This window comes from Capsicum annuum, chromosome 11 (assembly GCF_002878395.1).
Source record: "Capsicum annuum cultivar UCD-10X-F1 chromosome 11, UCD10Xv1.1, whole genome shotgun sequence".
NCBI classification, from domain to species: Eukaryota; Viridiplantae; Streptophyta; class Magnoliopsida; order Solanales; family Solanaceae; genus Capsicum; species Capsicum annuum.
In genome coordinates, this window is record NC_061121.1 from 20,531,711 (window position 1) to 20,603,799 (window position 72,089).

The window sequence follows — 72,089 nt, forward strand, 5'->3', positions numbered from 1 at the left end:
TATATTATATATTCACTTAAATTAAAAATTAAGAACTAATTAAGATTGCCACATTATTTTTCCGATGGAATTATTGTAAAATCTGGTCATGGTGACTTTTGTGATGGTCGGAGTAAAGTTAAATGACCATGGATGAAATGAATGAAAGAAAAGTGACTTTTGCGTAATAGATATAAAATTAAGTGACCATGGATGCAATGAATGAAAGAAAAGTAATTTTTGAGTAATAGATACAAAGTTACGTGACCATAAGTGAAATTTACCCTATTAATTGTGATTGTATTCTCCCCTCTCCAAACATACCTCATCTATACCTCCACTCTCATAACCCTCCTACCCTACCCTCATATGACTAAATTCTTTCTTGTTACTTCCTCCGTTTTGAAATAAGTGAATTGTTGAGGTATTTATTGGTGTTTCAAAATAAGTGAATCATTGCATTTTTTTTTCAAATTTACCCTTATGATTTGATAGCCGATTAACTTTTGAAAAGATATTACAAAGTCAGTTTTTTCTTTTTTTGGGGGGTAAAAATGGAAAGTTGTGTTAAATTTATGTTTTTAATATTTTTTTTCTTAATCTGTGTGCTAAAATTCAATAATTCATTTATTATGAAACGGAGAAAATATAAAATCTCTTTCTTGAATAATATAATAGGTGATTTTCAAAAATAAAATACGAGGTCTTGCTTCTAACAACAATATTCTTTCATTCCACTTATAAGGTCAAATGAATAAGTATTTGTCCAAGTTAGATGCAAATGTGTTACAGTAATTTTTTTAATTTACATACTGAATACAAGAAAAATAAATAATTAAATTATTTTCCACAAAAAGTATTTTTCTTTGTACCAAACACAGCCGTAGTTATTGTTTTGGTGGATTATATAAAGTACAAACACACAGCTAGTAGGAATAAATAGATGTACAAATTGGACTGACTATATGCCGCCAAACAGATAAACCACTTACTTTTTTTTTTAATTATTCACATATAACACATGCTAAATAGTCTGGATAAGTTTGTTATCATTGTTTTTTAAATTTTGTTATTTAACCTCTCAAAATAAAAAAAATTAACTACATACAAATAAATATAAGCCAAAACTTTGTAAAAAGATTGTCTATTTTCTTTTGGGCAAGTTACACATTTAACCAATTGGATAAAAATAATTAAATCTGCTCGCCAAATATAGATATATATATATATGTAACTCTCAAGGGGTGTAGTCAGATAGGATCAAGGGGTTCATCCGAACCACTTTTGATAGAAAATTATACTATTATATTTTAAATACTCTTAGTAAAAATCTTGATTCCGCCACAGTAAACTATACACTAGTTCTGTATAATTTATGCATATTCACTGTAAAATTCCAATAACCATTTTGTTTGGACCATTGACTGGAGCCCAAAAATCTCAAACTTTTCAGCCTTGACTTCTTGCCTTTGAATGGGCCTTTCAGACAATGTGCACATGTTTTAATAGAACTAAAATTCATGTGTGGGGGGAAATTATTTACATGTTGTGTATATGATATACAAAAGTATTAATATTACCAACTAATGCCTCTAATGCTACAGCTGTAGATTATAGGAATGGGTCTGGTAACGCGAATACACAAAATTAGGATTTTTGTCGCATACAAATCTTTCTATCAGAAAAGTCTTAATTTCTTGATGTCTTTCTATTAGAGAAAATCTCATTTACTTGAAGGGTTTCCCTCAAAGCGATCGCCTATTATGCAACCTCTTTGTCTCGAGCTCACCAAGGCTTTTCGGATACACATGACATCAGTAACAATCATAACATACAACAACAACATACCCAGTGTATTTTTCCACATAGTGTACGCAGATCATACCACGTAGAGAGACTGTTTCCGATAACCCCCTGACTTAGAACCAATAACAGTATAACAAACACAAAAGATAAAGTGCAAAATAAACTAACACCGCTAGCAGCAAGATAACAATCATAACAAGTGAAGATTTGGGGAGGGTTAGTGTATATGCAAGGCACGAGAAAATAATACTAAAGAGTGAAGAAATCAAGACAAAAACTAAACAAGGCACGAGCAAAAAATTATGAAAAAAAACAAGTAACTACAACAAAATAATACGATAATAGAAGTACAAGGAACAATGAATAGTCACAGAAATTGAAGGATCAAGAAACCAGAGAGTACAATCCATTCCCATACTAGTAGAAGTACACAACTACTACACGAGAGAGAACCCTCAACTACCTACTAACCTTCTACCCTAATCTGCGCGCATCCAACAATATCTAAAATACTTAGAACTGAACAAGAAAGAATGAAAACATCAGCATTAGTTACCACCAAGCTGAATTAGTATAGTCTTCAATGTTTGTTTCTTCATTATCTTTCCATACAATCCCCTTCCTAACTTCATTGCTTTTTCCATCTCAAGAATTCCATTCCCTTTATGTCCATTTTTCCTCTTCAATCCTCTCATCAACAACTTCACAATTCTCTCATCACTTCCCACTGCATCGACAACGCTATCCAACACATTTTCCATCATCGGTATCTTGCTCCCCCACTTCCTCGACAATCTTTCTGAATCATATACATCCGTATACGCTTGCCAAAACGATGACCTCAAGTACCCTTTCCCTTTTCCCCTTACCATCCATCTCCTCATACTTTCCTCCAAGCGATAAACTACGCCTCCGTTGTCTACTCCTTTACCAAGAAACATCTCCATTTCCATCATTTCTTGATTTGAACAAACACCCTTTTCAAGATTACACCTTTTGCATTTGCACACAAAACCCCAGGCTTTCGCCCTCTCCTCGCGATCCCTGAAGGGCGAAAACACATCAAAGTAGGCGAAAGTAAGCTCTTCGCCTGCTTTTATATCTCTAGTAGCATGAATCATCACGTGATCACCAATGTGGGAACGCCTCACATTGGGATCACAAGAATGGTTGATGAAGCAAGCCAATAACCACAGTCCAATGCCATGGACATCATTGTATTTGCCAAGAATTTTCGTGGAAACCAACTCCTCAACAAGGGAATTAACATCAAGAATGTTAAGCAACTTCTCCTTATCATCAATCTTCGTATTACAAAATCTACTATCTACCGCCTCAGGCCTAAACATATCGATATCAAGAACCTCCAAACCATCCTCATTCTCACCATTCGATAACCTACACATCAAATCACACGTGCGTTTACATCTCTTGATACATTCCATAATCTTATCAATAAAACTCTTCCACATATCTAACTGAGCTTGCTCCTTAGCACCTTCAAAACTCGATTCAGGTACTATCGCCCTTTCAATAGCAACCGCCTTTGTAACCAACAACAAGTTCCCACAATCAACATTCTTCGTTGCAAACAAGCCCCGGCCACTGATCTCCGATTTCTTGATCTCAATGGAACCAATGTACTCTGCTAACTCAGGTGATTTTCCTTCAAACTTGTTAACTACCCAATCAGATACATCAAGCGCGCCCGTTCTTGATAGAAACTCAAACTTCTTACACTTATCTAAATACAGATTAAGTATTTCAGAGTTTTCTAACTCGTGGTTATCAAGATTTGCTTCTTTAAAACACTCTAACGCCAACGCGTATCTATTGAGACTTAGCCAAATCTTACCTTTACAAACAAGAGTCTTGAAATGGGTGTTTTCTACTCGTGATGCTTCGTTACAATCCTTTAAGGCTTGAGCAAAATCTTGAAGATTTAGTCTAGCTTCAGCGCGATTACAGAGAGCTAAACAGAGGGATTTTTTGAGCTTTTCGAGATTTTTTTGGTGGGGGTTTGAGATTTTGTCATGGTAAAGGGATATTAATTCAGTGTAAACATCAATGGAGTGTTTCCATTCTTTTCTTAGGAAAAGTTCAGTGGCTTTGGATCTGAGATCTTGGATTCTATCTTCTTCTTGCTCCATTTTTTTTTGTATCTATCGGAAACAAACAGTCTCTCTATCTAATGTAGTGGTACATCTGCGTACACTCTACCCCTCCCGACCCTACTTTGCGGGATTGTAATTGGTATGTGGTTGTTGTTGTAAGTAATTTTTTTTTTCTTTGTGAGTGTTGTGTTTTGGTTTATGCTGGTTGAAATTATTTGAATGTTGATGGAATGTAACGGTCGAATTTATTATGTTTCACGGGTGATGTGGTAACGGCTAGTGTTGTTTTTACTTTCTTTACCTAACTTTTCCTTTTTATATGATTAGAGTCCCCTCCGGGATATGTGAATATCTGATTAAAACAAAGAGAGGAAAACAGGGAAATCATTTTTTATTCCTCGAAGAATCCAATGATAAAATCAAACTAGCATCAAATTACTTTAGAATCTAGTTTAGATAAGATTTTAATAACAATGATAGAAAAGATTTCCCGTTCTTCGAAAATAGTTTCTTTACCCAATATATATATATATATATATTGTTTTTGATAAAAAGATTTGACATAAAATAAAGATTCTAAAGTAACTTGTAATCACCTCCTCTATACGAGATTAAAATTGTGGGAGTAAGCTTATCCCATAATTACTTAATCCATAATTTATAGTAAAATGATTAGCTAGCTCATATAAAAGGTGGGATAGCTAATCCCATGGGATACCCCTATCAACCAAACAACCCCTTAAATGAAAAACTATGGCCAAGAGTGTGATCACATTAAGAGTAAATATAAAATCATGGCCAGGAATTCCGAGTCACAGAGTAAATGAAAAACCACAGGATGGATAGTTATATTAAGCAGAAATGAATGAATGAATGAACTTGCTAATTTTGAGGTTACCTTAGAAAGCAATAACCATGAGATAAACTTCATTTTTATCAGTTATAACAATGAGAAAAACTAGATACCAGTAGTTTTGGATAAACAATGGCACCCTTTTCTTTTGAAAGCAAATGTGCAATCTACACAGTTTACATCATATACAGAAAACAAGTTACAATTTTCTAACTGACTAGTAAACTCTATATAGAGCACCAGATCTAACGTCTTCTCTTGACCGTCTTTGTTTCTTCCTCCTCGCGAAGGATCTCTGCTAATAAATATTACTATTTACTAACACTCTTATGCGTTTAGCATAACAAGTCATTCTGACCCACAGCACACAAATGATTGACTGCAAGGTGAGTTTACAGATATTTCTGCACTTGAAAAGAGTAGAGAAAATGAGATCTCTATGCAGCCAGATGTTGTTATTTCCTTCTTGACAGCTCGTATTGCATTTCATCCGCCGGGGACTAGAGGCGATAAGACTTATGCCACCAAGACAATATAGAAAGAATTGATCACTTTTTCAAAAAGTACATTCCATCTCTGAATTCCAACTTCTCCTCAGCAACTAAACCAGATAAGAAGCTTTGCAGTTGTTGCAGTGATTTGTCATATGTAGGATCAGCAATGCAGAACATCTGCAGCAACGATTAGTAGTTTTAATTCTTCGGTATTTCATGGCCTCAAGCCACAACATAGTTCCCAATTCAATCATAATTAATATGAGTTATAAGACAAATAATTACCTTGAGAGTATTATGAATACGGTCCAGCGCCATGCTGCCAAAATTGGTAAGCATTCCACTGATAAATTTCTGCAGTTAACACCAGCACCTCGTTAAAAGAAAATACTAGTGTTTCTTTTCTGTTATTTTGTCCTCTGTTCTTTGCAAGAACGGTTTCTGTCCTTAAAACAATGAACTAGCCTTGCCAATTTAAAATTGAAGAAAAACACATTTCAGATTGGTACAATAGATAAACACATTTCAGATTGGTACAATAGACATCCAGTTGGTGGTAAGGTTTGATAATGGAAGATAAAAACACGGCAAGCCAATAGGGTACCATCTCTGTCCTGCCTCGTAAAAAGTTTCATAAGGAGTTCCCTATCTACTGATGTTTAAGCTTTTGAAACCCATTAGTAATTATTCTGTATCACTAAGGGAACTATGCACAATATTTCAAAAACCCAGGTAGCTCATTAGCAAAGAGAAAGATTGGTGGCTTATTAAATGATGATGTTAACGCAACTCAGCAGTTTCGAAACCACAGCTTCCATAAGAATTAAAAAAACAGCTTTTGAGAAAAGGAAAGCTTCTACTGTCGTTGACAACTGTTAAGAGTGTATCAGATTCAGATACAAACAAGCTCCATTTGTATGCAAAAGCAAGAGAAAGGAACTCGAATGGAATACCTCATAGACAGTCATCTCTTTCTGCAATTGATCTTCAACAGAGGCCACAGAGCGTTCCCCGTCCTCATCACCTGCCAATAGCTCCTCACAGCCTCCATCAATAGTTCCACTTTTACTGGTATCATTCATGGTTTCCACCAGAGTAAAAGCATGATCGGCAGAGTCTGCCCCCATTGACTCTACCAGAACTCCCTAGTCAACCAAATGAAAAAAAAAATATCAAATAAATATTCCCACCAGAGAACCATATACTGATGAAAATGCAAGTGAAAGGAACTAACCTTGCTTATCCAAAAATTTATTCTCCTATTCAACACATCAACAGGTACTCCAACTGCAGCTGCAAGATCCTTAGATGTCCACCTGAAACATGAGGTGTACATACCCTTTATAGCCATTGCCAAAACTTTTCTGAACCAATTGGTAAAATAAAAATACAAAGCTGATAGCAGAAGCTACTTTTTCTGATCTTGAAACTGCATAATAATTGAAGCATGCAAAGGAGTAACATTGAACTGCATTGCTCTGTCTTCAAATTGGAGCTCCAACTACAATAACATGGCAGTAACTACAGTCAGTCATTTGGTAGTATCAAAGGATGCAGAGAACCCAGATCTAGAGATTATAAAATCAACTGTTTGTGTAGACTATTTAAAAAGACGCACAAGTCCCAAGTACACTGTACAGTGACTGACCTTTACGCTGCCCAGATTTTTTTTCCATATTAGCTTACGAGGTGTCTTGATTTCAGTATACCTTTTAGCATAATCAGTCAGCAGCTGCTCCACAGGCTCTGGTAAGTTGACTGCCTCATCCTGCCATCAAATAACCAGATTTTGTTACTTTACCAGCAAAAATGAAACAAAGAAAGCTGCATAAAAGCAAACAATTGACACTATTAACCGAAAGCCTGCACGAAGGGGGGGGGGGGGGGGGGAGGGGGGGTTTGAGATCCAAAAGAAAGGAAAATAAGATCACTTTACTGTCACCGACGTACAAAAAAAGAAGATTCGAAAGTCTACTTCCTCAGTTCTTTCCTTTTCTCTCCGTGAGTTGCAGAGGTGGTGGCCACACCTCCTAATTTACATGAACTAGTACATAACTTACGCAATCTCTATGAAAGTAAAACAGCTATTCATCTGTTGACATCATGCTGCAGACACAACAGCATCTAAACTCTTTGCAGGTTGCAGCATGTTCAAAGGCAGAGGCAATGACAATAGGAAGCATAAAAGGAAAGATTTGTCAACACATCAAGGATGGCAAAGGGGACATTTACTTGATTCAGACTAAGACCATGAATAATGAATGTCAAGGATCTAGAACTCGTTAATTTATGATTATTTGGACAAAGAAATCACAACTAAAAAGGGCAGCCCGGTGCACTAAAGCTACCGCTATGCGCAGTGTCCGGGGAAGGGCCCCACCACAAGGGTGTATCGTACGCAACCTTACCTTGCATTTCTGCTAGAGGCTGTTTCCAAGGCTTGAACCCGTGACCTCCTGGTCACATGGCAGTAACTTTACCAGTTATTCCAAGGAAGAAATCACAACTAATATCAATGAAATAAAATGATGCAGTTCAGTTTGAAATATTCCGCTTAAACAGTTCATTTTAATGTTTTCATATTTAACTTCCAGTAGGGTAAAAGTTTCCATGTCCAAAATGGATCAGGACGCTCCACTAGATAACTAAAGATTTTTACTACAAATAGCTAGCAAAATAAAAATTATTGTATCAGTAAATCTAAGAATAGATGCATACCTGAATAGGAGGCCAGAAATTTGAAGATATGATGGTAGCATTAAGATTGTCTAGAGATACATCAAGGTCCCTTTGCTCTGTATTTGGACAAATCCAGTAATCATTGAGACTGATTAAAATAGTGGGAATCCTAAGAACGGGACATATAACTCACAATCAATACCTGGCTGTGCTTGATGCTTGATAGTTGCTTTTATATTTGTGTTTGTCCTCTTTGAGTCAATCAAATCATTAAGCATTATTTCACATTTCTGCATGCTGCTTTCCCCAAAATGAATCTGCAAATGACAAAAACGTCAAGCTGACTATGTAAATCAAGATGAAAACATATAGCAGAACTAAGTTGCTCGGACTCTTCAAATATGTCTATGGGTGCGTGTCGGATCCTCCAAAAATAGTGTATTTTTGAAGAATCCGACACGGGTGCGGCAACATTTTTGGAGAGTCCGGACAACTTAGTAGCAGAAAAGGTGTCTATTTACGAGTACATCATGACTAATTTGAGACGATCGAGAACTCAAACTCAGAGGCTTGACTACTTACCTTAAGAAGCTCTAGAGTACGTATTTCGGCATCGATATCATAATCAGATTTGTTCAAAAGCTTTTCAGCCAGCATTACACGATATTCATTAACCAGCTGATCTTTGGAACCAATTATGCCAACTATCATACCAAGTATGTCAACCTTCCTTCGATATCTGCTTCCCTTCGATGGGTCAGCCTCTACAGGGTCGGGCTCCCAGCTTAAGGATTTCAGATCATAAAAAATATATGCATAAGATATAAAAGTACAATGTGCCCAAAAAATGATACGAAGTACAAGATGAAGTATGTCCTCCAATCATTTCCAAAACAATAGAGACAAAGATGGCATACTTTTGTGCATTAATCCATGCTTGCTTGTCATCGGTGTTAATATCATCATCGACAATAGTGTTCTCTTGACTCTCTTCATCTCTATTCAATTCCTCCAAGAGGCTATCCCCAGAACTGCCTGGTCCATTGGGATTTCCGCCAGTTCCATCAGTAAGCATGGTCACAATGCATTTAATTGTATCTTTTCTCCCCCTCAGGTATTCCCTTATTGGCTCACCAACAGCTTCAAGAAAAACACCTGCAGGATCTATAGTTCGAAGTGCTTTGATCGTTGAAACATATTGGTGTAATATATCATTCGTTGAGGCACCAGCTGTTAGCAATCTATATCTCAGTGATGAGATAAAAGAATCAACCAGCTTTGAATGTTGCCCAGTATACTCAAGACATTGTTTCAAGTCTTCAATAGCAGGAGCACTGTCAAATTTTAACTTTCATTAACTCGCAAGTTGAAATATTGAATCTTATATGAATAAAATATTTACAATGTTGGTGATTGATAAGCGAAGAAAACATAAACTTCATTCCTTTCATTTCCAACTTAATTGGTACTAAAAAGCTTAAATGGTAAAGATAAAACTAGGAGAATGTTGCATCAAATTTTATTTGTAGGATGAAAGAAAATGGGGCCAAACATAGTCAATTATTCATAGGGAGACTGGAAAAACATAGGAAAGAGAAAACATCAGGAGTCCTGAATACCACTCCATCCTCTATGCATGTCATATCCACTTAAAAAGTTAGTGACCTAATTAACTAAGTAAATGTTGCAGTCCAAATGGAACGGAAAGGAGAGAAAGGATATCAGAACACGGATGAGTTTAGTTCTTTGCTTTGACGTTGACTTTTTGGGAGAAAAGGGAAGGGATAAAGTTATGCACAAAATCTAAAATTTTAATTCCATCCATAAGTGGGCGGAAACAGAGGGAAAGACACTTTCTAATACCAAAAAGACGCTAAATGTATTAACAAGAGAAATAATTCGCTAAGGGAACCAGAGTCCAATGATATCTCTTCCCTTCACAACCTAACGAGGGTACCAGTCCAATGATATCGCTAAGGGTACCAGAGTCCAATTTATTAACGAGGTCTTCATTCTTTCTTTTCATTTCTTTCCTTTCAAATATCTGAGTTTTCTTGCTTATGAATCTGCTAGAATATACTCATGTGCAGAGACTGAAGTTCAGTCTGACTTAACACGAGGGGTGGGATGTCAGGGGAGAAATGCAGAGAAGAACATGGAATAGTAAATCACCTGTCTGGATAGTCCACAATGATTTCAAAAAGTTTGGCTATTCTGAGATCCTGCAAGGTTTCATAAGCATAATACTCTAAGCGCAACTGCCATCTAACAAGCCCCTCGGATGGAATTCCAGTTCCAGAATAGCACAAAGAGGGGTGGGATGCCAGGGGAGATTTCAGTCCAGAGGAAGGGCCATCACAGCTAGTAAAATCACCAAGGTAATCAAGAAGTGCTCGTAAGAACTGAAGGGGCACAGCCTGCACAAATCAGTCCTCAATGTTAGAAAATTGGACCAACAGAAATTTCCTGTTAAGTCAGATTGGTCTAAACATAAGTCTATCCATGTTCTTCAAGTTTGAACAAAAATTCATGTGGAATTAATATTTAAGATAATATAGTCAACCTTTCACAAAGTTATTATGTCATTTATAGAATACCTCTCAAGCTATCGACACACAAATCACATGAGTGAAAGTATCAATATCAACAAATTGGCTTGCATAAGAAAATCCATTGGATCTATCAGACTTATAATGTCTGACTTGTCAAATTGCTGGGTCAATGGAATCCAAACTAGTGCATTAGGCAAGGAAAATATAGTTCTTATTTCAGGATGCCAGTCACTTAATATCCTCAATGAGTCAAATGACCACCACAAAAGAAGAGATTTCAACTCTATTAGTGCTGAAGAAGATAAATTTAAAACTACCTTGTACTGCAACTCCAAAATAGTACTCTAAAAGGACCTTTGTCACTGTAATTTGAGAGTGAAATTGGATCATGCAGATGAGACCAACCTGTATCCATGCTTTGATGGACTCCAAAACAGAGCTCCTATAGTCATCACCGGCCAAATCATGTACTTTGTCCTATCACCCACATTCAAAAGAATAATTTTGTACAAGATTAAATTAGAGTTTAATTTATATAATTTGAAACGAAAAAATAATTTATTTTTGTCAAATTAACAAAATCAAGAATCTGAAGAATCATCACGACATGATTGACATCAACTGAAAATGTAGGAAGATAAACTTAATCACTATAGGCCATATACCTTTAAAAGGAAAAATATAGCAGAAGCATATGCATCTTCCGCCATAGATGTAAATCCAATATTTCTCAGATTACGAACAACCATTCCAATGTTCTTCACCAACTTATTGTTCTCTGAAAATACAGCATATTTCTGGTTTATATCACTATCCATATCACCACATTTGTAGGGAAGTTTGGTTTTCTCATCTAAATCCATTTTATCATTCATGCCTAACTCATCTTCGTCCTCAGAGTTCACAGCTGCAATTGTACTCAGCTCCTCCAGTCTTCCTTTGAAGTACCAGTGTAGTATCCCTAAAAATATAGTAAGGGAAAGCATAAGCAAGAATTAAAAATGTATGCTTTATATATCATAGCCATTGAAGCATCTTTTGATATCAAGCTTCCCTTAACCATTCTGTTTCAAGACAAAATGCAAATGTTTTAAGAGTTTCAAACTTCTTCCTTTGCCAAAATGTGTGTGTTGTGTATTGTAAAGACGTGTTCAACTTGTAAATTCAGAAACCAAAGCAGTAAGATCAGTGACTAAAGAACTATAGTTCTTCTGTTGCAGCAGACAATTCTAGCCAATGGTATTAAACATTTCAGTGATTTGCTACATGAATAGCCCAAGTACGAAACTGATTTAAATGGAACATAGAGAAAAGAGAATTATGTAACTTCAAATAGGACAAATAAACAATCTTAGAACCTCACAAAGCTACCATATCCATGAAGAGTCAGTAGTTACATCATTTTATTTTGAAAATTCAAGAGCTAATTGAATAGGGTTTGATATGAAGCACACAGGTCAGTAACAAAAGAGAGTCCAAATGTGTGTGTTTCCATCAATAACAACAACAACAACAACAAACCCAGTGTATTCCCACCTAGTGGGGTCTGGGGGGGTAAGATGTACGCAGTCCATACCTCTACCTCTTAAAGAAGTAGAAAGGCTGTTTCCGATAGACCCCCGGCTCAAGTCACGAGATACCACACAATTCATAGTAAAGCACAGAACTAGATTACATAACATAAATACGGCACCCATAAGTATTAGAAAACAGAGGAAAGCACACAGATTCGTAACAAAACATGGAACACGGAACACGGAATCATAACAGGAATAAAACCCCCACCAAGTAATTCCCTACACTAGCGACCCAAACCGGCCCTAGTCTTCTGCCCTAATTTGCGTCCTCCAGACCTTCCTATCTAGGGTCATGTCCTCGGTGAGCTGTAACTGCTCCATGTCCCGCCTAATCACCTCATCCCAGTACTTCTTCGGCCTACCCCTACCCCGCCTAAAACCGTCCAACGCTAGCTTCTCACACCTACGAACCGGGGCATCCATGCCCCTCCTCTTCACGTGTCTGAACCATCTCAATCGAGCTTCCCGCATCTTGCACTCCACTGGAGTCACACCAACCTTCTCCCGGATAGTCCCATTCCGAACTCTATCCCCTCTAGTCAGCCCACACATCCAGCACAACATCCGCATTTCTGCCACCTTCATTTTTTTGATGTGGGAGTTCTTAACTGGCCAACACTTCGCTCCATACAACATGGCCGGACGGACTACCACCCTGTAGAATTTGCCTTTCAGCTTGGGCGGCACCTTCTTATCACACAACACCCCCGATGCGAGCTTCCACTTCATCCATCCCGCCCCAATACGGTGCGAGACATCTTCGTCAATCTCACCGTTACTCTGGATCACGGACCCGAGATACTTGAAACTATCCCTCTTACATACCTCCTGTGATTCCAGCTTCACTACTACCTCATTCTCCCGCCTCACGTCATTAAACTTGCATTCCACATACTCTGTCTTGCTTCTGCTCACCCTGAACCCTTTAGACTCAAGAGTTTGCCTCCACACCTCTAACTTGTCATTCACACCCCCTCGGGTCTCATCTATCAGAACTACACCGTCTGCAAAAAGCATACACCAAGGCACCTCTCCTTGAATACGCCGCGTCAACACATCCATCACCAACGCAAACAAAAAGGGACTAAGAGTAGATCCCTGATGCAATCCTGTCAAGACAGTGAAATGCTCTGAGTCTCCTCCCGCCGTCCTCACCTGAGTTTTCACTCCATCATACATATCCTTAATTGCTCTGATATATGCCAGCGGTACTCCACTCACCTCCAAGCATCTCCAAAGCACTTCCCTGGGAACTTTGTCGTAAGCCTTCTCAAGGTCGATAAACACCATGTGCAGGTCCTTCTTCCTTTCCCTATACTGTTCCACCAACCTCCGCACCAGGTGAATTGCCTCCGTCGTCGAGCGACCAGGCATGAATCCAAACTGGTTTTCCGAAATAGACACTATCCGTCTCAGCCACACCTCGACCACTCTCTCCCAAATCTTCATAGAGTGACTCAATAACTTAATCCCCCTATAGTTATTGCAACTCTGGATGTCACCCTTATTCTTATAGAGAGGGATCATGGTACTCCACCTCCAAGCCTCGGGCATCTTTGCCGTCTTGAAGATTTCATTAAACAATCCAGTCAACCACCTTACACCCGACTCTCCAACGAACTTCCAAAACTCCACCGGTATCTCGTCCGGCCCCGTCGCCCTACCCCTTCGTATCCTGCGAACAGCCTCTCTAACCTCTTCTACCTTAAAAGGTATACAGTAGCTAAAATCCCGACACTCCTCTGAGTGCTCCAGTTTCCCTAACACAATAGCTCTATCCCCTTCCTCATTCAAGAGCCTATGAAAGTACGACTACCATCTATTCTTAATGTGACTGTCCTCCACCAACACTCTACCGTCCTCCCCCTTAATGCACCTCACCTGATCGAGGTCACGACCCTTCCTCTCCCTAGCCTTAGCGAGTCTAAACAACTTTTTCTCCCCTCCTTTCCCCTGTAACCCTGCATACAAGCTCTCAAAAGCGGCCGTCTTAGCTGCCGTGACTGCTGACTTAGCCTCCTTCCTAGCTAGCTTGTACTCTTTCCTGTTTACCCGCTTCTCTTCTTCGTCCTTACTCTCAACCAATTTAGCATACGCCCCTTTCTTGGTCCTCACTTTCTTCTCCACCTCTTCATTCCACCACCAATCCCCCCGATGATGCCCGGCCCGGCCCCTAGAAACACCCAACACCTCGCTTGCATTCTCCCTGATGCACCTAGCCGCCCTATCCCACATACTGTCCACGTCCCCCCTACACTCCCATGTGATATACTGAGGTTGCTGTTCTTTTATCCCCAAGAGACATGCGCATGTGATATACATTGTTCAAGAATTTTCACATAAATTATCAATTTGCAGTAAACAGCAAAAAACAATGATCAACGAAGTATAGGTTTTTATATATTATGTTGACTAAATAAATCTCCACACCCTTACAATCTCAGTTTAACCATTCCTTGAAGATCACAAAGAACAAATTGTTCTATAAAGCACACTTTATGCCTTTCAGCTAAAGCATTACCGCCAATTAGCCATTTGAGAGAGGAAGCCAAATGAGAAAAATTCTATGATCGAGATAGCGGCTACATTTATTGGCATGACATAAAGAAAAAAAAAGGAATGAGATTTAGAAGTGGGCAAACATTTAAAAAGGATCAACTAAGAAAAGCTCCTGAGCATCGTGTACTAACATTCTATGAGTTAATCCACATACCAGGAAAATGGTGAGGAAGGCTAGTCAAAAGAACTGAAGATACAATTAGCTGATATTTCGAGAACAGATAATCCCGAATAGAATCTGGGTTTGCTTTTTCTTGCAACTTGTCTTCTTCATAGGACTGTAAAGCATGAGCCAACAATGATAGGCACTTCTCCTGGAACTGCTTTTGAGATGATATTTCTTCCAAAGCTTTACATATTACTTGCTGAATCTCTTCTTCTAGAATCTGCATCAATGTAAAAATTTTCAAGCCCTAAAACCAAGTCATCGCTTGAGCCACATTAAAATTGGTAACATGCCAAATGGAAACAGCACAATAATGAGGATATAACCATCCACATCAGCTACCTAGACAAGATAATATTGACAACATTTTCCATGTAATTACTTCCCAAAAATAATAAAATAGTTACCTATAAGGTAGCTAAGATTCAAAAATATAAGCGTATTGTGGACACTGTTCAATAAATTTGTAGCAATGGAAGAAAGAAGTAAAGACCAAGAAAATTATGGTAATTATACAATACCAAATCTAAAACCATTAAGGAGTTTAAACCACTTACTCAAAAAAGGTGTGTAAATGGGTTGTTAGGTCGTGTAACGTACACATACTCTATCAAAGAAAGACTGGATAGGGAACAGAAGTGTAAAACTTTACAATAAGTTATCTATTTTTTTCAAATTCGAAAGAGTAAGCCTTCTCTTTAATATAGACAAATATATGACACGACGAAGGACCGTATGCACGTACTGGATCCTTATTCGTTTCAGATGGTGCAAAATTGCTGTAAGGTTCAAAATAACTCCAGAACCTTCTTGCTCCATTTCTCTCGAAAATTTCCTGTTCCAACACAACATTGTCACTGTGAGTTCAATAAAAACAACTAGTAGAGCCATAACGGCCACACTGACTTTAAAAATCCAAAAACTCGGTTACATCATAAATTTGGGAAATCGTGAATCATAGTATGCATGGTGTAGCTGAAAATGTGTTCACGGAAATATTTTGATTGATGAAATCAATTGCAAATATTTTGATATTGCCCTTGGAGAAAACATTTTCAAATTCAAGGTAATCAAATATTTCAGATGAAGGGATGGAAGATTATGGAGAACATCTCAGATCAATTATGGAGAATATTTCAGATAAATTATGGAGGGTATTTATTTGCCTAAGGAAGATAAACTGGGTGAAACCAAGTAGCATCAGAGGTGTTTTTGAGTTCCTGGAACAATGATGGCAATGCAAGTTCAAAGGAGGAGAGATGGAAGATTGTCCCAGCATTGGACAGTGTGGACGGGGAGGAATTAGAGATGTTTTGAAGACAAGCAGAATGACATTCAAAGTCTCAAGATGAACTGCTTAGCTTTGTTTTATTTTTGGTGTAAGCAGGATATATTACTGCAAACCGAAGACATTTTGGATGTACTGCTAGACTACTTGTAAGAAATAGAGAAGGAAGAAAGACTGATGCAGTATGTAATACTTTTGAATAGGTATTGCATCTTTTGGATGTAGTGCCTCTGTGGATATATACAGACTAATTGTTACCATCCTTAAAAAAAGAAAAATATTTCAGATAATTTCATCTACCAAAATACTGTTTGCGATAACACATTCCCAATTTGAATCCCTTGAATAGTTGAAATTCTCTTCTCCAAAGATAGAATTTTCCAATAAGAGAAGAATTATAATTCAGTCATTTTCAATTATTCTCCTTATATCATTTTCTTTAATCTTTATATAACCATGGTGTACCAGCTAGCTCGCACACACCTCGACTAGTTCCACATGATATCTGTTAACTCCCACCAATAACAGATACCACATACACCAAGGCTAGGACAGATGGTAAGAAATCACCTAGTGTTTTTTAATCTCTTTGGGGATCGAACCTGAGACATCCCACACCATTGACACTAGGACATACACTGGGTGCAATTATTCTCCTTATCTCCAATACTATAACTTGGACTAACCAAAATGCAACCATAAGTGTCGGTCAGCTCATCCTTCATCTCTGCAATGCCGATTCCCTCTCGGACCATCGAATAATAGCAATTTCGATGGTCCTCAACCTTCCCCTTTACCTTTCCACCCGCTCCCATCAACATGGCAGCTCCTCCATCAACTCTATGTCTATTCTATCACCCTTTTTTTTTGTCAAATCAATTCCCCAAAGTTGTCCACCGCCACTCCACTTCTGTAAAAGGTGAGGGGAGTGAACATCCATTGGATTTGAGTTTGTTATTTCATAAATCTGGTGGTTTCAGTCCTTTCACCTTTAAACAACCTTTTCTCCCATTCACATCAATCTAACATTCCTAATTTCTCTATTATGCCATCCATCCCTTTGTTTACTGTTCTTCATCTTGAGCCGGGGGTCTATAACAGCCTCTCTACTTCTTCGGAGGTAGCGGTATGGACTGCGTACATCTTACCCTCTGCAGACCCCATTTTATGGGATTACACTGGGTTTGTTGTTCTTGTTGTTGTTGTTGTATCTCCAATACTATAACTTGTATAGTTACCATATATCACTTACTATTATACCCACTTAAATGCAAGAAACAATAATCCACGTGACAAAGGTAAAACATTTTCCTCCAAACAAAACCACTCCCCAAAAAAAATCTTTATTTGAGCTTGGCGAAATAGGTAGTTGTGATTGTTTCGTATTTTAATCTACTTTCGAAATATGCACGTTTTATTCAGAACAAAACAAAACACTATGATATACTCCCTCTGTTCCTTTTTACTCGTCATTTTTCACTTCACGAGGGTCAAATTTGACCAATTTTTGGAGCTAAATGAAATTAAAATAGTTCAATATTTAAAATTTAAAATTTAGATGTTCCAAAACTATATATATAAAAAATACTATATTGTACTCGTTCTCAGATTTATATGATGAAAAGGTACATCTTAAAATACTAGTCAAAGTTCATCCACTTCGGCTCTCGAAAAGCAAGACATGGCAAGTAAAACTGAACGGAGGAAGTACTACTCTATGTAGTATTTAATACTAACAATAACATCAGTAAAAGTTAATGAACTGAGTAAAATCAAAAATCTATTTTGGTACAGCGTCCAGGTAAAATGAACTGAGCAAACCTCATCGGAGTGAAGAAAGTGTTGTTCAACTAGAAAAGCAAGGCCTTGTTTACATAGATTCTTAGCTCGAATTACGAACTCATCGCTGAATGACAAATTTAATATTAAACTAACCTAATTAATGATACTCCACAATTCCAAATTTGACTACTACTACTAATTTATGTAGTTATTTAATACTACGTCTATTATGAGAAAAAGTTAATAAAATTCTCTCAGTTTGCTAAAATGAACAGGTAAAATGAAAATTCTATTTTTAGTACAACAGTCAAGTAAAATGAATTCAGCAAGCCTCAATGGAGCGAACAAAGAGTCATTCAACTAGAGAAGCAAGGCTGTGATTACATAGATACTATAAGTTGCAATCCTTCTCATATTAATATGATTGAAAAGAACACATCTTAAAATGTTGGTCAAAGTTCATTTAGTTTCTCTTAGAAGCAAAATGTGACAAATAAAAAGGAATCCAGCGAGTATATTAATTCACACTAAAGTAAAAGTGAACAGAGGGAGTACTACTTTATGTGGTTATTTAATACTAAGAATATCATCAGAAGAAAGGTCACAAAATCCTCTTAATTTGCTAAAATGAACGAATAAAACAAAAAATCTACTTTAATTTCCTAAAATGAACGAATAAAACAAAAAATCTACTTGTAGTACAGCGGCGAAGTAAAATGAATTGAGCAAACCTCAATTGAGCAAAGTGTTGTTCAACTAGAGACGCAAGCCCATGTTTACACAGATTCTTAGCTCGCATAACAAACTCATTACTAAATGACAAATCATCACCGCTGCCTCTAAGAAGTGTTTCCGAACTGGAGCAAAATCCGTTCCAGTTTTCTGATATTTCTAATATAGAATCATTACTCAGCGACTCCAGTATCCCCAACTCACATCCCAATGAAGACGTATCGCTACTACTTACTTCATTTAGTTATTTAATCCGAAGTATAGTATGGGGAAAAAGGTAACAAAATCCTCTTAATTTGCTAAATTAAACAAGTAAAATGAAAAATCTATTTTTATTATAGCGGTCAAGTAAAACGAATTGAGAGTACCTCAATGGAGCGAAACAAGTGTTGTTCAACTAGAGAAGCAAGCCCGTGTTTACAGAGATTCTCCGCTCGCATTACAAACTCGGCGTTCAATGACGACTCATCACCATCACTGCCTTTAAGAAGTGATTCGGAACTGGCGCAAAATCCGTTCCAGTTTTCCGATATTTCTAATATAGAATCATCACTCAACGAGTCTAATATATCCAAATCACATCCCGATGAAGACGTATCACACGTCATTGTCAAGGGATTACTCTTCAGTGATGATTTAGAAACCCTAATTGGTTCAAATTGTGTGCTTAAGGATTTGGAATTGAGTTGAAGCTGAGTGGGTGGGGGGGGGGGGGGGGGGGCGGGGGTTGACGGTTTAATGGTGTGAAGAATTTTAGCTTACTATATTTGCCGCCATTTTTATGTTTGAGTGCTACCGTGGAGTGTGACTGTAGTCCATGTTTATACCCGACCCCGAATGAATAATGTCTATTAAAGTAGGTTCATTTTGGTCTTCAAATATAATTTAAGCATCCGAAGAAGTATTGGAGAAGATAATTAGACGGGACATGATGCATATTTAAGTTACTGAAGATATTACCTTAGGCTTAGAGAGTGAATGTGTGTATTAGAAAAGAAGATTAGTCGGATAGAAGTAATATCGTGCATTAATTGTAGTGTGGTAGCGTCAAATTTAGCTGTAGATATCTATTTTTGTTGTTATTTATTGTATTTTGATTGATTATTGCACTATCATGTGGTTTATTATTATTTTTATGATAGATTCTGTACTATACCGTGTTGTCATATTATCTGCATTATATTTCTCTTCTTTGTACCTTAATTTGCTACATTTAAGCCGACGGTCTTTCGGAATCCATTTCTCTACCTTTCCGATGTAATGGTAAAGTTTGTGTATGCTTAAGCTTTCCTAAAATCTAAATTAAACTGAGTATATTGTTATTGTCTATTTAATTCCTTTGACTTTGCTAAAGTGGAGCATTTTTGGTCTCCTTACTGTAACAATGTTAAAAGCTAATGGAAAGGACAATTTTTCTATTTTGAGAGTGTATTTAGCGGTTAAATATATTTAATTTTAGCTATTCCGAATGACTTATTGACTACCTAAAAGATTTTTCCTGTTCAAAACTATACGCCTATTTAATCTCTTTCGACTGTCCCTCCCTGCTACTCAGATAAAAGCATAAGATTAAAGTGATGCTTTCGGCTACTAAACTTTCGCTATCTACGACGCAACACTCGTGTTGCTTCACCTTGCAACACAACGTTTGTATTGCTTTACCACAACCCCGTTTTCATAGTCTAGGCTATTTGTGATTATATCAAAACTGGACATTCGCTAAAAGAGTCTTCGGCACATAAAAATGTCATTTGAGTCCTTAAATATAAGGTGCATTTTGTTACAATTGATAAAATGGCCGTATCATGTAGCCTACTCACCATTTTTGAATTAGTAACCATTAAGAAGACAGGCCGATACACAAAACATCCCGCACTAGCAGGGTCCGAGGAAAGGCCACACCCAAAACTCAAAAGTGTGATAAAAGACAGCCTACCTAATGCAGACATTAATAACCGGAAAAAAAAGAAAAAAAAAAAAGACTAACAAAATTTCTTCTTTTTCTCATCATTTCAATATGCAAAAATATCATAGAGAATAATGTTGCATAACACAGTTACAATTACAAGTGAACATCTCTACGAAGCCTAGTATCACAGTTGATCAGTAGGCGGACTTTAAGTGAGCAAGATCCACAAGGAAGCACAACAGATGTTGGCAAAGATTTAGATGTTAGCAACGATAACGTATCACCATCTCTTGATTTTGAACAACTCCTATCTGCCAACTCGAAAGAATCAATAAAGTAGTAGTCACCACATCTACAAGGATAGAAACCTCTATAATATATCACCAGAATCTTGAACTGTAAGGTCCTCTAAGCTGACATCTTCAGCAGTTGCTGTATCGTGTCTCAAAGTAAGCAATTCAACGTCATAAAGTGCACGTGACTTTGGGTTGCCAACGGTTTCCCAGGCTCTCTGTATCTCCAATAATTGTTGTCTGTCAGACACTCAGAATTGGATGTTTCTGATGCATTTTGCTGCTTGTCTGGATGAAAACAAAGTATGGCTGAACGATAGGGTTTACGGACTTCTTCCAAATTTGCATCTTTCTTTACACCTAGGATCTCATAGTGAGTTTTATGAAACGAGTTGCTGCTTGAAATCATGGCTCCCTATATCAAGAAAAATCTTACTGCAAATAAGCACCAGGAAGAAAAACGAAATTAGGAATGGAATCTTGAATGAAGTTCAGTTTCTTTCTTTTTTTTTCTTTTTTTTCTGTTTCTTTCTTTTTTTCATTTTTTTTCTGGTCAAGTATCAAGAAGATGTGCATACAAAAGACTTCTTAACAACGTTCAAAAGAATAAAACAAAAAGAAAAGTCTATTCTTCTGCAGTTTGGGATCATTCCTCTAATTGAGCTGCAGGACTTGAATTTTAATCCGTTAATATGCCCTATCACTCAACTCGCTCCTAGCCACGCCCCAGATTTCCCCCGCCCCAAACAAGATAGAGCGAGAACCAATAGGGGCAGCAGAGAGGGAAGCTCAAGTGCCGGAGCGCTAATTACGGCATACGTTGTCTGTAACTCTGTATCCTATATGTTGTACATTTTTTTTTTGGATAACTCTGGTATCCAAGCCAGCTTGCGCGCACCTCGACTAATTCCACGGAATACCTGCCACCTCCCACCAGCAATAGGTACCAGGTAACTCTGTCCATACACGTTGTGCATTCTTGGGTCCTTAATGTTACTATATAGAAGCCATTGCTAGAAAAGAAAGCTCAGCGAGGGAACTTAAGCAGTGAGCGAATAAGCAACCGAAAGAAGCAAGACTACCAAATCCGTTTTTCTAAGTTACATTAGACAAATTAGAGATAGCACGTGCTAGCACCTAAAGTGTTTCCCTTCACTTATGGTCTGCATGAACAGACAACAATTTATCAACGAAAAATTTACAGAAGAAACGCAAGCAAGGTACAGAAAAGTGAAGCACCAAGCAATATAGACATTGTATATCAGATTGGGAATGGTTCATATGGCCCTATAGCAACAACAACATACCCAGTATATTCCCACAAAGTGGAATGGCTCAGATGGCCCTGCAGAAGCAAATGTTGTGTGTCTTAACTGACCATCTTAAAATACTAGACTTATTTCCTCGTAAGCTACAATTTCAGCATTTGAATTTAAGGATCTACAGAAGGACCCAGCAATCATGGAAAACAGATCCAGAGAGAGACCAACAGAGTTGTACAGAATATAGACCCCTCATCCTTTCAAAGCTCGAATTCCTTTAACTTTAAGAATAAACTACAATGGCATAAATTGATGTGATAACTCCTTTGCCGCTGTTCATCATCCTAGCGTGTTAACTGTCAATAATGCCTTTCAGCAATAAAATAATGACGCCTAGTTCGATCCTCTCAAGATGCAAACTTTAACAGGTAAAAGTAGAGACTAGCGGACCCTTGTTCACACAAGAAAGAAAAAAGGATAAGAAAAATAAAGGATCTTCCGGATGATAATAGAGGAGTAATATTAATTATTACCTGAAGGTTAGGATCTTCACCAATAATCCCTACAAGAGCACAATCCGTCTTTCAAATGATGAAATCTTTTAGCATCTCGCATGATAATTTCCCGACCAACAAGCCTTGAAGCAATCTTCAATGCATTATGGCAATCACCACAGACACGCAGATTCTTTATAATCCGGATTGGTGATCGTGCAGAGCTATTCATAAGACCTTGAGCAAAAGCCAATCTCTCGCTGTGAGCCATTAAAGCGTCCTCTTTAGTTTCTTGGTCTACATCATGCAACACAAACTTAGTCTCTGGTATATAACCGTCCTCCTTCATTAGCTGCTTTAAACCCCTAAGCAATTCATATATCTTCTCATGATCGGGATGTGACCTATCTCCAGCACGATATTCATGAACTTTGCTTCTAGCCTCAAGAAGACTTTGAGCAGATTTCTTCTTCTCTTTCTCCTTTGCGATGTCTGACGCTTTTACAGCCAAAAAACCTGCCTTTGACTGTTCATCCAAACGAGATGGGTCTAGGAGCTCAACAATCCCAGCACACCGATCCCCAAGCTCCAAGTTCCCATGAATTCTACAGAGATTCATCATGATTTCCCATACTTCAATACTTGGCTCTGTAGGCATCCTTTCAACGAACTCCATAGCTTCATCAAGATATCCCGCACTTCCCAACATATCTACCACTCCCACATATTGCTCTATGGAGAGAGCAATGCCATAATCCTTGCTCATTGATTCAAAGTGTAACATGCCCTCAACTATATCACCAACAACACTACAAGCATTGAAGACTCCCAGAAACATTTGGCCATCAGGTTTCATCCCAGTTTTCTTGAATTCCCCAAACAATTCTATTGCATCTTCTCCAAGACCATTCTTACCAAGCCATGTAATCATTGTGTCCCAAGAAGTCAGATTACGCTGGGGCATTTTTCGAAACACCAAAAAGGCATCATTCATGGAACCACATTTTCCATACATTTCAAGAATTTTATTGTACATTTTAATTTCAAGATGAGGATGAGATCTCACAAGGTGCTCATGAACTGATTTAGCATCCTCAAGGGATTTATCCTCACTACACGCATCCATCAACATAATATACCGAGACAAATCGACTGTGACATGTTGCTGCTCCAACAAATGCAAAACTTCAACTGCCTCCTTCACTTTGCCTTCTTTACAGAAGTCCTCGAGCTCATCAATTGACCCTTTTTTATTGCTGCTATCAGCATAATCAATCGACGGTTCAACAGGTGCTGAACTTCTCATTTCTTGATGACCTACTATTCCATTCTGAGATTGATAAGAAGCTTCAAAGCCGCTTAAATTTTGCTGATATTGCCCCATCATCTTCCTTGAGTGGCCACTAGAATTAGTATGACTTTCCATATAATACCCACTTGCACTTTGTGGATACAATCCAGAGTTTCCAGATTGAACATTCCTTACATTTCCGGGATCATAAATGGGAAGGTTTTGCTGAGACACTCCTACATTTCTCGTGTAATTGCCACTGAAATTCTGCTGTGACATTTCACTGTTTCCACCATAATAACCATTTCCATTCTGGTGATACTGTCCATATACTCCACTGTGACTCGGCTGAGCTTCTAAACCTCCCTCAAACCCCGAACTACGCGACAAATTTGACGAATTTCCACCACTGTAACCACTATCATTTTTATTATCAAATAAAGTACTTTGATAATCCTTTCGAGACCCGAAATCACTACTTCTTGAGGACAAACTCTCATACCCAGATGAAAAGTTCCCATTTTGCGCATGTGGGTTCTGCTTAAACCCTTCAACATCGTTTGGAAAGTAACTTCTACCACCACTAGCAGATTCTTGAAATCCAGTTTTACGTTCTTGAAAATCAACCCCACTAGTATTCTGCTGATTATATCCCCATTCTTGACCTTGCCAGTTTGGTTTATTCAAAGAACCCAAATTTTTTGAGCTATAATCAAAATCCCTATCTGGGTTTCGCCGAAAATCACAGATATTTCCCCCTCCTAACTCAGATAATTGAGTAACAGTGCTAATATTTCTTGAAAAGTAACTTCTTCTTCCACCACTAATTGATTCTTGAAAATCAACCCCACTAGTATTTTTCACCTGATAATCAAAAACCCCATCTGGGTTTTGCTCTAAATCACTATTATTTTCCCCCTTTAACTCAGATAATTGAGTAGCAGTGCTAATATTTCTTGAAAAAGGGACAATCTTTAATGGTTCAAAATGAAGAGATTGTCCACGTACCTTTGTTAGATTTCTCAATAAATTAGATGTGAGTACTGTGGCTTTTCTCCTATACATTTTTTTGGTGATTATTTGACCAGCTCAATCAACAAAGAGAGGAGGCGGTTGTAGCAGTGGTTTTCGTTTGCTTAAACCCTCCCCTCTCTCGGTCAGGTTTTAGATATGCGACGAAGAATAAAGTTTGTTGAATGTGTGTTATGAACCCGTTTAGTTTTGAAAAAATAATAAGGAACCCTTAAACTTATTAAACTTGTTAGATTATACCACACCATTTATAACATAGTAATAGAATAATTTATTCCTATACTGAAAAAATTAATTAATGGCGACAAAAAAGTTTTAAAACTTAGAAAAAATGACACGAGTCTTAGTTATTGAGCATAGGTAACAATTTTAATATCAATATTAATGATCCAAACTTTAAATCCTCAAGTTTTATTGTTTACACAAAAGTTCTATTTTTCCACCCTCACCCCACCCCTTTTACAATCCTCCCATCGCCGCCGCCAGCACCAGCACCTTCTCTCCACTATCATCAACGCACCTCCTCCTTTTCTTCCATAACCACCACTTCCTCCATATTACACAACTACTTATTCTCCCCTCCTCTTCAACCAACACTATTATTTTCTCCTCCTGCACCACCAATACTATCACCTCATTATCTGTCATAACTATCATCTCATTCTTCGACAACTTCTCCACCACACCTTTTGCTAGATTAGCAAGCAACTATCCAAGTTGTTGCAAAAATTATAGTAATTGTTACAACAACTGTCGTAGTTGTTGTAGCAACTACAATAATTACCGTAGCAATTATCGTAGCTGCTACAATGACTACAACTGCTGCAATATAATAATTATAGTAGTTGCTACAACAACTATCGAGTTGTTGCAGCAATTATCAAATTGTTGCCCGAAGTTGCTGAAACAACTACCGCAGTTGTTGTAGCAACTATTAAGTTGTTGCTCGCAGAAGCAATTACCACATTTGTTGTAGCAACTATCACAATTATTGTAGCAATTACTTCAGTTGTTGTAGCAACTATCGCAGTTGTTGAAGCAACTAGGGGCATTCATCCGAACTCCCTTCGTCGAAAAATTACACTAGATATATACGATCAAAATTTTTTTCTATGTTTATATATATAAATTTGAACCCATTTGACACAAACAAAAGACTTAGTTCAGTGGTAAAGGGGGTTCACAATTTCACATGTGAGACCCCTTCATCGTGCGTTCGAATCCGCTTAAAGGCAATTTTTTTTTACTTCAAGAATTAATCTGGAACAAAAATAAGTTTAGAAGTTTTTTTTTTAAATAAACTAAACAACGTCATTTTTTCTTTTGAAAAAAGAGGAAGAATAAATTTTTTATTAAATCCCCAATTCAAAGTCAAATATTAAAAAACCCTATTTTCTAACACAATTATCTCACAATCTCTCTAAGTCTTTAACCCGACAAATTGAGTTTTATTCGCCCCTGGTTCTAATTATCGCCATCGGGCATCATTTTTCGAGTTTCAATCTCAACTTCTAGCCGATCTTTCACAATTTCACTATTTGTTATGGCTTCTTCGGTAATTTTTAATTTTCATCTTTTTAATTTTAATTTTCTAGAATTCTATTTCTATATATTTGCTACTTGATTTTTGTGTTTTTATTTGTGTAAAAACTTTTTTTTTTGGCTGATGTAAAAAATGATTGATTTTTTTGGATGATTTGATGTGCTACTTGATTTTTTATTATTATTTATGATGATTTTTGATTATTATCTATGTAAAAGCTTTTTTTTGGTTCATTAAATACGGTATAAGGATGGCTATTTTCTTTTTATGTTGATTTATAAGTTTTAACTAAGTTCTTACGTTACAACAATCTCAACGTTCAGTGAAGAAATTTTTTACTGTAGTACCAAAATCAAATTTAGTCTCTCATAATGATATTCAATCTAACCAAGAAGAAAATACCAACCATTCAAAAGTAGCATTAACTTCTCAAGAAAATGCTCAAGAATTTGATTTGAGTTCCTTAAAGTTTGATCTGAGCAAAAGAATTTCAATATTAAGGTATCCTCCAAAGCATCGTGATCTTATTAGAAGAGCATATCTTCTGACTGGTCCTTGTCAACCTAGTCTCCAACTTCATGACTATCCTCAAATAGATATTTCTGAATCAATGCGTTGTTTTAATCATGAATTATTCGATGATGTGTATCATAATTGGTTAGAGTATAGCGTTAGTAAAGATGCAACCTACTGTTTGTATTGTTATCTTTTTAAAGATAATAACATTCATCACGGTGAAGGCGAAGTATTTTCAACTTCAAGATTTAGAAGCTGGCATAAAAAGAAGAGCCTTAAGAAGCATATTAGTCTACCAAATCGCGTACACAATCAGTCAAAGAAGAAATGTCAAGATTTATTATGATAAAATAGTCTATTCAATATGTATTTGATAGGCAATTAAATCAACTTGAGCATAGATATTGAATTCGCGTAAATACTTTGATTGATGTAGCTAGACTTATAATAACTCAGGACTTTGCATTTCGAGGTTAAGATGAATCTAAATCATTACTTATTAGGGAAAACTTTCTTCAAATACTTTCATGGTATGCAAAAAAAATGTAATAAAATTCATGCTTATGTGCTAGAACATGCTTCTCAAAATGATCAATGACTTCTCCAACAATTCAGAAAGATATTGTGAGTGCATATAAAATAGAAACTGTTAAAGCTATTCTTGAAGAATTAAATGATGACTACTTTTTCTTACTAGTTGATGAATCTTTTGATGTGTCACGCAAAGAGCAAATGGCTATTGTATTGAGATATGTTGATAGGATGGGATTTGTGATGGAGCGGCTTATTGATATTATTCATGTTTAAGATATTAGTGTTTTATCTTTGAAAAGGGAAATTGTCAATTTACTTGCTCAATATTCCTTGAGTCTATCATCTGTGCATGGACAATGTTACAATGGGGTAAGTAATATGCAAGGTGAGATCAATAGTTTTAAAATGTTGATTAGAAAGAAAGTAGATTGGCTTATTTTATCCATTGTTTTACTCATCAACTTCAACTAACTCTGGTTAGAGTATCTAAAAAGTATATTAAAGTGAAAAAACTTGAAATGTTGGTCTCAAATATTTTGATGTGTTGGGATCTTCTTTTTAAGCGTATGGATGAACTTTGAGATTCTCAAAAAAAAATTCAAGAGGCATTAGATATTGATGAAATTTCTGCTGGTAGGGGCTTGAATCAACAACTTGGTCTTTCAAGGGCTTGTGATACTCGTTGGGGGTCCCATTCCTTTAGCAAATTATTCTTATGTTTGACTCTATTCTTGATGTTCTTAAATCACTTGTTCTTGATGCACATAATATGGATGAAAGAGCCAAGACAATGGAACATCTCGAAGCTTGTCGAACATTTGAGGCTGCGTTCATGTTACATTTGATGAGAGATATTTTGGCTATCACAAATGAGCTTAGCAAATGCTTACAAAAGAAGGAGCAAGATGTTGCAAATGCCATGCTACTTGTTAAAGTAGCAAATAGAAGGTTGCAAGTTTTAAGGGAGAATGGATGGAATTCTCTTAATGATAATGTGTCTCTATTTTGTAAGAAAAATGATATTTTGATACCTAACTTTAAGGATCCATATGTTAGCTCTCTAAGATTCTGCCGACAACTTGCCGACTATACAGTCTTACATCATTACTGCGTTGAAGTATTTTGCAATATTATTGATTGACAACTTCAAGAATTCAATGATCATTTTGGTAAGGTGACAATGAATTTGCTCCATGAAATTGCTTTTTGGGATCCAGTTAACTTATTTTCAAGTTTTGGCACTAGAAAAATAATGAGAATGACCAAATTATATTCAAATGATTTTGATGAAGTTAATATAGGTATTCTTGAGAATCAACTTTTAAGTTACATTGTTGATGTTCGTGATGTTGATGAAAGATTTTCCGATGTGAATGGGCTTTGTGATCTTTTCAAAAGATTAGTTCACACACAAAAATATTCAAATTATCCTCTGATATTCCGCGTTGTGAAACTTGCTTTACTTCTACTAGTTGCCAAATTGTTCATTGAAAGAGCTTTTTCGACAATGAAGTTTATCAAGAATGACTTGCGGAGTCAAATGAGTGATAGTTTTTTTAGTGGTTGCTTGGTGCGTTCTTTGAAAAAAGATGCATTTGATAATATTTCTAATGATGCTCTTATTAAGACATTTCAAGATATGAAACCTCATAAAGTACAATTGTAATAATGTATGTAGTTGCATTTTCAATATCAAAATTATGTTTTGATTAGCTTCTTCAAATATTTTATTTTTAAAGAATATTTTGATTGTCTCCACTTATATACACTTGAAGTGTAACAAGTTTGCAAAACATACATCAAATTCCTTATAGTGTGCCCTAAAATTTTGCTATCGGGTTTAGCAGGTAGTTGCTGCCATCAGGAAAATGAATTTAGTATGTCTCAGATTTAGGTTCTTGCTGGTTCTTTTGATTCAGATCTTAATAGCATTGAAGTTGGATGACAGGTACTGTTCTTTTTCTTTTTTCTAGTTTATCTTTTTTATGATAAGTTCAATTCTTCATGGAATAAACATCTGGCAAAAATGTTAGGTAAGGTTGTGTATAGTTGATAAGTTGTCAATTTGATGACTTGCTAGCACCTTTTACGCCTAAATTATCATGTTTTTCCATTGATTTGATGGTACTCTCTTAATTAATGCCCATTTATGTAGGTAAAAGTAAAAAGAGAAGATTGGGAAAGTTATTCAAGTCATCAAGAGGCCAAATGTGAAGGAAATGAGTCATCCGTTTCACATCCACTTTGCATCCGTTTCACATCTGCTTTGGAGCTGCTAGCCATTTTCTCTCTGTTTGCTCTTCATCCGTTTTGGATCCGCTCAAGTAGATCAAGAATAAGGTGGCAGTTTTGTAATTTTCATCAAATGTAGAGTGAAGTTTAAAAGGGGTCTTTTAGCTCATTTTTCAAACCTAAGTTTTCATCTCTTAGCATGATAACCTCCATTTTAGCTCTTAGCTTCTCTCTTCTCTTTTAGCACTTACCTTTTCATCTTTTAAGATTTTTGTACTAAGCTTGAATGAAAAATACATGGTAGTGATTTTCCTTTGAAGAATTATTGAAACCCCAAGTGTGGAATTACATTGTCTCTATCTCTCATGGATGAGGTTAATGATAAATTTGGTATATTATTATTCCTTTTATCTATGAGTAGCTAAATTTCAATCTTGTGGTTATGCTTGCTTAGGTAGCGGTAGTGCATGGGTTTTAGCTAAATATTTTTCTAACTAGTTAATTGTGATGGGTGTTGCATTTATTTCATAAATTAATTGAGAGTTGGGGTTGCAAATTTCAACCACCCTATATTTCAATGTATTGATGGTGGTTGCGGTCTTATGGTTGGGATCTTCGCCCGCGGGATCTATCACTACATGGAGTGAGCTCATGGAGGCATTCTTGGAAAGATATTTTCCTCCTTCTCGGATGTTACAACTAAGGGATGAAATCATCAACTTTCACCAACTTATTGGCGAACCTTTATATGAGGTTTGGCAACGATTCAACAACAAGTTAATGCAATGCCCAAATCATGAGGTTCCGGATAAGATGTTTCTACAAATTTTCTACAGGGCGTTAGATCAATTGAACAAGACGGTAGTCGATAATGCGGTCGGGGGTTCTCTTGTTAGACTATCGTATGGTGTTGAGCCAACTTTATTAGATTAAGTGACCAAGCAAAGTAAAGGGTGGCACACAAGAGATACCGAGGTGGTCGTGGGGGCTCCCTCCGCATCTTTTGTGAGCCAAGAGCAAAAGAAAAAAGATGAAGAAAGAAATTCAAATATGACTAAAGTGATGACACAACTTGGTCTTCTTACCAAGCATATTATTGGGGCTCCTCCAAAGGCAGTTAATGTCGTTGTTTCTAAGAGTGCTAAAGCTTATGATAATGAGGAAACAGAGTCTCTTGATGAAGAAATTCGATTCTTGTTGAACCAATTGAGGGGTTCCCGCCCTACCTACCAAAGGCAAGGTGGGAATCAAGGTTGGAAGAAAAGAGATCGTGATAGAGATTGGCGTGATAGAGACCATGATTGGAGAGATAAGGAGAGATATTATGATCGGTATGTACCTTCACATGATCGAGCAAATGGTAAAGAGTCAAATTCCATTAACCCAGATAAGCTTAAAAGTGAAGATGTCCTTACTCGAATTTTAATGGGTATTGAGGAGACCGACAAGATAGTGAGAGAAATGAAGGTGACTTCTCACAACTAAATCAAACGGTGACATCTCACTCGGCCTCTATTGTTTTGCGAAAATTTTAACTTTTGAAGAGAGTCGCCACTTAATTTTGAAAAGGAATTAAGAAACCTTTATAAAAGTTACTTCAAACAATTCAAAATAGGAAAATCATTTAAAGTTAGAGATTCTGAGTAAGCAGTTCTTATTAACGTTTTAGGAAGGTGTTAGACACCTAAAACGTCCGCTAACTTGCAGTTATCCGAATTGTTTGAAAACATCTTTTGATTAACTTCTGAAAAGATTAATTTGTTGAAATAGTGATTTGATTTTTTAAAGACTTGTGTAAAATAGATTTAGGCGACTTAGTAGGGATTTTAACTAAGTCTAAACAAAACTAATAAGCAAATAAACACATAAAAGGGGAAGGGAGGAGAAAGTAAAGGATTTAAGCCATTGGACCTAAATCAACGAGACCTAGTCTAATTGGGCTTCCGACCTATTTCACCTGTCCTAAACTATTTTTTGAGCCTTTGGCTCGAGTCTTGCTCCACCTATATTAAATACAACTTCGGCTTCGAGGACCAAATGAATGAACAATGAAAGAAAAAGAGCAAATAAACGATAATAAAATGACAACAATAGGTAGATAATGACAATAAATAAAGAAACAGAAATAAGGCTCGGGCTTCGTCGTCGCTTTAAGTATGGGATTTTAACCCATTATTCCTCTTTCAACTTCTTGTATCTGTATGCCATGCAATTTTCTTTCTCAAAGTCTCCTAAAGGATGGGCCTCCATGGCCCACTGCGAAACGCAAGGGAAAAAGTCCGTTTGGACTCTCAAGAGGGTTCATGCAAAGCAAGAAAGTAATGACCATTAATATGTGATCAACTAAGAAAGAAAAAGAAAAGGGGAGTTAAAGGAGAAAAACACAAAAATTCAATCAAGGAAATAAATATATATATAAAAAATAAGATGCATGACATATGACTATCTGAAGGAAAGACATCACAGAGTAAACTAACTCCTAGTCAGTCATAGCAAAACCACAAGGCTAAAGAGAAGTGTGAGGGTGCGTTCATATAGGCAAACAACATGCTGAGTCAAAATCTTCCCTATGCGTACCCTCAAAATCCTATAAGATTAGTTGGAAAATAACAAATAGAAAACTCAAAATATCGGACCATGGAGAGGCAATCAAAGAAAATTAGTTTGAGCAAAGCGGGAGAATTTCCCTTACATCAAATGCACTGCCACCTGCTTAAATCTTTCATATTAATTAATGAGTTGAGGAACTTTAGCTAACACTAGCAATCCACCCAAATAATTGACATAAAATACATCGTCAGAAAACTATATAAAACACCAAGAATGAAACACGGGGAATCCCAAACACATAATGAAAGACTCGTTTCTCTTAATGGTCAAAATAATCTTCACATATTATAACCTCAAAATTTAAACATTCAGGCTTCGAACGAAATGCGATGGGTGTTCATAAACCGGGTTATTTCAAAGTCAAGATCATATCTTCATTATACAATATCATTTAGACTCAAATACAATGTCGAAGGGACCCTACCCATCCTCTTTTCAATAAGACAATTACATTTCCTTTGGGGATCCAAAAAATAGAAATATTGACTTAGAATGAACTCGAAGGAGAAATAACAAGTTCAAACTTTACAATCCCATAATGACAGGAACACTGAGATCAGGTAAACGAACTCTGGAAACCCAAAATTTATCAAATGGAACAAAAATAAGCCACCTCAGTCATGAAAAGATCAACAAAATTCCAACAGAACTTTGATAAGCGCCAAAACACGGGACTCTAATCGTCGATTCAGGTAAACAGAACTCTAGCAGCTCTACACTTACTAAACAAGTCAAAATACTGAACCTTACCCGCGAGATCAGATAGAACAACATACCTGCACCCTGAAACTATGAAATAAATGCAAAACACGAACTTGACGTAGGATCGTTTGTAATAGGATATTATTAGCCCTGCAACTATTAACATGTGAAACTTTTACGTAATACCAATTATAACACGATACAGCGGCTAACCAGTGAAGTGAAATAGTGGATTAAATCCACGATCAATACCAATACAAAGCAGCGAATCGAAAAACTAATTAAAAAGTTTAAAATCAAGTAGTAGATTACGAAGTTGAGACAGGCATGTGAGACTCAAGCAGTATTCCTTAACAGCTAAGCTGGCGATTTGACACCACACATAATTATACGACAAGCAACAATTTTAGCAAACTATGCTCTGTGGTGTTAAAGACCTCTACAACAGACAACCCAAATAGACAACCCATAATCATTTACGATACACAGATAACTACTTCTACGAAGAAAGAGGGATGAAGCAGGAAACATCAAAATGAAGCAGAAAGAGGGACGAGCGTGCGTTTACCTCTTTCGGGACAGCAAGCGGGACGATCAGCTATCAGTAAACTTATCGCTACTAGAATCTTACGACGTTGACCACCAACAGAGTGTCCTTTTGCTTTTACCTCTTAGAGATTTTGAAACCCCCCAAGATTTTCAAACTAAATATCTTCAAACCTTAGCCTTTTTTTAAAAAAATATTTCGAACCCACTTTGCTTCTAAAACTTCCAACTCAAAAGGCAAAGAAGAGGAGAGAATAAAATTCCCAAATTTTCTCTGCAGAGAATCTAACCCCCAGATTTTTCCCCCAACTAAAAAAAATCCCCCTGTTTCCTACCCTAGAATTTTTTGCCCTAAATCTAGAACCCTGACTTTTATCCTCAAAATTTCTAACCCTAATTTTGACTTCCTCCCCCCCTTTTCTCTTTTTTTTAATGAACGAAGGGTCTTCTTATATAGGAGATGACAAGGGGTAATTCAGGGACTTGAAACAAAAGGATGTTTCAAATTTGAAATTCGAAAATCCCCCTTTGGCTTGGGATTTCCTCAACAAATGTACCCATTTTGACAGAAATGGTGGACCAATAAAAATGGAGCCAAACGAATTCCATTCGAGAACAAATTAAACCCCCCCAGATATGTACGAATTCGTACCACCTTATCCAAGAAGAATCAAACTTAGACGTTGGGGAGTACACGTACACGAGTTCTAGAAGGCTCTCAAATTTTCCTTGTACGGACTCGTGTGAGAGTCATGTGACCCATACAAGAGGACAAAAGAGCGGTTTTGGGGTCGATTTAGGGCCTGAAATCAGATCGGGTTGGGGGAGCCGTGATAGAATTTGGTCGATAGTTCGGGTCGGGCACAGGTGAACTGCGCGTGGATGGAGGTTGTTTTTCTTTGTTGAGGTTGGAAGCTGATCTTGTTTTAGAAAGAAAGAGAAATGGATGTAGTAGGTCGGGTTAAGTGTTTGGGTTTGGGCTGGTTGGATAGTTTTGGTTGGGCTGATATGAAAAAGAATAAAGGGGCTGGTTTGAGTTTTTTTTAAATAGTAAAAAAAAGTTAGGTTGATTTGGGTAAATTAGGGATTTAGACTATTTATTAAATATCCATTGAATGACAAATTAGGTGATCGTATTTAATTTAGCCTAACCCCAAATTAAATTGACCAATTGTTATGGTCAAAATAATTTTAGTTGAGGTCTAATTCAATAAATTGACTAAAATAATGACATTTGAAATGAATTAACAACCAATTCAATTCCGAAGTTTCTTGATTCAATAAAATCGAACTCATATTGATCCAAATAAATTATTTTGGAGAATAAATTAAATTTAAATCAATATCTTAATTATTTGAAATTATTTTCAACACGAACCTTGATTAAGATCCGATATTTGGTAAAACAAATATGCAGGTATCAAAATTATATAACTTCGTATAATTGAATACGATAATGTATAATTGCTTTTTAAAATGATGAAATTACGTACAAAAAATATTTTAAAAAATCTTTTATTCGACTCAGATAAATATTGTAATTTTATTTGAAAATCGAAGAAACTTCGAATTGAGCTTAGTTATGGAGTGCAAAAATTAGGTGTCAACAACTACCCCTCCCTTTGTGTAGGGTGGATGTAAGTAACTCTGAGAAAAGTAAGGTTGACGTTCCTAATTTTTGTCCGACCATAGATTTGAATCTGGAAGAGGCTGGTTTCCGCACGAGTTTCATAGATTCATGGACGAACCTCGGTATCAGGTTTCCTACAGATCTCAGGTTACATGAGAATTCAGGCCACTTGTAGTTCATAGAGCTTGATTTAAAGCACGATTTTCAAAAAATTCACAAGCTATCTCAGTTTTAAAGTTTTATACTAGACATGCTTAAACAATCCAGGCGCAGGTCAGCCATAATTGGGACACAGGTCAGCAGTGTATTCCATCGTGAAATCTGCTTAGACATGCGATGGACTTGCTGCAGCAGTCCAAGCACAGTCCAGGCGCATGTTGGAGCAAGAAAAGTTGGCACGTACTGCCTTGAGGTGCACTGGAACTGCTTAAGCAGTACAGTCACGGGTTGAACACAGATGACGCGCAGATCGTTTAAAAAATTTCACTGATGCTTTAAAACGGGTCGAATTTTATGGGCCTGACCCGACTCGGTCAGCCCAAAGTCTTTTTAAAACACTTAAAAGTAGCCAAAAACAGTGAACATTTAAACTTTCTCATTACAACTTTTTTTTCAACGTGCCTTTATCTCAAACTCAACGCACTCTCTTTCTCTACCAACAATTAAGCTAACAAGAAGTGAGATCATTCTTTCGGACTTGTGCTTCAATTTTCTCCTCTCTTAAATCAAGAAAGGTATGCTCTCTCATGACTTCACTTTTGAATTCTCTCAAAGATGGACATAGTGCTTCATAGTTTATGATGATTTGTCATTTGAGTTAAGTTTTTGTGAGCTTATTGGGATGGTTAACACTTGTTGGAATAATTATGTTGGCATGGGTGTTTTGTTTCACTTGCTTAATTAATGATGCTCTTTTAAATGAAGTTAGTGCCCCATATGTTTGACAAAATGTCCATTAAGCCTTGCTTGCTTATTTTGTGTAGTGGGTGGCTTAAGTACGATAGTATGAACACCTTGAATATATTTGGAGATGATTTGGTGGGGTGAGCTTGCTCTCTTGTGCTCTTATTCTCTTTCTCCAAGTTCTTAGTTGACATACCCACTATGTGTTTGATGAAATGACATTAAGAGAGGAATGTGTTGTATGCTTGTGATGGACAATGTGACTTTTCTTAGGACATGGTGTGGTCATTTCTTATGCATCGTTTTGGGTCCAATTGAACCAAATAATGAAATAGTTGGTAGTCATTAGTTGAGGGAGATTGTTGAGAAATAAGGCATCCATTGTTCTTGTTGGTCATTAAGCCTAACCGGAAAACATGAATGTTTGCCTTGCCCTATGATAGATTGAATAACATCATTCTTAAAGGTATTGGTCATTCTTGTTTCCATTGGAGGTTATGGATGTCCTATGAGCTAGTTTTGAGAAATGTGACGAATGTGAGACAATGTCGTCCCTAAACGACTAAGTGTTGTAATAAATGAAACCCATGGACTCTAGTGATGAGTTACCTTGCATGTTTCGCCAATTTTCTTTTCTTATATTTATTTTTATTTTCTTTCTTATCTTACAAAATTCCAAAAATATTTTTTACCTTTTGTCTTTTGTTTTGGTTTTGTTTTGTTTCTTTCTCATAGGTATGTCTCCACGTAAAAACTTGCCATGAGAAATTATCCAGGGATGATGAGTCACTCTTCATAAAAGACTCGATGAGAGGAGCTCAGTCTGACGAGGCTCCTATTGAGATAGTACGATCATTCACCAACATAGACCCGAGCGCCTAGTGCGCCACAGGGAGTCTTTACCCTCTTTTACTCTCTTTTATTTCTGTATTGGGGATAATGTAATATTTTTAGTGGGGGTGGGGGTATAGTTATGATTCATTTGATGGTCGGTACCTACTGTCTCATTTTATGGCATGTGGTTTGATAAATTGTGGAGACATATTCTATTTTATTACTTTGATGTTTGTGTACTTTAGCCCTTGTGGAGTGTGTTTTTTTTATTGACATTGCTTTGGATGGGCCCTTGTTGGGCATCTTGATAATGATGTCAAATATTGTCGTTTTGGTTTTGAATTTGTGTCATGCACTTAATTTAAATGTGGTATCCGATTGTGCCCATTGCTCTTGTCGCCTTTTGTATATACGTGTCTAATAAACTCCAAGAGTTTTCTTCGAAACTCAGTTCTTTTCTAAGGAGAAGATTTTTATTTTCTCTTTCTTTTGATCTTTTATTTTTATTTTAGTTTAGTTTCTTCGTCGAACCGAGTGATAATTCACCCATGAGGGATGGCGAGGCGACATTCTTAGGCGAAGTATCTAGTCATTTTGTTAACTAGGAAGAAGTAAAAATTCGAAAATACTTCCAAAATGTCATTGGCAAGGAATAAAATATTTTTGAAAAAAAAAATCAAAAATCTAGTTGTAAGATCAAGGATGTCTTGAGTTTTCTTTTGAGTGAGATCACTAAACTCAATTTTTGGCTCTCTTTTTACAAGGATGAGTTGTTGACTCAGAGTAACTTATGAAGCTCAAATTGCTCAAATTGGTTGGGAGACTAACTTTTTGCTCTATGAGTACGATGCCATGAGTGGTAAGATTTTTGAATAATTCTTGTGCATTTGTCTAGTATAGAACTTGCCCCGAGTGTATTCAAAGCGAAATTCTAGGCAAGCTGGGGTTGGAAGATGACTCGAGGCCCTTTTTGACCCGTCACATAGCCAAATTCCCACCCTAAGATTGTTCCCTAGTTAACCCATTTGAACCTTTTTGTCCTTCGTTCTTTCTTATTGTAATGATAACCATTCTAAAACACCTAAACCCTTTTGAAAACCTCTCTTTTGGCACCTAAACTCCTTTGATGCGTTGCATGATTCTAGATAATGGATTATAGGCAAAAGCCTAAGTTTGGGGGGTTGTGTAGTTGGGAGAAGATGATCAAAGAAAAGATAAGAAAGGTTTATGTAGGGTTGTCAATGCATGTGCTTAAAAGACAAGAGAGGTGCTTGATAATAAAATTGAATAGCCTAGCCCATAGAACTTGAAAAAAAAAATTAAATGAGTGAGGGGCTAAGAAAGGCTTATAGGTAGAAAATCTCTTGAAAAAGTCAAAGAAGTGAAAGAAAGAAAATAGTGGCTTTGAATGGTTTGATAAATGCTAAACAAATAGTTAGGAAAATATGGAAAATGATTTGAAAAAGAATAAGGTTGATGGTTTGAAAATTTTGGGGGTAGAAAGGATTGAGCTATGGCATTGAAGGAGGTCCGTTAGTCACTTGATCCATATGTATTCCTTCCCGCACCTTAAACCTTCATCTTGACCCGCAAGACCTTGGTGATTCCAAACTAAGTAAGTCTACATTAGTGGCGAAAAACACAAAGGGCAAGCCTATGGTTCTATTCAATGTACTTGAATTTCTTTGTGAGAGTGAGTGTGAATTTCTTCTTTATTTGAGATCCCTTAAGAATTGAAATATCTTTGGTGTGTGGAGCTAACTCTTGCATGTGAGCGACATCGGTACTTTTGGGTAGAGGGTGATATTTTACTATCGGTTTGGGTAAATGAGTGAAGTAAGTAGCATTATGAAGATTGATACAATCGTTGATGATTTTGTGTCTTATCTTAAGATGTTTTTTGACTTGAAAAAATTCATTTGATACAAACTTGCATCCTTGCTTCATAAATATGTGCTTATTGAAAAGTTTTGGTTTGGTTGTTGCCATGACATGTGTGGAAAGTGTTTGTAGAGTTTTGTTAGCCTATTCCTTTAGTATAGTTTTCTTCTAGGTGAATTTGAACTAAATACCCTATCTCATTGAATTTTCTTGGTTGCTTGAGGACAAGCAATAGTTTAAGTTTGAGGGGGTGATAAGTCGTCAATTTGACGACTTGCTAGCACCAATTAAGACTAAACTATCATGTTTTTTCATTAATTTGATGGTACTCTCTTACTTAATGCCCATTTATGTAGGTAAAGGTAAAAAGAGAAGATTGAGTAAGTTATTCAAGTCATTAAGAGGCCAAATGTGAAGGAAATGAGTCATTCGCTTCGCATCCGCTTTGCATCCGTTTTATATCTGCTTTGGAGCTGCTAGCCATTTGCTCTCTGTCTGCTCTTCATCCGCTTTGGATCTGCTCAAGCAGATCAAGAATAAGGTGGCAGTTTTGTAATTTTCATCACATGTAAAGTGGAGTTTAAAAGGGGTCTTTTAGCTCATTTTTCAAACCTAAGTTTTCATCTCTTAGCATGATAACCTCCCTTTTAGCTCTTAGCTTCTCTCTTCTCTTTTAGCACTTACCTTTTCATCTTTTAAGATTTTTGTACTACGCTTAAATGAAAAATACATGGTAGCGATTTTCCTTTGAAGAATTATTGAAACCCCAAGTGTGGAATTACATTGTCTCTATCTCTCATGGATGAGGTTAATGATAACTTTGGTATATTCTTATCCCTTTTATCTATGAGTAGCTAAATTTTAATCTTGGGGTTATGCTTGCTTAGGTAGCGGTAGTGCATGGATTTTAGTTAATTATTTTTCTAACTAGTTAATTGTGATGGGTGTTGCATTTATTTCGTGAATTAATTGAGAGTTGGGGGTAGCAAACTCCAACCACTCTAGAACCCATGTCATTCTTGAATGAGAGGACTTGGGTGAGGAATACATGCAACCAATAGCTTGATTCATTTCATTTAATGATATCTCTTAGACATAAGGATGTCAATTGAGGCAATAGATGTGGAAAATTGTCACACTTGTGAGGTGTTCGAAAAAACCCATTTGTGAAATTTGGTGTTGTAATTGAAAGATTGATATCAATACATTGACATTTAGCCTACCCATGACTTTTAGCTAAAAGTTGAATAAATGGTCAAATACCCATGCATGATCTCACACCTATAATTGCATAACCCCAAGGATTATTCTCAATTGAATTCACTCTTAGCATTCTTCAATGTCAAGCTAGTGCACTAAAATTGAAGTAGTTGTCATTTATAAACACATTCAAACTAAATCCCTCCCATTTTACATTTATGCTTGCTTTATTCATACTACGGGTTATTTTTTAGTAGACTATTAATACTCTTGAGCTTTGTATTCCATGCTTTCACTCCTTGTGGATTTGACCCCAACCTAAGTTGGGTTATTATATTGGAAATGATCTCTTACACCAATTCAAGAGTGTAATTTGAGCGTTATCAACAGTAGACCATTGTGGTCCGATTGTTTTCTGCATCAAGCACATAACGAAAGTTTTAATGCATCAGGTTGCCCACGACAAATTCAATTCTAATTTGAACAATTATGGAGTGAAATTATTGACATATTATTTGTCTGTATCTACTAGTCTTGTGACTTCTTCTTTTGCTTTTATTATCCATTTGGGTTAAAAACAGGTTATTCCAGATTTGCATGGAGATAGCAACACAAGACTTTTTGCCTATTAGACTTTTCACCTACTGGTTCTACAAAAGTGGAAATCTTCTGTTAAAAAATATCAACTTATGGGTGGTGTTACAAGTCTGAGCCTTACTTGATTTATGACCATAGGGTTGAACTATTTTAAAGAATTCCAACGGTGAATTCAGGGTTCGAATTCTGTTCATTATGTATGTGCCAATCTTTTTCCTAGACATATATATATGTAGTACGAGCTAGACGTGGTAGATTCAATCGAACCTACTGTGTTTAGTCTAGATCTTCCTCTGGACAAGTCACTAAATTTTGCAGGTTGTTTTATGTTACATAGGGGTATCTCAGTCGACCCCAATTTGTTTGGTACTAGGCATATTTGTTGTTGTGATGGTGATGGTCTCTCAGCCTATTCTAATTTATTTGGGACTAGGCATATTTTTTACTGTTGTAGTGGTATCTCACCGACCTCAACTTGTTTGAAATTAGGCATATTTATCATTTTTGTTGTTGTTGTAGTGGTGTCTCGGCTAACCCCAACTCATTTGGGACTAGGCATATTTGTTGTTGTAGTAGTGGCATCTCACCGACCTCAACTTGTTTGGACTAGACATGTATGTTGTTGTTGTAGTGGTATCTCAGTCGACCCCAACTTTTGATACTAGGGATATATGTTGTTGTAGTGGTATCTCAGACCATTGAGTGCTAAGTTTGCTTCCTGTTGTATTCTAGGCCATTATTACTAATGATTAGTGTCGTTTCTCCTGTTTAGTATAATACTTAGCATTTTCTGATTCTAGAAGATTGTAAGATATTTCAGGAAATGTTCTTAATATATTCATGTTTTTTTTAACATAGGTCTGTGAGCTGTTCTTCTTCGTGATTACTACTGGATATTTGCTTCACAACTTTTGAGAATTCTCCAGACTTTACTAGCTGATGCAATCCACGAAAGTCAGTAAGTGTACAAACTCTGCTTCTCTTTTTGCTGCGGCTGCTTAAGAACTATATTTCTTTTTTGAAAAATAGGTACAAGATATTTGTGTGAAATAAATGATTCATATACATCATAGTATTGAGTGAATGTATGTATTTTTTCTATCGTAGTTTTGAGCAATAAGGATTACCAATCTGATGCATCCTTTTAATTTCCTTGAATGGCTTTGCTTTCTTCGTTCGTTTTGAGACTACAAATTTTCTTGATAAATGTTTAGAGGTTTTATTTTTTTCTATTAGCCTATTTCTTGATATCTTTACATTGAGAATTAATTCATGGATTTTAATACTAGTATTCCTACAAAACTTGATTCCTACATTGAGAAGTTAAATTCGACCGCAGATAATCCTTTGTTTAGTGATTCAACACTTATATTATTTCAGAAAATCTAGGTTAGTGTAATAAAATGTATATCATGAACAAGTATTATAATGCTCTTTTATAGAAAAATATACGCAAATGCTCAAGATTTATATCTGACAGACCCACTTAGTTATGGATATTATTAGCATGCTTATTTATTGTGCTTGAGCCCCTTCTATAAAAATTCTGCCGCCGTTACTGAAAGCAACTATTGTAATTGCTTGATTTTCTTCATAAATTCTTTAATCATTTTAGAAAATTATTTTTTTAAAGTTCTCAAAATTAAAAGAAAATAATTTATAAAAATAAAAGAGAAGAACAAGAAGAATAACACAGTAAAAAAGAACGAATATCATAGTGGCGACAATTGTGAAAAGGCATAACAAAGAAAAAGAAGAAAAAAGATGAAGAAAAAGAGGAATATGAAGAGAGAAAGAGGGGAAAAGAAAAAAAAATTGATAAGTGAGATAGACAAAATTTTAATTTTTAAAATTTAAAATGGGAATGTTAAAAGTTTTTAAAATTACACTTAACATTTAAATTAACTTAGTCAAAAATTAATGAAAACTTTAATCCTAACTGATTAAACTTACCATCTTTTTAAATTTTCAAAACTTATTTGTCACTGACTCTCAATTCTGTGTCTATGATTCTCGAAATAAGTATAAACACAACTACAATCCCAGAGTTCAGTTTGCTTACCCAACAGCAGTGAAAGTGCGTACAACACTGACGGCCTTCTCTCTTAGACCACTACTAGCTCAATGAAAATCCAAGAAGTCACCAATGGCCATACAACAAAGATATCCCTAACGGCGATATCAGCAATGGTAGCCGAAACGGCGACGTTTCCAATTGACCTCATCAAAACTCGGCTTCAACTCCACGGCGAATCATCAGCCGTTCGATTAGTATCGGAGATCTTACGCAACGACGGCGTTTTTGGATTGTACAAAGGATTGTCGCCGGCGATTATAAGGCATTTGTTTTACACTCCAATTCGGATTGTGAATTATGAGTTTTTAAGGAATTTATTGGTTCGTGATGATGATTGTTCTCTTTCGCTGTCGAGTAAAGCTACTATTGGTGGATTATCTGGTGTTATTGCTCAGGTGAAGTTAACCTGAAATCCTATTGAATTTTGGTAGTACATTGATGTATTGAGCTAAAATGATCTGCAAATATCGTGTTAATTTCCCCCGTATTCGACTTGACAGAAAAAAGTTGCATAATACATAAACAATGCCCTTTTAACCTGGCGTTAGATCACATCTATGACGTCCAACTTTGGATGTGCACAAAGTAGACAAATAAACTTGTATAAAGTTGAACAAATAGACACATGTATCCTATGTGCCATAATACGCGTAGGACGCCATGTACAGCACAAATTGGCCATGTAGGATGCCACATAGGACGAATGTGGATGTGCACAAGTAGGCAACTAAACTTGTATAAAGTTGAACAAGTAAATACAGGTGTCCTATGTGGCATAATACTCGTAGGACGCCATGTACGACACAAATTGTCCATGTAGGATGCCACGTAGGACGCATGTGTTTACTTGTTCAATTTTATGTAAGTTTAAGTGTCTACTTGTGTGGACTCAAAGTTGGAGTGTATAGATGCAAGTTGAAGCCAAGTTCACATTTATATATTATGCCAGAAAAGTTTCATAGTTAAAAAGGGTTAATTAAGAAGATTTCACATGAAATTTGAAATAATAGCACAGTACGAATCTGTTTCATTTTTGTGTGAAGGAATTTGACTAGACGGGGGTAGGAAGATTTTAATTTGATGTATATACTCTGTTAGTAGTAGTGAGAAAAACATGTAACGGAAAAAAGAGGTTGGAGTACTTTCAGCCGTTTCAATATGTTTGTCTAGTTTTGACTTGGCACGTAGTTGAAGAAAGTAAAGAAGACTTTGAATCTTGCGGTCTTAAACTAAATATAGGGAGAATGTACCAAAATGCTCTTTAATCTTGTTATCTTAAACATGTCTTGTGGAGAGTTAGAATTAAAGAGTTGCCAAAAAAGGAAAGAAGACTAAAAAAGAAAGTATGACAAACAAACAAATTGAAATAGATGGAATAGTTTAATAAGGAAAACATTATCAAGGTCTAAACTTTAAATAGTTAAACAAATTTGAATTACTGAGAAGTTGGTATCAAGCAATATAGTAATATAGTGTCACAAATTTTGTCATTCCAAGATGGAAAGGGAGTTATATACTTTGAAACAGAGTGGTTTTAATTTACGTTAAATTTGAATGGTTGGATAGATGAAGTTTGTCAATTAAAGTAGGTCAACATTTTGGGAGGTTGTTTGGGGTGGGGTGGGGGTTATGTAGAATTCTTTCCTGTAGTTGCATCAATGAAACTCTCTATTGCAGCATGTGTGAAGATATGGCTTTGAGATGCGTTACTTTAGCTGAGGGTCTATGAGAAGCAACCTCTCTATCTTTACGAGGCAAGGGTAGAGTCTGCGTACACTCCCATACCCCGCTTGTGGATATGTTGATGTTTTGTAAGTTCTTCAGGATTAAGTACTTGTTAGGTGAAAATACTATGTTTAGTTGGTAAACATTTGACTAAATGGTTAATATGGAGTGGGATTCTTTCAGAAAAATGTCTTATTGTGTTGTTATTTTCTTTACCATTTTCCTACATTGAGTTGGGAGTTTATTGATGATCATAGTGGATAGCTCATAGTGGTGATGAGTGGTGGTGGCAACAGTGGTATGGTGGTTCTCGTTATCGAGTCCATTTGTGGCCGGTTGGATGCTATGAAGACTATAGTATTGATTGGTGGTCAGTAGAGTTGGATACACGACTAATCCAGTGAGAGATTAGAGCTGATATCTCCTTTATATTGCAGAACCCTTCAGTTGAAAAACATCTTTTATGTCTTCAAACACTAAAAAACAATGAGAAAATGCTTCCGGAGAAGATGTTTTACACTAGACCCTTGTAATCCGGCCCTTCCCCAGACCTGCGCATAGCGGTAGCTTTAGTGCACTAGGCTGCCCTTTTGCTTCCCACGAAGATATGTCAAGCCCCACCAATTAGAATCCAAATGTTTTCTTGCTAATTTGCACCTATTGATAATTTGATATGGACATCTACCTAGTTTGATTCAGCGCAATAGATCCTCGTCTCAGTGCTTGAAGCTGGCTTTAAGGTGATTGCAACAAGATTAGTTAGAGAAAAATACAAGGAATCCAGACCAATCATCTGTGCTTCAATGGCAAATTAGTTGTGTTACCTATATGAAATCTTTGTACCCATAATACTAAATAATTTTTCTTTTGTTTCCTAGAACCAAAGGATCTCTAAATATGACATTGTCCCTACAAAGACAAACGAGTCTCTAAGCAGAAACAGAAGACTCTTCACCAAAACTAAGTTTTAACCTCTACTTGTTGATATCACTTGAGAGTATTTGCTTCTATTGTGGTCAGTTATTTCCCAAGTCCACATGAATTCTGAAAATGTAAATGTTAGATATGAATTTGTTGCCTATAAGCGGTCAATGGAAAAATACAGGATAGGACAAGTGTTTCTTTTTGATGGATTCATCACAATCTGAATTGAGTTGACCAATTGATCACACATTATTTAGGGAAGAGGAATCTCTATTAGATTGTCGTTTCTTTATTTCCTTGGTGGTACCTGAAACTTTTTGAGTAAACCGATGAAGGACTAGTGATCACCGGAACAGGACTTGGGTGCCATTCTTGTCGTGATTTATTATTTTTGTCCACCAGAAGAATACAACGTTCTTTGTTGTTTTTCTTTTTGTTTTATTTGTTCATTCTGGGTAAAAGTCAGCTGTCTTAAACATTCTTTATAACAGGTTCCTTTTGTTTTGACATTTTATTTACTGTACCGAGATATAGATAGAGCTGTCAATACAGGCTGGCCCAACCCAACCCTAGCGGGCTAGAGAGATAAACGGGTTAAGACAGGCTGACCCTTTTAAATAAAGGGCTTTTAAACAAGCAGCTCAACCCAGCCCTAAGCGTGCCGCGGGTTGGGACGGGTTGACCCTTCAAAAAATAAAAATAACCTAAAATACGAAAATACGTAAACAGCTTGAGCTTATCACATGTTTTAATAGTCATAAATTCACTAACAAATTCAAAAGGTGAACGAATAAAGTGATTAAAAACATCAATTTAAAGTCAATAATATCAACATTCTGTAAATGAATTAAAAAAGATCATGAGAATTGTAAAGCCTAATCAAACAATATAAGCCAGCCAACCTGTTAATTAGAGATTCAAAGTAATCTCATGTCAAAAGAAATAGTAACCACCAAAACTCCAAAAGACGGACAAAAACTAAATTCAAAACTTACAAATTTTAACTGGACTAAAATCTTGCCCAGTTACAAAACAAATCTAGATTTTTAAATATTACAAAACTAATTAATTAAAGTTTATCAAGTATCAACTCCACTTTCACTTGCATGTGCAATGTGTTCTGAATCATCAATCACATTTGAATCAACATTTGACATAGTTTCCTTAAGAAGTTCATCTTCATCTACAATTAACATCAAACAAGATATTAGTTAGGTAACCATTAACAAATACTATAAGAAAAATAGAAAATATTACCTGTATTAGATTGGGTAAATCCATGCAACCAATTTCTTGTAGTAATAAGAGTTTGGACATTTTCATGATGGATACAACTTCTATACTTGGTAACAACACGACCACCAATACTAAATGCCGATTCCAATGCTACTGAAGTAATTGGAATACTAAGTACATCACGTGCCATGGCTGAAAGATCGGGATATTTTTTTTCATTATCCTTCCAATACTTGATAACATCCATCTCTTGAAAGGACTCATAGTCAAGCTTTTGTTCGTCCAAATAAAGGGTCAATTTTGACTTTCCAGCATTACGAACAGATGTATCCTCAAACATTTTAAACTCCTATTAATTTAGAACATGAAATTTGGTCTCATATTCCTCCGGTGGATAGTAGCTAGTACTGGAGGAAACTCAATCAGATTAAAAGAAATATGGTGCACTGGTACAAGAATGGAGCTTATACGTTGACAAGGAATGATACCTATTCAGTTTCATACAGTTATAATGCAATGATCGGGAGACAGTCAAAGTGTCGGGAGGCAGATTTAATTTGGAACTCTATAATGATGCCAAGACATAGGTTCATCGTATGGCTAGCCTACCAGGAGAGACTACTTACTAAGGCTAGACTACTGAGACTTAACTTGCCAATTGAAGATGACAAATGTGGTTTATGTGATGCTGACCAACTGGAGTCACAACAACACTTGTTCGCGGAATGTGATTGGGTTAAAGAGGTGAAACAAGCACTACAAGGATGGTCAGGTCTTCCATTGTTGAACTTTACAGTCGAGCAATTGTTGAGATGGTACAAAAGTAGAAGGTGGAAGCAGTTCCACAAAGAAGTAGCCACAGCAATTTGGGGTGCAAGTATATATCACACATGGAAAGCTTGGAACCGAAAGCAGTTTCAGAATTTGTTCGTATCGAGGGCTGTGGTGATAGGCCAGATTCAAAGGGAGATTTAAGGAAAGAATTGAGCAACGGAAATGTACAAAGAAAGCCAATAGTTGTAGACAACTGATACAACATTTGGAATGTAGGCAGTAACTATTTTCATATGTATAGCTTTGTTGACTTGAGGCATGAGAGCCTTGGCCCCTGCTTGTAGGTGGCTAGACTGCTTGTGTTCTCCTTAGGTGTATTGGATTTGGTTGGTATGGTAATATTTCACAGTTTATTGCAGAAAAAAAAAAGATGTAAAGAATAAAACTATAAACAATCGGATCTTACAGCAAACTCTTGCAAGGAATAAGATTAAGCTAATTAAACTAATATAAACTAATCTTATATAATAATAAAGATTAGTAAAGATGTCAATGAAGATGACGCCCTCAGCAGAGATTGATGAAACAATCTACACATGTAGCAAGTACCAACTTCAGGAGCTTTAATCATGTTAGTAGAAACACTTTTGTATTCAGTGATGTAACACAGACAACCACTACTCACTAGGCAGAAATTGCTCAATATTAACTTCACAACCTGGATGAGAAAAAGTTGCTAGAATATGACCAAACACAAAAGATACTACCTATCTCACTTATTCGGAAAAACAAAAAATTGACTATCATCAACAATACCAAACACAACATAATCACAAATCTGAAGAAAGAAAAGTAGGAAGAAGAACAGATAAAAGAAAATAAAAGTTGATACTTACAGCAACAAAGTGGACTTTTTTTATTTGGATCGACTTCCTTCTTCAGTTGGTTTACATTGAGCAGTAGCACTTGTCCCAATTTGATTATTTTCATACTGTTCATAGAGCTTGTGTAATTTTTTCTCAATAGCTGCAACTTTTTCTTTTGCCGAAGAAGCATCCACCTTTGAGAAGCAAAATTCTAAAAGTTGCATCTTGAATCGAGGATCAAGATTAGCTCCAAATGAGAGTACTAGGCTAAATCTATTCCAGTATTTCTGAAACTTTTTGAGCATTCTTGCAACCATTTCCTCAATAACTTCATCTGAACTACTTGAATTCTTCTTCAACAACAAAAACAACAACAACAAACCCAGTATATTCCCACATAGTGGGGTCTGGGGAGGGTAAAATGTACGCAGTCCATACCACTACATCCGAAAAAGTAGAAAGGTTGTTTCCGATAGACCCCCGCTCAAGACAAAGGACCGTAGACAAGCGTCGCAAACATACAACATGATAAAAATAACAGAGATACAACAATCACACAAATAAAGTACATTAACCAACAAAGGACACCCCCTTCCCCCAACCCCAGCATTACCAACCAAGCTACACCAAACTCTCCTAACTACAGCCTATGACTTGACCACACACCTTAACCCTCTATCCTAATACTCTTCCTCCAAACCTTCCTATCGAGGGTCATGTCCTCAACAATCAATTCTCCTTCAACAAGCATTCAATTTTCCAAACTTGCATAAAATACAAGTTGGAAGTTGGATAACTTGAACCAGAAATCAAATTAGTTATTTCATAAAAAGGTTCCAAGAATTCAAATGTTTTTTTTGCCCTTCTCCAATGATCAAATGTAGGACAGAGAGAGTAATTTCTGTCAATCAATTGTAGACTAGAAAAAACTTTTTCATATTGTAGCACTTTCAAGCATCAATCACGTTGAGTTCTATCTAGTTGTCACATCCAAACGCAAATCCAAATTTGTACTAATCCCCACTTGCTTAACACATTGGTTAAATTTTCTCATTCTACCATCAGATCCTTTTACATACTTCACACTTTCTCTAATTCTAAACAAGGCATCAGTAGCTGCTTTTAAACCTTTTTGGACAATCAAATTAAGAATATAAGCAGAACAACGCACATGAAAAAACTCACCATCACATAATAAACTCTTTTGCAAACCAAGATGTCCTTTTAAAATAGTTTGCAGGCTATCATTATTAGTGGCATTATCCAAAGTGATAGAGAACACCTTCTTATCAATGCCCCACTCCTCCAAACAATCATATATAGTTGCAGCCAATTCAACTCCAATATGAGGAGGAATCATTCGACAAAAATTTAAAATTTTAGAAACTAACTTCCAATTATCATCAACATATTGAGTGGTCAAACATAGATAACCCATGAGGCCGCCCCAACCCAACCTTTTAATTAAGTGCGGTCAAATATGTTATAGTTGCATGTCTTCTTATGATTCAGGTTGTGGCAAGCCCAGCTGATCTTGTCAAAGTCAGGATGCAAGCAGACAGTAGAATGGCAAGTCAGGGTCTTCAACCTCGATATTGCGGGCCATTTGATGCTTTCAATAAGATTATTCGGACTGAAGGTTTCAGGGGACTTTGGAAAGGCGTGCTCCCAAATGTCCAGAGAGCCTTTTTAGTTAACATGGGAGAACTGGCGTGCTATGATCATGCAAAGCGCTTTGTGATCAATAACAACATAGCGAATGATAATATATATGCACACACTTTATCATCTATAATGTCAGGCCTGGCAGCAACTACATTGAGCTGTCCAGCAGATGTAATTAAGACAAGAATGATGAATCAGGCTGCTGATAAGCAAGGGAATTATAAATATAGAAACTCATACGATTGTCTTGTCAAAACTGTTAGAGTTGAAGGACTCAAAGCATTGTGGAAGGGATTCTTTCCAACATGGGCAAGACTTGGCCCTTGGCAATTTGTATTCTGGGTGTCATATGAGAAGTTCCGACAAATTGCTGGTCTCTCTTCGTTCTAACCAATTCATCACGCTGTGCCCTTTATAAAATGGTGGAGCAAAGGTTCGTTTTTCATATTTTTTTTCCTTTGGACTGGATCTTGAGTTACGTATGCTGCATCTTAGTGTATGAGATGCTCAGTATGCTTCTGTACTCCCTTTTGCAGGAGAACTGGGGAGAAAGTTCTCTACTTGGAATTCTTCAGTAGTGTCTAAACGATAGTGTTTTCTCTAGTTAAGTAGTTTAAACTGTTTGCTGTCTGCTCTTCATCCAAATGTTAGCTGGTCGATCCGCAAGTGTTGGCTTCAGGGTGCCAGCGAAAGTAGCACTTCTCATATTTGTGGGGAAGTTCAGAAACAACCAATTGGAACTTGGACTCTGTCAATATAACATGGAGGTCCAACGTGGGGTAAACCAAGAATTGGGATGAGTCAGGCTCTCGTACCATGGTAAGAAAATTTATCTTGAGCCTAACTTAAATTTGAAAGTTAGTCCATGAGATGAGGATTGCCCAATCCGAGGAGATCAAAGACCTATCTACAAACCGATGTGGGACTCTAACAAAATGGTTTGATCCGGTATTCCTCAAGTTGTGAAATAAAACTAAAAGAACACTAACATGAAGAAAGATAGCAAGATATTGAGACAAAACCTTTTCCCTTTTCAAGTGTTTCATAGTATGAATCAAGTGCATCTATTTTAAAGCCATACTTGGGTGTCATCAATAATTACATATTTGTAGGTGTGATTATGAATATTGTAGACAAGAAAAGTGAGGATTATAGGCCTTACAGAGGTTATAGTTAGCACGTAAAGAGCTGTGGAGTTAATTATGCTAATGCACATTCACAAATAATACATTCATAATTCTCCCTGTTAGATCTCTATGTATTAGACTGTCTCGATATAACCCTACTAGAAAATTATCAATCGAGAAATATCTTGGTGAGTGAAAACGAATAGATAGTAACACTTGTGTAAAACATGTGATTAATAATTGCCTCATTAAAATCATTTACTGGGAAAAATCCAATGAAAAAAAAATCCTTTGTATAGAGTTAAGTGCTCAGTGTTTATGTACTCATTCTGGTAAGACATCATTTGAAATGTGTATGTTTACTCTCCCTCATGAGAACTTAGTTAAGATCTCTGTCTTCATATTACAATTTTCATACACTAGTTTTTCTGATACTTGTGATAGGAAGCGATTTGGTTGTGTCTTTACTATAGTATTTCCTTTTCATACTGATTTAGTTATGCTTTACTTGAGATGAGGGTCCTTCGGAAACAATCTTTCTATCTGCACAAGGTAGCAGTAAGACTGCATACACATCACTCTCCTTGAACCCCATTTATGGGTATTACACTGATTCATTGTTGTTGTTGTAGGAAGCAGATGCAATATAGGAAGCTAAGTTTTGCGGACTCTTCACTTTTAATGCCGCATCCTTGTCGATTCTTTAAAAATACATCACTTTTGGAGAATCCAACGTGCACTTTATTGACATTTTTTAAAGATTCCGAGCAACATAGATAGGTGTGCTTGATGAATAGGTCAACAAGATGCATCTGCTAACGTGTGAATTAGGCTTATGTTACAGGTGAAATTATGTTACAGAGAAAACACTCGATATTTAAATGGAGAAGGATAGAGTGGTCGATGAGCCCATTTCATTGAGTTTTAAACTGTACATGACTCAAGATTACTCGATTATCCAAAAGGAATTCTCATTTCTTGTTATGATCAATGAAGAAAAAACTTTGATGAAATATATTTCCTCATGTCTTCTTAGGTGGACCCTTTCATCATATGATATATGAACACTATGATGCAGCCATGCAGGTGAATAACATTGTTATTTATAAAATTCATTCGTTTCTTAATACCTCTTCATAGTTCATACAACATACCCACACACACACACAACAGCATACCCACTGAAATTCCACAAGTGAGGTCTGGAAAGGATAGAGTATATGCAAACATTATCACTACCTCGTGGGAGGTAGCGAGGCTTTTTCTGAAAGACCCTCGGCTCAAGTTACAAAAGAGAAGGAAATGGTGGAGAAAATATAGCAACTAGAAAGGGAACAATGCAAAGTCTACATGGAAAAAGAACTAATAAAATAATGAGATAATCGAAACACAATAACAAGAACTACAATACTATGGCTAGTACGACAACAAACACCTACTTCGAAAAGCATGAAAATACTCCTACCGACTATCTTTCTACCCTAATACGCGCCTCGACACCCACATCATGCACAACTATATATACTTGCTGGTTATTGTGCTTTCTGATTTCTGAAATACAATATCAAAACATATATAACTCCTATAATTCCTTGTCATTTCTGATCAATTTGTATCATTACACTCAATGCAATTATCCTCTAGTGCATACGTAACGGTCCACTATATTGCCCTCATAAAAAATTAATACATACATACCATCCCACTGTTCACCCTGACCTACTATTTAATTTTGCATGTGTCATTAAACTTTATTATCAATATACGTACATTTAATATTCTATCCCCCAACCACACATCATAATATGCTATATTACTAATTACGTAAACATATAGTTACAAGTTCGGCTTATAAATCAAGGACGGAGTCAGATGACAAAATTAGCTCATAAAATCATGATCCACTCATTTCCCAAGTTTGGTCGGGTTACTAACCAGTCAATTTCAGTTCAACTCATTTCAATCCATCAAAATTGGATTGATATATAATCCGAATTGACTTATGAGAAGTCTTATCAATTAATTTTCAAAAAGACATTTTAAAACTTTTTTATATGTTATAAATTATAATATAAGAACAATAACATAAACATACACCTTAACTTATCATATTTACACAAATCTCCACCCTTATTAAGTAATTACAAAAAACTCAATTAATTATTTATTTTCGTTGGATGTATCGAGAGCTAATTATGTATCTCGATAGATCCAAAATCGAAAAATATGTATCGGAAGCTACTTATGTATCTTTACAAAGGAAAAAATGTATCTTCTTTGGATGTATCGGGAGCTAACTATGTATCTCGACAGACCTAAAATCAAAATTTTCATTAATTATGAAAAATGTCAAGATTTTCTGTAATTAAGCTCCAAACTGTCGGAATTTATGATGTTTGCACTATAATATAACTGTTATAGTGAATAAAAACAGTTTTATGAGATGCCAAAAATTATAAAAGAACAAATAAAATAATTTAAACTTGGTAAAACTTTGATAGTTTGGGCTGTGACTCGCGTTTAAGTCCAGGTTATTCTAGCCCAAGTAACTTTTGAGCGGGTCAACAATCCGCTCATTTATTAATTCAACTATTTTGATTCATCCAAACTCAACCTATTCATTCGTTTGACACCTCTAATCGAAACTAGAGGAGTGGAAGGGGTTTCATCCTAACCCTTTGCAGTAAATATTTTAGATATATATATATAGTAAATGGTGAATCTTTTGATAAAATTTCTGATGATATGTCAACTCTAGTTCCTGTGATATCATTCTTATGTTTCTCGATTCATTGATTTTATTACTATATATTATATCATTATGACATCACCATAAAGTTTATACTATAATAGTTTGTGATGAAACATATCAACAACCTCTAAAAGTTAAAATTAATTAATTATAATGCATTTTAATTTTTATAATATAAGTAAGAACCCATTGCGTAGTACTTATTTCGAAAGAGATCATGATTAATTAGAGGACAAAAACATAAATTTTAATGTCCCATCTTGTGGGATGTATTAGCCATAAAGTTATTAAATATTATACATAAATAGAGGGGCCTCATTATTATATTGTTTCACCAAATCTGCAAAAACCAATTTATTATAAAGCCTGTATTACGTACTCAATTTTTATTATATGGTCACAAACTTGCAAATATTAAACATAGTATAATAAAGTTTTACGCGTCGGTACAATTAATAACCAACCAATCCCTCATCTTTTTCAAATCACAATTAATAACATATAATACAAATAGAGTAAAAACTTACACGCACCCGGTGTATACATCAAATTAATGTTCTTTACCATGGTTATGTAATTAAGTTAAGTAAAATACATATTGATTAATCATGATTAAGTAACATAAATTTTAAATTCAACCACATAGCATGCGTGTATTGACTTGATGTACACACTTTATTTAGAGAGAATTTACAAGAGTACACGTCACCTTCTAAATATAAATATCAAGTTCTTGAAGTTGGAGAATAATTGTAGTATTAGAGATTCTCATAAACAATAGAGTATTATCATTAAGCATTTGATTAAAAGATCTTGAACAATATCTTTTTTTATTCTTCATATTTTTTTACACTTTTTATTTGTAGAGGAGGATTCAAGTTTTAACTCGATAAATTTTATATTTTAGGACAGTTAGAGTTTGAGATATTGATTATATTTACTCATATCAAGTAAAACTTTGAGCTGAATATTAAACGTGTACGCATGCATGCACTGACGTGGAGCCCTTGGCTTCATGCAAACTAAACAAAATTATAAAACAAAATAACAAATGAATTACACACACATATATATATACTTATTTGTTACTCCATCCGTTTCATAATAAATGAATTGTTGGATTTTGACACACATATTAAGGAAAAACATTAAAGACATAAATTTAACACAACTTTCCATTTTTACCCCCCAAAAAAGAAAAAGTTGACCTTGTAATACTTTTTCAAAAGTTAATTTGTTGTCAAATCATAAGGGCAAATTTGAAAAAAAAATTTAATGATTCACTTATTTTGAAACACCAATAAATACCCCAACAATTCACTTATTTCGAAACAGAGGGAGTATAACATATACAACGAAGGTGTACGAACAGTGGCAGAGCTATCTTTGCTCCCGGGGGTTTATCCAAACTCTCTTCAATAAAAAATTATACTGTTTTTATACTATTTTTACATGATTAAAAATATTTTTTATGCATATATATAGTAGATGTTGAACTCCCTTCATCTCATTCGTATATATATTTCTGAACCCCTTTAATAAAATTCTGATTCCGCCATTGTGTACGAAGTGTATAATAAAGTTGGATGTTAAAACTTAAAAGAGAGAAGAGCACTGCTGCTAAAACATTGTCTAAATCAGTGTATATAGTTACTCACATATACACTGATTTATTGTGTCTAAAGAGAAAAGTAACCAAAACCATAAATTTATTGTGGAAATAATTGAATTTCTAGTTCTACTTTTTTGTTATGATAAAATATAGTGAAACATTTTAAACTTTAGTAAGGGATAAGAATTTGTTATTTTGCCAAAATTGGTAGTAGTATTTGTGAGGGTAGTGAGCATGACATTGAGAATTGGATAATAACCCCTCTGTCACATTTCACATGACATCATTTGATTGACACAATATATATTTAAGAAAAAATCGAATACTTTTTTAAATTTACTGTCTAAAATAATTTTATATTTCATTAGAAATAAAATAAGAATAGGTGTGTATCGAATTCTTTAAAAATAATACATTGAAAGTGAAAAGTTTGTACAACTTAAGAAACATAACATTCATTCTTGGATGGACTAAAAAAAATAGAATATCATATATCTATAATCTATATTTATCTCTAAATATATTAAAAGTGTTAAGTGCCTTAGAAATGTTGTTTGAATTTTTTGTCCTTCATTAAAGTCTTTGCTTCGGACAGAATCGTTTTTCACTACTTTTTTAATATTTAAAGTTAAAAATTAATTAAATATATTTATGGTAAAATCTTTCCTTATTAAAAGTGATCTAATAACCACTAATATTTTTTCATTAGTTTAAAAATTCTAAATCAACTAAATTTGATTTGCAAGAAGAATTGAAAATTTTGGAAACAAATATAAAAGCGTTAGAATAAGAAAAATTTAAGAAGTGACAAATTTTTAAAAATTTTACGTATGTAATAAGAATGTAATAAATGATTTTGTAAAGATTTGACTTTAAAAATAAGGAAAGATTTTAAATATAAAAAAAATAATCGTACCGCAAATATGGTTCAAATTGATACGTCTCTCTTAACATCTGACAGCAAGGGAAAGAGGTACTATACTGCAAACGTAAAAGTGTTAATCGATCAACCACTTAAAACTTCTGGTGATGAAACATATTTGTGCCTACACTAAAATATATGTTTATGTTTGCATTACTATATTATAGATGTAAAAAAATTTTAAAAAATGAGTTAAACTTTTTATTTTTACTAAAAATTAATGTAATAAATAAAATTATTTAATTTTAAATTATCAAATCTTACACGTGCAAGGCACGTGGGTTAAATTAATAAGATAAAGAGGGTGAGACTAATAATAAATGTCAATGTACTTTTGCAATATAAAGTATGTTAGTTGAGACGTGAGATATCCCCACGATGGCGCATAAGGACTATTTATGATTCTTAAATAAACTAGATGGAATGCTCCGTGCTCGCACCATTCCAATATTATGAATTTTTATTTTATTTTACTTGCTTTTTATATATTAAAAATAATTATTTAATTTTTAAATTAAGAAAAATTTATTATATTACTTTTACCCTTACTATCTAATAGTTATTAAAGTAACAATAGTCAAATTTAAAATTTCAGGGCATTTTTAATAAAGTAGATTTAGTAAAATATATTCCATTATTAAAGTTCTTTAAGCGTGTGTCTCAAAAATCAAATAGAATGAAACACATGAAATTATATATTTTTGTTAAAATAACAAATATTTGAAGAAAAATATACAGTTTAATTTTAGTTCAATAAATTCTTAGTTTATTGATGTTCTAATTTAATTATAAACTCTCAATCATCAGAGGAGTATAGTAAGGAGAAGATGTTTCGACCATTGATTCTCTCCCAAATATAAAAAGTCAATTAGTTATTTTTTCATTAATTTTATATGATATATTTTTTCAATTTTAAGAAAGTTATTATTTATATTTAAAAATAATTATATTCAAAAAAAATTATTTTACTAAGATCTTGTATGTTAAACAGGGGTGGATCTAGAGGCCCGGCTGGGGGTTTCGGGAAACCCAGTAACTTTCGTGTGGATTGAGTATTTATACAGAAAAATCTAGTAAATATATAAGAATTATAAGTTGGGAACCCATAAGCAAAGAATATTATTAGTCTAGTGAAGTAGAGAGACTTGTAAAATTTTATGGACCTCATGATTGAGGGTTCAAATCCCCTTAGTATCTATATTTTTATCTAACACGGTTATGGAACCCATAAACTTTAAATCCTAATCCGCTTCTAATGCTAAAATCTATAGTTATATACTACAACAACAATATACCTTGTGTATGCAATTATGAGCTCAAATATGTTAATACATAACTTTTTAAAAATAAATAAATAAATTATCTAATATATATATGCAAAAGTAAAAAAATTGTATGTCAATATTTAGTCAAATTAAATCATACAAATGAAATAAGTATATTATTAATCAAAGCACATCAAATAAATCTAAATTAAAAAAAAACATGTATTTTTTGTGCTCGTGCTGTTTCTTTTTATAACGTCGTCTTTCTTTTATAACGTCATAAGTCTGTACCTTTTTAGTGTTGATAAATTATATTAATATCTACTTGATAGATTTTCTTTTGATATAATAATAAATTATGTTTATTTTCGCGAAGTAAAATCTTATTAGGAGTTTATGCCTATTTAATAAATATTTTTTCAATTTTTTTTACCTTGATACATGTTGATTTGACACGGATCTTAAAAAATATTTATTAAAAATTTATTTTACTAAATTAGTTTTATGAGTATGTTTTGAAAATCTAAATTTGACATTTAGCATTTGATATAGTAACTTAATAACAAGGTTTAATATTAGAAGAAAATAAATTTTTTTCTTATCTTACTAAAATAAATAAGTAAAAAGAAAATTTTATTTTTAATATAAAAGATAAATTAACACTAAATATTGACATTTATTACTTTTAAAATTTAATTATGATTAATATAATTATCATTTGTTTTAAAATACCTAATTTTATTAAATTTAGAAAAGTTATTTAAACATACAGAAAAAACTGAAACAGAAAATATTTTTTTTTTAGTCTCATAAAAGGAAAACATAAATGAGTATTTGCACTGCTCCCATAAAAAAAGAATATGCATTTAAAAACGATTTGATTTTTCAAAAAAAAAATATTAATGTTTGGGATCATGGGATTCCCCATGTGAAATATTACATCACTTGAGAAGGAAATACAATTGGTATTTAGAGAAAGTTGTTTGATTGTTTTGTTATTAGACATTTACGTTCATTTATTTTTAAGCTATTGCACAATCCAATAATGCACAAAACCTTTTTGAATTGACAATAATGTCCTTAATATTTTTTATTTTTTTTACAACCACAAGTGTTGAAAGTGGCTTTTCTACTCTAGAGAAATAAATATACATCTTTCTTCTTTGGTGGACCTTAATGTATCACCCAAATACCCAACATGTATATTGATGAAAGGGGAACGTGTAGATAAGGATAAGGGGCGGATCGGAGCTAGAGAGACACAAGGGGTAATTCAATTTTCATTTGCATTTTTCCTTGAGAAATTATTTCTTTATATAACTGTGCTCAATTTCCTATGTGAATATTTCAACAAAATTTTTTTCTTAGTTCGATAAAAAATCTGCATGAATCGAATCTTATGAGGAACATATTGAGAGAAAATTGAATTTAGTTAGGCAATGTATAATTAATAAACGATTGTTCAAAAATTATATTATATATATATACATATAAGGACAATATATGATTAATTTGTTGAATAAGAGGCGGCGGCCAAATTAGCTCGTCAAAACATAATCAGCCTAACATAAATGTTTAAATTGAGAAATTTTTTCAAAATATTTTCTGATAGACTTTTTTTTAAAAAGAATTGATATGTTATATATAACCAATGCGATAATAAAGATAAAAAAATAGTCTTATTAGGTACTTAAAAATTATAAAAGAATAAATAAAATAATTAAACGAGTTCGGTTATAACTTGCATTTTAGTCCGTTTAAGTCTAAATTTAACTTTTGAAAGCGTCAATATATAATTCATTCATTTATTAACTCAATTCATTTTAACCCGTTTAAATTAAATCCAATCCATCCATTTGACCCAGCTACTTTCATCCCTAGTTTGCCAAGTGGAGAATTTGGCAGTTGAGTAGTCTTATTTTCTCCATTTATTTTCATTCCAACTAAACTCTATTGTCAATTGTCATACAAACTTAATATTTCTTCATTTGTTGCTTATATATATATACCCTCTTCCAACCAAACCTTTCCACATCTACCATCTCTCATTTCCCCCAAAAAAGACACACAAATAACTACTTTTTCTTTTTTTTCTCTAATTGGTGTTGTTACAAAATGGGAAAGTCCAAATGTAGTGATAAAGAGGGATTAAAAAAAGGGCCATGGACTGCTGAAGAAGATCAAAAGCTTTTGTCTTTCATTGACAAACATGGCTGTGGTAGCTGGCGTGCTTTGCCTGCTAAAGCTGGTAATTTATGCGTCCTTTCTGTCTAGGTTCATGTGACACACTTTTCTTTTTCTAATAAGAAAATGATATCGTTCTATATTTAGAAATAGTTTCATGTTAAACTTCTTATTTTATTTTTAAATACAACAACAACATATTCAGTATTGTCCCACCAAATGGCCGGAGTCTGAAGAAGGGGTAAGTGTACGCAGTCTATACCATTATGTCAGATGTGAGATGGAGAGCCTGTTTCCGATAGACCCCGGCTCAAGGTAAAACAATGTAGAAAGAAATAGTAAAAGGACAAGATACAATAGAAAGTACCATACCCAACAATATCATAGACAAGATTCACCAAGTAGTACAACAAAGGATACAACATTCTGAAACAATACTAGTACTATAGCTACTAACATGAATAACCAAGGCCTTTTATTTTTAAATAGATGATTTATAATCAAGTAAATATTTATGACTTATTAACTTCAAATATCTTTCTTAATTGTGTGCTATTATATATTTTAACATTTGCTAGCATGATTTTAATCTTTTTTATTTTTTATAGGTCTGCAAAGATGTGGAAAGAGTTGTAGACTAAGATGGATAAATTATCTAAGGCCTGATATTAAGAGAGGAAAATTCAGTTTACAAGAAGAAAGAACCATCATTCACCTTCATGCTCTTCTTGGAAATAGGTATTTATTACTCCTTCCATTCGTTTTTCACGTGTGATTATTGCAACGTTAAATTGATTATATTTGTTCCTCTCTTTGTCATCGATCAGATGGTCAGCAATAGCAACTTACTTACCAAGTAGAACAGACAACGAGATAAAGAACTATTGGAACTCACGTTTGAAGAAGAGATTAACTAAAATGGGAATTGATCCAATGACTCACAAACCGAAAATCACAAACAACCTTAATGGTGTAGCCTCATCAAAATATGTTGCAACTCTTAGTCACATGGCTGAATGGGAAAGTGCAAGACTAGAAGCAGAAGCTAGACTTGTTCGTAAATCAAAAGACTATGAAATCCTCTTCAATAACAACAATTACAACATTAACCGTAGTACAATTTCCCAACAATTACCTTATTATCAACTCCCTTGTCTAGACATATTAAAAGCATGGCAAATGTCTAGCACAAAATTACCAACAATAAATGACATTAGTGCCATTCTTCTTAATAATTCGAGGAACAACAACCTCGAATCATCGATACCCTCAACGTTACATTCCTCTGAGACTTTATTCGTGAACAATAATGTACCTACTACTACTACTACTACTGCAAATGTTCGTGATGATCATCAAATTCCTCCTAATTTATCTACAATCGAGTCGTGTTTTGAAGATGATCAACTCCAAACAGATCTTCCAAGTTTCATGCAGGAGTTTTCGGGGCTATTTCCAGAATATTATACACAAAATTCAACAAATATACAAGTGGATAATTTGATGGGATGCTGTTCTGGAGATTTTGAAGATAACAAGTTAATTAATTGGAACAATTTCCCTAATTATTTGGTTAATTCACCTATTGGTTCTCCAGTATTCTGAGTGTTCAACTAGCTAGCTAGGGCATGGTGCTAAAATTAGTTGTATTAAATTGTACTTCTTTGAGTTTAATTAGTTTTTGTTTTATGACTATGGAATTCAGATATGTATTTGTATTATCCAGTGTGGAAATTAGTTTATGAAATGATTTATTCTCATGGTCAGATTACTAAATTTTCGAGCTGAGTATGTGCATATATTATTTAAGTTGCTTCTTTATATATATATATATATATATATATATATATATATATGGAGACAAATAATTTTTTGTCATGTTATACATAATGTATGTAAGTATTTGACTTTAAAATATATAGGATGTGTTTAAAACTGAATCATATTATAGTGGTGTAAGTATAATTACCCTTAAATCATTATTTAATAATGTAGAATACAAAAGAAAGATATGTATATCAATGTGCATGAGGACATTTGTTTGACCTTATTGAGGTTATTGAACTGCGAAGCCCAACAAAATTAAGTCCACAAATTAAGTGCTGGAAAGTTATGAATATATATATCGTTCGGCCAACTAGTTTATCAATATGATCGATATATACAAAACATATATACACATTTATACACTTTGTATATATTTTATAAACTATTTGATCGAAGTATTTAGAACCGTAAATATCCCTGTAATAATTATACTTCATGTGACTCATTTTATGTGAAAGTATTTTGGTTTGGGTAGTTATATGTTTTTTATTTGATCAGATCTTTTTCATACTTTATTTTAATATTTCAAATATTAACTATGTTTGACTTGTAGTATATTTTAATATGATTTTAAAAGAGTAGCATCTATACCTGAATTTGGAATTAAAATTTTTTCTTAAGAGCAAGGGATTCAGTGTATCTGTTTCTTATAGTTCTAATTATTACTCTTCCACTCATTTTTATTTATCCATTTTTTATTAACATAAGATTAAGAAATAGTAAATGATCAGATAACTTTATCATATTAATCTTTAAATATAATAAAGTTAATACTTTAAAAAATATATTAGATAATGAATCATATTTAATGTTAAAAGAGTAAAATAGATAAAAATATATAAATTATCCACTAATTTTATAAATTGAGCTAATATTATTAAGCGTACCAAAATTAAAAAATAGAGAAATAAAAATTGACGGAGGAAGTACTTAAAGTTGGCAACACTTACAGGCCTATATATCTGTAGGTTATTGCATCACCTTGAAGTTAGTATAAGTATATACTCTATCCGTTTCGTATTAATTGGTCTTTTTTCAATAAATATTTATTTTAATTTAATTATTTCTTTTATAAAATTATAAGAGAATATTATTACGTTATTCCGATACTATCCCTATCATTAATATCTAAATAAAGTGTATAAACTTAAATTTATATTTTCAAAACATAATTAATTAGACTAATTTGATAAAATATACCTCTAATAAAAAATTTCTATACTACTAATAATAGCTACTACTATGTCACAAACAATCATGCAAATTATTAAGTTCTAACATCAATCATTATAGTGTAAAGTATATGAGAGGAGGAAATGAAATACAATAAATATATCTGAATCAATATCAGATGGCCAGTCCTGGAAAAAGAAAAGAGAAGGAAAACAGCATGCACCATCCACGTTATTTAATTTACTTAATGAATGCTTCCATGGAATTAGAGAGAGTTTTGGATTAATCAGTAAAGTTGTTGTCACGTGATCGATCAGGAGATCATACATTTAAGTCGTGGAAACAATCTTTTGCAGAAATGTAAGGTGAAGCTGTGTACAATAGACTCTTGTGGTCCGGTCCTTTTCCTGACCCGCACATATATATATAGCGGGAGCTTTAGTACACCGAACTGACCTTAATTAATACTTCCATACAGTTATTTTTTGTTTTCAAAAAGAGATAAGGGATGTAATCGCTACTCTTCAGATGTGTATAAGGTAAACCTCACTGCAATGTAATAACCTGCAAATCATACAGAAAACAGAAAAGGTAAACTGCATTAGGCAAATCCCAATTTGGGAGATTACCGACAAGCATGCAAAGGGTTTCGAACCTAAAACTCTCATTTGAAAGATCACCCGCTCAACCAACTCGATTACTATCCACTAAATAAATATAGGTAAATGAAGTTATTGCTTAGAATAGTATCTTTTTGATCATACAACATGAAGGGCTAAGTGATCCATTTCAATCTCTTTCATCAGATATTATAGGTACAAGCGTTACCCTTTTTGTCTAAGAATTTTATTTGATAATTTGAATATATATTCATTAAAGGCGCGTGTTTGGTATACTTCAAAAATATTTTTTTTATAAAATAAGTAATTATTTATTTATTTATTTATTTATTTGTTGATATTTCATAAGCAAACAAAAAATATTATCCAAATATATATATATATATATATATATTCTGTGCTCGAAAAACCATAACTTGATTACTATGATTCTTCTGGCTATCTTCTTCTCTCATAATATTCTACAATTTTAGTGCATTAACAAATTGAGTGAAGATTGTATATAGAGTTGTATAGCATAACAATTCTCAAGATAATTTTGTATTTGTTTTAAAGAGTTTTAGCAAAATTTATGTAAATTAAAATTATTGTTTTCGTCTAACGATTTGTGTATTACCAATATTTTTGGTCATACACAATTATAATATTCCAATCTTTAGGATTCAAATCAACCTACTTAAACAAATAAAAATTATTGCGTACATAATATTTTTGCCTCTCCTAAAATTTAAATCCGAAACTTAATATTCCTTTCGTTTAAAAAAGAATGACCTACTATCCTTTTTAGTTCGTTTAAAAAAGAATGATAGTTTTCCTTTTTTGAAAACTTTTTAATTTTAACTTTCCACGTGACATGTTTAAGACTACAAGATTCAAAAGTCTTCTTCATTTTCTTAAATTTCGTGTCAAGTCAAATTTGATCATTTTTTTTAAACGGAGGGAGTAATTAATATCGAGAAGACAAGACCACGATAAAGTACATAGCTAGCTAGAAATCTCTAGCTTGGGAGCAATTACTCGAAAAGGTCCATTAATTAAATACTAATTAAATATGGTTGCTCCCTCGTACAATACTACAGTTTCATAATCAATGTGCTTTTAGTGGCAGGTTGTTTCAGACCATACAACACAAGCATTAATAACCATTAATCAAATATAGCCCACCATAATTCATAGTTATGGAGTTCTCCCTCTTCTTGTTGTAGTTGTTGCCCTTTTTTTAAAAAAATAAAAATAAAACCACACAAGTGACTGATTTAATTATGCAATTCTTTAATGAAAGAAAATTTTAAGAGAATAATTCAGAAACGTGGATTCGTGGAGTTCACAAGTTCAGTTAGAGGAAAATTAAATTAATTTCCCACATATATATTGAACTCTAAGGAGGCGTTTCATCGTAGAATTTGGGGCTAATATTTAAAGTTTTGATTTGAAATCAATATGTGTTTATGAATATAAACTAAACTTCAACTTTATTCTTAAATCATGATTTGAAATAATTTTCATAAAGCAGAATTTTAAATTTCTAAGTTGTGATTTTCATTTTTTTTTTTTTTAAATATAAACTTGACTCATAAATTTATATTTTGCAAACAAAGACTATCATTTGAAATTTACAAAAAGAAAAAGAAAAAGAAAAAGAGCATCCTCGACTTGAATAGTTTATTTATACCATATGAAAGAATTATAGTATTAAACAATAGCTAGATATTACTATTGTTGATTTTCTGGATCAGTGTATCATTGTTAACTTGTACTTATTTGAAAGTTTGTAATATTATGCCATTGCACACATTTTTTTTATGGTCTAAAATTGATGTGATGTAATTTAATTTAACACTGAGTTTAAGAAATAAAGAATAAATGCTAAAATTTGTGGTCTAAAATTAGTTATAGATATTTTTTTGGCTATAAATTATTTCATTAAGTATAAAATAAATATTTTAAAGTTAAATTGTTACTAAATGTAGCAACGTATCATTTTTTCTAAAATTAACTAAAAAAAATATGTCACGTAAATTGAGCCAGGGGACTAAAATCTAACCCAAAATCAATCACCAAATGATTAGCTTCTATCTTTCTGACCAATTGGATAAATTTAGTTAGTATAGTAATCATTCATTAATGATTAGAATTATTACTACGTGCATGTCTGTAAATTTCCTATAACAAAATTTGGACCAAATTTGGCCATTTAGTAGTTCCTTTTTTTTTTCTTAAAAAAAAAAAATACACTTTACGTTACAGTACGTACGTTTGTTTATTATTCTTTTTTTTGTTTTGTTTTTCAATTTCTTTTCTTCTAGTGATTGCTAATGTACGTTGATTTAATTTATGAGTATTCAATTCCCCCATCAATTTAACTTTTTTGCTAAGTTTAAATGACAAGTACGGAGATGTCTATTGTTAATTGCTATTATTAATTGTGAAAATCTTTAGGAAATACTCCTATCTAACATTATACTCCTTCGTTTCGTTTTGGTTGGCCTTCTTTTTTAAATATTTATTTCAATTTAGTTGTTCCTTTAATGAAATCAAAAGAGTTTTATTATGTTTTTTCAATACTATCCTTAACATTAAATGACTAAACAAAGTGTATTTACTCAAATTTTTATTTTCAAAGCATAAATAATAAGGCTAGTTGGGTAAAAATATACCTCCTAATTCATATTTTCTTAATAGGTGTGTTAAGTTCATAAGGATCAATTAATATGAAACGGAGAGAGTATTTGTTCTAATCATGTCTTTAGAATCATTGGTGCCCATTGCCTTCATTTAATTTCACGGTTTATCTTCACTGAACTGATAATTAGTTTTGTGATCAAATGAATTGGCCTCTAATTTTTTGCTTTTTGAATTGGATTTATGTTTAATGGAACATATATAAGTTCTTTGAATTGGATTTATGTATTATGAAATATAAGTTCTTTGAATTGAATTTATGTCTAATGGAATCTAAGTTCTTTAAGGATGTGGAACATAAGTATGATATATTATAAGGGCAATTTTCATAAATTCCAACAGTTTAATACATAATTACATAAAATTTCGATTGTTTTATATTTGTGTAAAATTTTAATTTTTCATTCATTGTCGTGATACATAGCTAAGACTTGCAATACATTACCATCTAATACATAAGTACCAATAATACATAACTCTTAAGTTACATATATAACTCTTAAGTATTAATATCTTAGAGATACATTTAGATATATAAGACTTATGTATTAGTAGCGCAAAAAAAATTTCGATACATGATTTTTGTAGATTTTCAATCAAAAACATCTTTCTTATGTATCTGTAACCTAATATTCAGTAAGATACATAACTTTTGTATATTTGATAGAGAATCGTGTGATGTATCTTCCTGTCCTTTTCTACCAGATACATCATTCTTATGTATCTTCATTAAATCATCATCTTCAAGCTCCACTGATGAATCTCCGAACTCCAGAATTCCTCATGGATTCGAGGTATCCCTTTAGATTTCAAAATTCCACCACCTGTCGTACGTAAACTAGCGGATCTTAATGGACAAGTACCTAGAACTTGCATTTGGGCCTTTATCCCGACCATCATAAATTGCCAAAAATAGAGTTCATTGTGCGTCGGCGTAACGATTTTCGTCGGGTGGTAATCTGGTGGTTGTGGCACCGATAAAAGTTCTCATTGTTGAAATTTGGGGGAAGCATCGATAGTCGTGGAAGAGAAATTGAAGAAACTTAGGTAGCCCTTCGAGATCTGCTGGTAGAAATTTGAGATCTGTTGTTATTGAAGAAACAACACGATTCGTAAAATTGGAGCACCACGCCGGAGCTACGACTTGAAAGGAAGAAGAATTGTGTGTTTTAATAGAGTTAACAAAGAAGACTTGAAAGAAACTGAAGAAGAATATTGTAGTTCAAAATGAAAAAATCATTTGATAATGCCCTTGATTTTAGGCATTGGTTGAGGAGCATTAAGTCGGAGGTGGGTTATGTATCTGATTGTTGGAGAGAGCAAGTGTGAGAAGAGATTTTTGTAATTAATTTTCAGATTTAAGATTTTAAGTATTATTAGTAACTTAAGGTGTAATTTTAAATAATATTTTCATATTATAATGCGAAAAATATAAACTTATGTCTTGCCAAAAAATTATTTGATCAAACATATAAAAATTAAGACAATCCAAATAAAGGCAAAGGTGCAAATACTCATATTTTCTTCACACGCATAGTCCATAACGGGAGAAACAAGTTGGTGCGGCCAATTAAAGTGTGAAACAAGACGTTTCCTTTACTATGTATTTCATTTGTCCCAATATAATAATAATAAAAAAAAAGATGTTTGAAATTTTTGTTGTTTCGGGTACACAAAATCTGTATTTAAGTTCAATAAATTTCAACATAAGTTCAAGACGTTTCAAGAACACTGAAGTTTTTCAACACCTTCAACACAAGTTCACTATGAACTATCAAAGAAGTGTGTGATATTATTATGAAATAAGATGAAACAGAATAAGCCAAGTCATTCGAATTCACGAAGTGTCCTTAAGGAAATAATTTTCTTCAAGTATCCGAGGTTGCGAAATTTTTCTCCCAGGATAAAATGGCTTGACAACCTGAAAGTAGTGGTACCTCAAATGTTCTGGTTTTCTTCGAACTCACTCAATGAGAGATGCTCACACGGAGGTTTTAAGAAGACAGGAAGTGTTTTTAATGCAGAAAATTTTTGTTCCAAACTTGTGGGAAAATGCAGGTCTATATAGCCATGAAGTGCCTTTTCGGAAAGGAGTATCTTTTGTGAATGGTCATGTCTGTCCATTCAAAACAGTATGCCTTTTCCGAAAAACCACAACATCCAAACAGTCACATATTTTCTCAAAACAGTGTGTCTTTTAATCGAAGAGTTGTGTCTTTTTCGAGCAGCTTTCAGCATCATTTCTTCATGTGGAAGCATGCATGTTAATGGAGGAACAAAACTGTTGCATTTTTTTCTTTGAATTTTCGGACTGAATTTCTTCTCAAGTTTCAAATAAATTTTATCCAAAAAGATTAATCTCATCGATCATTTGACAAATTCAAATTCGAAGCCAAAGTCGAAGCCGAAGTCGAGCGAGCGACAACGACGACGGCGCGAGGTACCTCTTAGTTCTTGCCTCACTTACCAAGTGGAGATGTGTTTTTCAATATAAACACATGAAAGTTTCTTTCTCTACCAATGTGGGAGAATTTAATGGACTTTTCTCATTTTGAGCACACATTCCATTTTAGTGTGGACTCACTTTTTCCCTCCACTTAATTTTCTCCATTTTTCATTCATACTTTTAATCTTGAACCCAACAATTTCCCACATGAATGGAGAATGACTATTATTTGTAAAATTGTACGGACAAGTATATGATCATCAAGCAAAGACCGATTGCATCTGGATAAGTGGGTTTTCCTTTGAACTTTCTGTAGTGAACATGCATCGGATGCACTCGGTCAATCGGTAGATTTGATATCTTTAAACCGTTGAGCTTTAATGTACACCTATAAAACACATGTCATACAACCAACCTTTTACCATTTATGGTTCTCACGGGTTTATTCGTTTCAGCCATAAACACGTCTCGATTTAATGGGAGCTTAGAGAATAGGCCTTTACTAATATTCTCCTTGAAGCGGTTTCCATTTCGCCCTCACATAGGTGATTTCTAAGTATTTCAATCCTATAGATTAAACTATTTGGTTAAATCTGTCAAATTTAGATAATCATTAAAAGACTTCACACCATAAGTCTTTTCCTTGTTTACTAAACATTGTCTACATCATGAGAATGAGTTGGGTATATTGACAATATTGAAACTGTCAGACATAACTTTGTTTGATCTACTTGAACTTAGCTCTTGGGATCTCCAGTCTGCTAGGTAGAGTTACCGTCATGCTGACTTGTCTTACCTATTCCCTTGAATGCTCTCTCAACTTCCTCTCTAGATAGGCCTTTTGTAAATGAATCTGACACATTATCCTTTGACTTCATATAGTCAACAGTTTCCACTAGAGAGAAATTCTCTAATGGTATTATATCTCCATATTATGTAACGAGATTTATCGTTATACGTCATGCTCCCTGCCTTATCTATTTCTGCTTGGCTATCACAGTGCATACATACTAGTGCCACTGGTTTGGTCCAATAAGGAATATCTTTCAAGAAATTTCAGAGTCATTTTGCTTCTTCACTGGCTTTATCCAATACGATAAACTCAGATTCAATTATGGAGCAAGCAATACATGTATGTTTGGACGATTTTCAAGAGATTTCTCCTCCACTTATAGTAAATACATATCCACTCGTGAATTTTACTTTATTTGATCCGGTGATTCAATTTGCATCACTATATCCTTCAATTACTGCGGGATATTTATTATAATGTAAAACATAGTCTTAAGTGTATTTAAGATACCTTAAAACTCTTTTCATTGCCATCCAATGAGTTTTATTGGGATTACTCATGTACTGACTCAACTTACTACTAACACATACTATGTCTGGCTATGTACAATTTATGATATACATCAAATATCCCAACGCTCTTGTGTATTCTAGCTGTGAGTCACTTTCACCTTCATTCTTTTAAAGTGCAAAGCTTACATCTAATGGAGTCTTGGCAATACCAAATTCCATATACTTAAACTTTTCAAGTACCTTTTTGATGTAATGAGACTATGACAATGCCAACCCTTGTGGAGTTCTATGGATTCTTATTCCTAAGATCACATCCGCAACTCCACGGTCTTTCATATCAAACTTGCTTTCAAACATTTGTTTCGTAGCATTTATGTCAGAAATGTCTCTATTGATGATCAACATATCATCCACATACAAACAAACAATGACCTTGTGATTTGGAGAGTCTTTAATGTAAATACATTTATCACATTGGTTTATCTTAAACCCGTTTGCCAACATAGTTTGGTCAAACTTCGCATGCCACTGTTTAGGTGCTTGTTTTAGTCCATAAAGTAACTTAGCAAGTTTACACGCCTTATTTTCTTTTCCTGAAACCAAAAAATCCTCAGGCTGTTTCATGTAAATTTCTTTCTCCAATTCTCTATTTAGGAATGTTGTTTTCACATGCATTTGATGGATTTCAAGATCATATACCGCCACCAAGGTAATTAACATCCGAATTAACGTTATCCTTATTACAGGCGAGTATGTATCAAAGTAATCTAGGCTTTTCTTTTGTTTAAAGTCTTTTACTAAAAATTTTGCCTTGTATTTGTCAATAGTACCACCCGCTTTTATTTTTCTTTTAAAGATCCATTTAGAATCTAAAGATTTATTTTCTCGAGGAAGATCAACCATCTCTCACGTATGGTTGTTTAAGATTGAATTAATTACACTATTGATTGTCTCTTTTCCAAAGAATGAGTTTGAAGACGACATCGCTTTTTAAATGTTTGATGCTCATTTTTTAAGAGAAATGTTACAAAATTCGAACCAAACGAAGTTGACGTTCTTTGACGTGTACTGTGTCTTGGATTCTCATCATTATGTACATCCTCACTTAGTTCATCTCGAGGTCGTTTAGACCCTCCACTAGATAGTTCATGTCTTGTTTTATACGGATAAATCTGTTCAAAGAATTTAACATTATCTGATTCAATTACTATATTTTCATTGTTATTCGGATGTTCAGATTTATGATCCAAAAACCGACATGATTTACTACTTTTAACATATCCTATGAATACGCAGTCCACTGTCTTAAGTCCTATTTTTACCCTTTTAGGCATAGGAACTTGGACTTTCGCTAGACACCTCCACACTTTGAAATATTTCAAGTTGGGTTTCCTTCTTTTCTATTTTTCATATGAAATTTATTGTGTCTTACTATGGGGCACTCTATTGAGTATTCGGTTAGCTGTAAGGATAATTTACCCTCACAAGTTTTGCGGTAAATCTAAACTTATTAGTAAGATATTCATTATTTTCTTTATGGTTTGATTTTTCCTTTTCGAAATTTCATTAGATTGAGGTGAATACAGGGTTGAAGTTTGATGGACAATTCCATTCTCTATATATATTTTCGCAAAGGGAGATTCATATTCTCTGTCCTTATCACTTCTTATCGTTTTGATCTTTTTCTCTAAATGATTTTCAACTTCTGTTTTATATTGCCTAAATGCATCTATTGCTTCATCCTTCCTGTTTAGCAAATAGACATAACAATATCTAGTGCAATCGTCAATAAAAGTTATAAAATACTTTTACCCACCACTAGATGGTGTTGACTTCATATCACAAATGTATGTATGGATTAAGTCTAAGGGATTGGAATCCCTTTCAACGGACTTATACGGATGCTTAGCATACTTTGACTCCACACACATTTGACATTTTGATTTACTACACTCAAAGTTTGGAAAAACGTCTAAGCTAATCAGTTTTTGCAATGTTTTGTAATTGAAATGTCCTAATTGTTCATGCCACAAATTATTAGACTAATCCAAGTAAGAAGAAACTGAACTTTTATTAATTTCAACATTCATTACATTCATTTTGAATGGGTCCTCGGTGAGGTAGCCTTTTCCTATGTACACTTCTCCTTTACTAAGTATAATTTTTTCAAAAAATAAATACATATTTGAATCCATTTTTATCAAGAAGTGATACAGAAATCAAGTTCTTTCGTAACTCCGGTACATACAGGACATTGTTCAAAGTCAACACTTTGCCTGATGTCATTTTCAGGCAGATATTTCCTATTCCTTCAACT

The 72,089-nt window shown here is 34.4% G+C and overlaps 7 protein-coding genes across 19 annotated transcripts; 3 read left to right on the forward strand and 4 right to left on the reverse strand.

The window, feature by feature from the left end:
- Positions 1–2,088: 2,088 nt before the first annotated feature.
- LOC107847605 (methyltransferase FGSG_00040) lies at positions 2,089–4,251 on the reverse strand. Its single transcript, XM_016691975.2, has one exon. It carries the CDS (start codon positions 3,933–3,935, stop codon positions 2,334–2,336), a length of 1,602 nt encoding a protein of 533 aa, XP_016547461.1. The 5' UTR covers positions 3,936–4,251; the 3' UTR covers positions 2,089–2,333.
- Positions 4,252–4,773: 522 nt separating this feature from the next.
- Positions 4,774–19,434, reverse strand: LOC107847604 (anaphase-promoting complex subunit 2). Its single transcript, XM_016691974.2, has 16 exons — positions 18,950–19,434; positions 15,525–15,614; positions 14,768–14,999; positions 11,143–11,438; positions 10,883–10,954; positions 10,098–10,342; positions 8,843–9,259; positions 8,508–8,709; positions 8,128–8,242; positions 7,965–8,041; positions 6,895–7,014; positions 6,659–6,747; positions 6,481–6,562; positions 6,200–6,391; positions 5,532–5,600; positions 4,774–5,423 (listed from the first exon to the last, which is right to left on the reverse strand). Exons 1-16 carry the CDS (start codon positions 19,187–19,189, stop codon positions 5,301–5,303), a joined length of 2,661 nt encoding a protein of 886 aa, XP_016547460.1. The 5' UTR covers positions 19,190–19,434; the 3' UTR covers positions 4,774–5,300.
- Positions 19,435–20,561: 1,127 nt separating this feature from the next.
- LOC107847859 (pentatricopeptide repeat-containing protein At4g32450, mitochondrial) lies at positions 20,562–25,021 on the reverse strand. Of its 2 annotated transcripts, none has more exons than XM_016692414.2 (2): positions 22,579–25,021; positions 20,562–21,218 (listed from the first exon to the last, which is right to left on the reverse strand). In XM_016692414.2, the coding sequence occupies exon 1, from the start codon at positions 24,893–24,895 to the stop codon at positions 22,595–22,597; it is 2,301 nt and encodes a 766-aa protein (XP_016547900.1). In that variant the 5' UTR covers positions 24,896–25,021; the 3' UTR covers positions 20,562–21,218; positions 22,579–22,594. The 2 variants fall into 2 exon arrangements, with proteins under 2 accessions (XP_016547900.1, XP_016547901.1); XM_016692415.2 differs by having other exon boundaries at positions 20,562–21,198; positions 22,579–25,000.
- LOC107846679 (chaperone protein DnaJ-like) lies at positions 20,644–21,192 on the reverse strand. Its single transcript, XM_016690989.1, has 2 exons — positions 20,987–21,192; positions 20,644–20,842 (listed from the first exon to the last, which is right to left on the reverse strand). Exons 1-2 carry the CDS (start codon positions 21,190–21,192, stop codon positions 20,644–20,646), a joined length of 405 nt encoding a protein of 134 aa, XP_016546475.1.
- A 2,494-nt stretch (positions 25,022–27,515) lies between the features above and the next one.
- Positions 27,516–28,596, forward strand: LOC124888799. The gene is made up of 2 exons (XM_047400092.1): positions 27,516–27,722; positions 28,159–28,596. Exons 1-2 carry the CDS (start codon positions 27,516–27,518, stop codon positions 28,594–28,596), a joined length of 645 nt encoding a protein of 214 aa, XP_047256048.1.
- Positions 28,597–35,508: 6,912 nt separating this feature from the next.
- LOC107847723 (mitochondrial uncoupling protein 3) lies at positions 35,509–51,997 on the forward strand. Of its 12 annotated transcripts, none has more exons than XR_007047226.1 (8): positions 35,513–35,909; positions 36,814–37,771; positions 39,150–39,334; positions 41,449–41,548; positions 42,614–43,062; positions 49,705–50,290; positions 50,394–50,676; positions 51,617–51,997. XR_007047226.1 is itself a non-coding variant. In XM_016692166.2 (6 exons), exons 4-5 carry the CDS (start codon positions 42,715–42,717, stop codon positions 50,245–50,247), a joined length of 891 nt encoding a protein of 296 aa, XP_016547652.1. In that variant the 5' UTR covers positions 35,509–35,909; positions 36,814–39,334; positions 41,449–41,548; positions 42,614–42,714; the 3' UTR covers positions 50,248–50,290; positions 51,617–51,997. The 12 variants fall into 12 exon arrangements, 2 of the variants coding, with proteins under 2 accessions (XP_016547652.1, XP_047255566.1); XR_007047229.1 differs by having other exon boundaries at positions 36,814–36,924; positions 39,150–40,787; XR_007047230.1 differs by having other exon boundaries at positions 35,511–35,909; positions 36,814–39,334; positions 42,637–43,062.
- A 7,443-nt stretch (positions 51,998–59,440) lies between these two features.
- On the forward strand, positions 59,441–61,439 carry LOC107847202 (transcription factor MYB106-like). Its single transcript, XM_016691418.2, has 3 exons — positions 59,441–59,783; positions 60,328–60,457; positions 60,547–61,439. Exons 1-3 carry the CDS (start codon positions 59,651–59,653, stop codon positions 61,322–61,324), a joined length of 1,041 nt encoding a protein of 346 aa, XP_016546904.2. The 5' UTR covers positions 59,441–59,650; the 3' UTR covers positions 61,325–61,439.
- Positions 61,440–72,089: the final 10,650 nt, after the last annotated feature.

Bases quoted from the DNA above. Each gene is read 5' to 3' on its own strand.
- LOC107847605 (XM_016691975.2), bottom strand. From the start codon at position 3,935: ATGGAGCAAGAAGAAGATAGAATCCAAGATCTCAGATCCAAAGCCACT.
- LOC107847604 (XM_016691974.2), bottom strand. From the start codon at position 19,189: ATGACGTGTGATACGTCTTCATCGGGATGTGATTTGGATATATTAGAC. The intron at 6,748-6,894 runs GTCAGTCACTGT...ATGTTATTGTAG, and splicing joins AAAATCTGGGCAGCGTAAAG to TTGGAGCTCCAATTTGAAGA. The intron at 5,424-5,531 runs GTAATTATTTGT...TCGTTGCTGCAG, and splicing joins GTATTCATAATACTCTCAAG to ATGTTCTGCATTGCTGATCC.
- LOC107846679 (XM_016690989.1), bottom strand. From the start codon at position 21,192: ATGATTTCAAGCAGCAACTCGTTTCATAAAACTCACTATGAGATCCTA. The intron at 20,843-20,986 runs GTTGGCAACCCA...CTATCCTTGTAG, and splicing joins TACAGAGAGCCTGGGAAACC to ATGTGGTGACTACTACTTTA.
- LOC107847859 (XM_016692414.2), bottom strand. From the start codon at position 24,895: ATGTATAGGAGAAAAGCCACAGTACTCACATCTAATTTATTGAGAAAT.
- LOC124888799 (XM_047400092.1), top strand. From the start codon at position 27,516: ATGACTTCTCCAACAATTCAGAAAGATATTGTGAGTGCATATAAAATA. The intron at 27,723-28,158 runs GTTTAAGATATT...CCATTCCTTTAG, and splicing joins GGCTTATTGATATTATTCAT to CAAATTATTCTTATGTTTGA.
- LOC107847723 (XM_016692166.2), top strand. From the start codon at position 42,715: ATGAAAATCCAAGAAGTCACCAATGGCCATACAACAAAGATATCCCTA. The intron at 43,063-49,704 runs GTGAAGTTAACC...CTTATGATTCAG, and splicing joins TATCTGGTGTTATTGCTCAG to GTTGTGGCAAGCCCAGCTGA.
- LOC107847202 (XM_016691418.2), top strand. From the start codon at position 59,651: ATGGGAAAGTCCAAATGTAGTGATAAAGAGGGATTAAAAAAAGGGCCA. The intron at 59,784-60,327 runs GTAATTTATGCG...TATTTTTTATAG, and splicing joins TGCTTTGCCTGCTAAAGCTG to GTCTGCAAAGATGTGGAAAG. The intron at 60,458-60,546 runs GTATTTATTACT...GTCATCGATCAG, and splicing joins CATGCTCTTCTTGGAAATAG to ATGGTCAGCAATAGCAACTT.